Genomic DNA, 72,089 nt, shown 5'->3' on the forward strand with positions numbered 1-72,089 from the left:
GATAAACAGAAGTAATAGGAGGGTGTAATTTAAAACAGTATGGTTATCCATTTTATCACGGCGTGTTGATTTTTTGTTTATTTAAACTGGATATGTGTATACTCCGGTGATTATGGTGGCCGTAAAACACCGAAGGTTTAGAAGAGTGCAATTACACAACGCGGGCTTTCAGGGTCGGAAAACGAGGCCAGCTTCAGCGTCAGATTTGTGTAAAAGCGAGGCTGACAAATTGACTCCGGGTGTCATGTGAAGTTGGCTTTTATGCCATGTTTTGGTAATGTTTATTGAGGAATAATTCAGTGACCGGTATTTATAATGATGCGCATGCAATATACAGCGGCTGTTCTGCGATGCGCCGTATTTTATTTTGGTGGTGCTGAAACAATGGGTGGCGCTTAGAGTTGCTCGGATTAGTAGAAAAAGCACAAGCGGCATTGAGCTAGTGGCTTTCGCCTCCAAACAGTGTTTTCCTCTTCGACGGTTACCTACGAAATGAGGCCGCACAGCTAACGACTTGGCACAATCGGTTGGCTTGGCTGAACCCGCCATTGGTCGTAACGGCACGTCGACGCAATTATCCGGCCTAAACGAGGCAAAAATAGCACGCGGTTGCGCCTGGCACTAGAGAGACGGTGTGTAGTGTGGTCGCCGCGTTCGTTTATTGGGTCTAAAAACAGCAGAATACATGGCTGCAGAATTCTTAGATGTGTAGCAGCACGTCTTCTAGATGTGTTAGTGCCTTATTCTAGGACACCAGTCTATACGAAGTTATGCAGCGAGTGCAGGAGACTTGTCGCGTTGTACAATCATTCATGATAATCTGAATTCCGAAGTTAAGGGAAGTGCACGCGCTACAAACAGTGTCATCCATCAAACGTGTTGCTTGGTTCTAATCTACGAAGCTTATATGCTTCACGAATTGACCTCGAAACAACATGAAGCCAGACAATGCTCGAGAAATAGAAATTATTCCCAACTTTGGGGAACTAGGAAAACGTGTATTTGTATTTGAAAATGGCTCCATCGGGGCTAGTATTATCCAGAGAACTTGTACCGCAGCTCGAACGCGTTCTTAAACCGTTATTGCTCTAAAGGTTCTCATGATTCCCCTTAAAGGGTGACCCAGTCTACAATCACGCTAAGTGAAGAGTAAATAAGAAGAGATGTCTATTAGCACAGAGAGCTTGGTTGTTATAGTCAGAGCGCGAATGGCCGCCATTATTAGTGCTTGCCACGTTTCCCGTTCCGCATGCGAGCTAGCGTGACTGGTCTGCTCGCGTACATTACCCGCTCGTGGTTACGAGCTACACCGCCAACGTTCCGTGCGTCGTGAGTCACTGGGACGCCATGCAGTGGCCTCGTGGGTGTATGTATGGCCGCAATTTTGCGAGCACCAGCGACATTCCGCAGCCGAAACACGCGCGCGCGAGCAGGAGCATCTCAACCGCGTTATGGGGCTGAACTGATGCCAGAGGCCTTACTTTTACTTGATGGATGTAGCATGGCACGCTTTGAAGCTCGCATGTGCGCTCGTATACCTGTGAGCGTCGCATATGGCGGAACGATTCAGAGGAACCGGAAACGGAGCGGGAATGCGAGGCATATGGACTGTGTGTGGGCAAGGCAGTATTTTTAAAACAGGCGTTATTGAGAATAGTCCTAAGGATACACTCCTATTTTCTCAATTTCCGGGGAGTGGATTTTGAAGGGGTTCCTTGCCTCCCTCGTGCCTGTTTTGTTCGGCCTGACTGTTTCTAGTCGTAGGCGCAATCTTCGAAACAAGCTACAATGACAACGCAGCCTGCATAGCAATGCATGAGAGCGTCGTCTGCATGCACGTTCTGGCAATACGAATTCTAAGCTAACGTAAACTGGTAATTTAGGTATGCAAATATTTGTACACACGTTTAGTATGCTTATGTGGGGCGTAACACTTGTGCAGGTCGTAAGGGGTGCTAAACCTATAAAGGGCAGCTTTTTTTTCTTCCGTCCCAACCGTGTTGTATTTTGTACTGTACAGAGAGAAATAAATGACTTACTTATTTACATATGCGCCCGCACAAACCCTTTCAATTTTTCTGCCTAAGGCAAACACAATTTTTATGTACAACTCACTGAGACAGGTTAGTTAACTGTTGGTGATAATTGTCGGGGTCAGTCAGATCACCAAGATCCAGCGTGATTTAGCAGTCGGAAAACAATTATATTTATTTATTTATTTATTTATTTAATTATTTATTTATTTATTTATTTATTTATTTATTTATTTATTTATTTATTTATTTATTTATTTATTTATTTATTTATTTATTTATTTATTTATTTATTTATTTATTTATTTATTTACCCTAAAGGCCCCGAGGGGCATTACATAGGGGGGGGGGAATTCACACAATCAATATTGAAAACAGATATAAGCGAAAAAAGGCATGCGCAGGAAGCAAAACATCGGGGCGAACTTGAACGGTAACATGGCGTTTTAAAAAATTGTGTCAAAGTCCCGTATATTCAACATCACTTTCAACATTGTACAATCGCTTACAATAAATGCACAGTTCTTTATTCGAGATAGGCCAAAAGGGGTTTCTGAAATGAAGCAGGTTCCCTTATTGCCACAATGCATTCAGGCAACGCATTCAATTCTTTGATTGACAATAAAATGGGGGAAGTTTGGTACTTTACTGTCCTTTCGAAGATGGGCGAAACCTTGTGAATGTGATCAACACGCGTGGAAATGTGATGCGCAGGAAGAATGTGCGTAGCCGCGAATGAGGAATCACCTATATATAAGGAGGGAAAAAAGACAAACGTAAAAACTTGCGTCTAGTGTTAAGGTTTAAAAGATTGATTGTACGTTTTAAAAGGGAAACACTGTTGAATGATGAGTAAGAGGATAAAATAAACCTGGCAGCCTTATTCTTGACTGATTCGAAGCGCTTGGTCAAAGTAGAGCTATTTGGATGCCATATGATTGATGCATATTCTAAAGATGTCCTTATCCGGAAAGTGCAAGCATGCATTTTCGTTTCAGCGTTTGCGAGTCATAGTCGGCGTTTAAGAAGGCCTAACTTTTTAAAGGCTTTTTGGGTGATATATTCTACGTGGGTATCCCAAGCCAAGTCAGACGTAAAAAAGACGACCACATATTTAAAACAATCAACTTGTTCGATCTGAAGGTTGTCAATCGTATAAGAATTCCGGGGCGTGTTGACGAGCGTAGAAAAGGAAATATGTTTTGTTTTTTCTACATTAATTTTTATCTGCCCTCGATGACACCACTCTGTCAGCTTATTTAGGTCGGCTTGCAAAGCATGTACATTGTCATAAGAAGTTATTTGCCGATAAACGACGCAATCGTCTGCAAAGAGTCTTATCGTTGAGCCAATGTTTGCCGCGATATCATTTATATAAACTGAAAAAAGAATAGGCCCAAGCACAAATCCCTGCGGTACGCCAGAAAGGACGAGCGTGGTGCTTCAGCTAAATTCATTTATTATTACACGTTGGTACCGATTTGATAAGAAATTTTCAATCCATGTCGTAATTTGGTCATTTAACTGCAGTTTGCGAATTTTCGAAAGAAACCGTTTGTTAGGGACCCTGTCAAAAGCTTTGGCAAAATCAATAAAAATGGCATCGGTGTATTGAAGGGCATGCATGGAAGAATGAAGGTCAGATACTAAATCGAAAAGCTGCGTTTGATAGGACTTTTTATATCTAAATTTCTTGTTGATTTGCCAAGAATAGCTTATTTATGTTTATGTGGGACATCATTTGACTGAAGATTATATGTTCTAATAATTTGCAGCATATTGACGTTAAGGAAATTTGGCGATAATTACTGGGGTTGGAGAGTTCACCTGATTTAAATGTAGGCACTACGTTTGCGATCTTCCATTCATCAGGTATGCATCCCGTGTCTAACGATTGTTGAAATATTATTGACAATAAAAGTGGTCATACTTGTGAAGTCATTTTCAACAATTTTGTGTTGATACCATCAGGCCCTGGGCTAGAATTTAGTGGAAGCCTCTCAATAGCCTTAACCACGCCTTGTACGGTGATAAAAATATCATCTGATGGTAAAGTAAAGTTTAAATCATTATTCTCAGGGAAATCGTTTATAGGCTCTTCTTGAGTAAAGACATTTCTGAAGTGATCATTAAATATATCGGCTGCTTTTATGTAGAACTCACTGAGAAAGGTTAGTTAACTGTTGGTGATGGCTCCAATCCACGCTGTGAAGGTGTTGGAAAGCAAAATTGTAAACGACATCCCCAATAATTGCCCATGCGACGTCACTTGAATTCATACACCTGGCTCTACAATTGGTGAAACCACATATTCTGCCTGCCGTTGCCTAGAATTCGCAGGGGCGACGTCCCGAACGCAGCCGGGTCCGCCACGGCCGCGCTAGAGAGGCGGATGCCGCCGCTGTAGCCCGGGAGAAAGAAAATGGCGAGGAGCGTGCTTCGAACGGTGAGACAACGGAACACTAGGCATCCCGATGTGCTACCTCGGAGCTACTTCGCCGGGCTACACAAGCGGGGACACCGAAACGATTCGACATGTGAGCTTAGTGATTCCCATTTATACCGATTTAAACTAGTTAGTTTAGTAAGATTGACAATTGCGAGCAAGCAGAGGGAACTCTTATAATCTCAATACATCAGAACCACTTGGTCTTTTCGCCTTTTTAATACCTCATAAAACACAACCGAAGTGGTATTGACCATTTTAGGGAACGGAGTCCCCATCGTGGCAAGCAGTGCGCAAAAAAGAAGGTTTGTCTAGGTGGCAGATGTCCGTATTTGGTCTCTACATTTTGTTTTCGTGCCCTGCAAACCAATTTTCAATGTGTCTTTGCCGGACGACCACTTAATTTCGTCATGTCCGGCATGAGTTAGCAGGTGCTGTCGAACAATTTAATCAAGCCGTGGAAGGAATCGAACAAGGAACGCGAAGCTGTGCCTAAAAAGGGCCAAAACAGCCGTCGCTAACGCAGACGACAAAGCCAGGTTTTGCGAATGCGCCCGCCGGCGTGAGCGCGCGGGGAACGCTGGGTAAATTCGCCGCGCCATCTACAGTGTTCTCCGTGAGTGAAAACGCCCTTGGATGTACAGCCGCGCGGGGTGTTTCTTGTCCCGCAAGCAGCGAAAAAAACCGTTGGCTGGTACAGGTAGCAATCTTTCCTTAAAAAAATCGAATGCCAGCATGCGAATGCTTTTCGTAGTTAGTAGAGCTTCATTACTGGTGTTACAGCTCCCTCATAACACAAGAGGTTGCACATCAAAATTGCAATCGTGAAAAATACACTTTTCGCGATTGCTCCCTGTAAAAAAGTAAACATTTCGGTAAACAGCTGTGCGTTACTTGCAGTTACAGAAATTTAGTGTGCTGAGCAGATTACTGCAACTCCTTCACTTGATTCGGCATCGATAGCAGATTTAGAGATACTTGTCCTAAATCCCCAAAGCCCCGCTAAAATTACTGAGTCTGCATTATATGTTACAGAATGAAGCCGGTGTATCTGTTGGTTAATCTGATGACAAGGTTTATGGCTCAGATTTCTAACCATTTTTTCCTGTTTTGTGCTTAGAAGAGAGTTGGCCAATTTCCTCGAAGTGGCAAATACATGGTGTGCGCTGTTCCTGATCTAAGAGCCTAATATATGCCTAATCTGTGTGCCTAATTTGTTAACAAATGTTAACAAATATGTAAATATATATATATATATATATATATATATATATATATATATATATATATATATATATATATATATATGACAGAAAATAAGGGTGGGCAGTCAAGAAAACCTCGGAAAGCAAAGGGGAGGTTGTGGTGGGTCATAGAAAGAGATGAAGAATTTTTTGAGTCGAAAAGAAAGTGGTGAAAAAATGCCCGCTGGGTGGGATCCAAACCCACGACCTCGAGAACACCGGTCTGGTGCGATAACCACTACGCTACCGGCGGTGCTGTTTCCCCAGCACTTTCTCGTGTATTTATGTTACAATATTTTTGTTTCCTGCACTTGGGTAGCCAGCGCCACTCGGACTACTCGGGGTGAAGGGGACCTCCTTTTTTAACCCCCGGGCCGTGACTCGAGTGTCTCCGACATGTCGAGAGTGGTCGACCAGCGTTGAACCCTCTTAAGCTCCCTTTGGCACCAAGACTGCCAGAACAGAGGCCCTCGCTAAGCATGTAGCGCATTAGAAAATGGGAAATGAGGGGCTCCGTGAAATAAGACAGAAAATAAGGCTTGGCAGTCAAAAAAACCTCGGAAAGCAAAGGGGAGGTTGTGGTGGGTCATAGAAAGAGATGAAGAATTTTTTGAGTCGAAAAGAAAGTGGTGAAAAAATGCCCGCCGGGTGGGATCCGAACCCCCGACCTCCAGAATACCGGTCTGGTGCGATAACCACTACGCTACCGGCGGGGCTGATTCCCCAGCACTTTCTCGTGTATTTATGTTAAAATATTTTTGTTTACTGCAATTGGGTAGCCAGCGCCACTCGGACTACTCGGGGAGAAGGGGACCTCCTTTTTTAACCCCCGGGCCGTGACTCGAGTGTGTACGACATGTCGAGAGTGGTCGACCAGCGTTGACCCACCATATGACCCACCACAACCTCCCCTTTGCTTTCCGAGGTTTTCTTGACTGCCAACACTTATTTTCTGTCTTATTTCACGGAGCCCCTCATTTCCCATTTTCTGATTCGCTACACGCTTAGCGTGGGCCTCTGTTCTCGCAGTCTTGGTGCCAAAGGGAGCTTAAGAGGGTTCAACGCTGGTCGACCACTCTCGACATGTCGTAGACACTCGAGTCACGGCCCCGGGGGTTAAAAAACGAGGTCCCCTTCACCCCGAGTAGTCCGAGTGGCGCTGGCTACCCAATTGCAGGAAAGAAAAATATTTTAACATAAATACCCGAGAAAGTGCTGGGGAAACAGCCCCGCCGGTAGCGTAGTGGTTATCGCACCAGACCGGTATTCTGGAGGTCGGGGGTTCGGATCCCACCCGGCGGGCATTTTTTCACCACTTTATTTTCGACTCAAAAAATTCTTCATCTCTTTCTATGACCCACCACAACCTCCCCTTTGCTTTCCGAGGTTTTCTTGACTGCCAACCCTTCTTTTCTGTCTTATTTCACGTAGCTCCTCATTTCCCATTTTCTGATTCGCTACATGCTTAGCGGGGGCCTCTGTTCTGGCAGTCTTGGTGCCAAAGGGAGCTTAAGAGGGTTCAACGCTGGTCGACAACTCTCGACATGTCGTAGACACTCGAGTCACGGCCCGGGGTTAAAATGGAGGTCCCCTTCACCCCGAGTAGTCCGAGTGGCGCTGGCTACCCAAGTGCAGGAAACAAAAATATTTTAACATAAACACCCGAGAAAGTGCTGGGGAAACAGCCCCGCTGGTAGCGTAGTGGTTATCGCACCAGACCGGTATTCTGGAGGTCGTGGGTTCGCAACCCACGAGGCGGGCATTTTTTCACCACTTTCTTTTCGACTCAAAAAATTCTTCATCTCTTTCTATGACCCACCACAACCTCCCCTTTGCTTTCCGAGGTTTTCTTGACTGCCAACCCTTATTTTCTGTCTTATTTCACGTAGCTCCTCATTTCCCATTTTCTGATTCGCTACATGCTTAGCGAGGGCCTCTGTTCTGGCAGTCTTGGTGCCAAAGGGAGCTTAAGAGGGTTCAACGCTGGTCGACAACTCTCGACATGTCGGAGACACTCGAGTCACGGCCCGGGGTTAAAATGGAGGTCCCCTTCACCCCGAGTAGTCCGAGTGGCGCTGGCTACCCAAGTGCAGGAAACAAAAATATTTTAACATAAACACCCGAGAAAGTGCTGGGGAAACAGCCCCGCTGGTAGCGTAGTGGTTATCGCACCAGACCGGTATTCTGGAGGTCGTGGGTTCGCAACCCACGAGGCGGGCATTTTTTCACCACTTTCTTTTCGACTCAAAAAATTCTTCATCTCTTTCTATGACCCACCACAACCTCCCCTTTGCTTTCCGAGGTTTTCTTGACTGCCAACCCTTATTTTCTGTCTTATTTCACGTAGCTCCTCATTTCCCATTTTCTGATTCGCTACATGCTTAGCGGGGGCCTCTGTTCTGGCAGTCTTGGTGCCAAAGGGAGCTTAAGAGGGTTCAACGCTGGTCGACAACTCTCGACATGTCGTAGACACTCGAGTCACGGCCCGGGGTTAAAATGGAGGTCCCCTTCACCCCGAGTAGTCCGAGTGGCGCTGGCTACCCAAGTGCAGGAAACAAAAATATTTTAACATAAACACCCGAGAAAGTGCTGGGGAAACAGCCCCGCTGGTAGCGTAGTGGTTATCGCACCAGACCGGTATTCTGGAGGTCGTGGGTTCGCAACCCACGAGGCGGGCATTTTTTCACCACTTTCTTTTCGACTCAAAAAATTCTTCATCTCTTTCTATGACCCACCACAACCTCCCCTTTGCTTTCCGAGGTTTTCTTGACTGCCAACCCTTATTTTCTGTCTTATTTCACGTAGCTCCTCATTTCCCATTTTCTGATTCGCTACATGCTTAGCGAGGGCCTCTGTTCTGGCAGTCTTGGTGCCAAAGGGAGCTTAAGAGGGTTCAACGCTGGTCGACAACTCTCGACATGTCGGAGACACTCGAGTCACGGCCCGGGGTTAAAATGGAGGTCCCCTTCACCCCGAGTAGTCCGAGTGGCGCTGGCTACCCAAGTGCAGGAAACAAAAATATTTTAACATAAACACCCGAGAAAGTGCTGGGGAAACAGCCCCGCTGGTAGCGTAGTGGTAATCGCACCAGACCGGTATTCTGGAGGTCGTGGGTTCGCAACCCACGAGGCGGGCATTTTTTCACCACTTTCTTTTCGACTCAAAAAATTCTTCATCTCTTTCTATGACCCACCACAACCTCCCCTTTGCTTTCCGAGGTTTTCTTGACTGCCAACCCTTATTTTCTGTCTTATTTCACGTAGCTCCTCATTTCGCATTTTCTGATTCGCTACATGCTTAGCGAGGGCCTCTGTTCTGGCACTCTTGGTGCCAAAGGGAGCTTAAGAGGGTTCAACGCTGGTCGACAACTCTCGACATGTCGTAGACACTCGAGTCACGGCCCGGGGTTAAAATGGAGGTCCCCTTCACCCCGAGTAGTCCGAGTGGCGCTGGCTACCCAAGTGCAGGAAACAAAAATATTTTAACATAAACACCCGAGAAAGTGCTGGGGAAACAGCCCCGCTGGTAGCGTAGTGGTTATCGCACCAGACCGGTATTCTGGAGGTCGTGGGTTCGCAACCCACGAGGCGGGCATTTTTTCACCACTTTCTTTTCGACTCAAAAAATTCTTCATCTCTTTCTATGACCCACCACAACCTCCCCTTTGCTTTCCGAGGTTTTCTTGACTGCCAACCCTTATTTTCTGTCTTATTTCACGTAGCTCCTCATTTCCCATTTTCTGATTCGCTACATGCTTAGCGAGGGCCTCTGTTCTGGCAGTCTTGGTGCCAAAGGGAGCTTAAGAGGGTTCAACGCTGGTCGACAACTAGCGACATGTCGGAGACACTCGAGTCACGGCCCGGGGTTAAAATGGAGGTCCCCTTCACCCCGAGTAGTCCGAGTGGCGCTGGCTACCCAAGTGCAGGAAACAAAAATATTTTAACATAAACACCCGAGAAAGTGCTGGGGAAACAGCCCCGCTGGTAGCGTAGTGGTTATCGCACCAGACCGGTATTCTGGAGGTCGTGGGTTCGCAACCCACGAGGCGGGCATTTTTTCACCACTTTCTTTTCGACTCAAAAAATTCTTCATCTCTTTCTATGACCCACCACAACCTCCCCTTTGCTTTCCGAGGTTTTCTTGACTGCCAACCCTTATTTTCTGTCTTATTTCACGTAGCTCCTCATTTCCCATTTTCTGATTCGCTACATGCTTAGCGAGGGCCTCTGTTCTGGCAGTCTTGGTGCCAAAGGGAGCTTAAGAGGGTTCAACGCTGGTCGACAACTCTCGACATGTCGGAGACACTCGAGTCACGGCCCGGGGGTAAAATGGAGGTCCCCTTCACCCCGAGTAGTCCGAGTGGCGCTGGCTACCCAAGTGCAGGAAACAAAAATATTTTAACATAAACACCCGAGAAAGTGCTGGGGAAACAGCCCCGCTGGTGGCGTAGTGGTTATCGCACCAGACCGGTATTCTGGAGGTCGTGGGTTCGCAACCCACGAGGCGGGCATTTTTTCACCACTTTCTTTTCGACTCAAAAAATTCTTCATCTCTTTCTATGACCCACCACAACCTCCCCTTTGCTTTCCGAGGTTTTCTTGACTGCCAACCCTTATTTTCTGTCTTATTTCACATAGCTCCTCATTTCCCATTTTCTGATTCGCTACATGCTTAGCGAGGGCCTCTGTTCTGGCAGTCTTGGTGCCAAAGGGAGCTTAAGAGGGTTCAACGCTGGTCGACAACTCTCGACATGTCGGAGACACTCGAGTCACGGCCCGGGGTTAAAATGGAGGTCCCCTTCACCCCGAGTAGTCCGAGTGGCGCTGGCTACCCAAGTGCAGGAAACAAAAATATTTTAACATAAACACCCGAGAAAGTGCTGGGGAAACAGCCCCGCTGGTAGCGTAGTGGTTATCGCACCAGACCGGTATTCTGGAGGTCGTGGGTTCGCAACCCACGAGGCGGGCATTTTTTCACCACTTTCTTTTCGACTCAAAAAATTCTTCATCTCTTTCTATGACCCACCACAACCTCCCCTTTGCTTTCCGAGGTTTTCTTGACTGCCAACCCTTATTTTCTGTCCTATTTCACGTAGCTCCTCATTTCCCATTTTCTGATTCGCTACATGCTTAGCGAGGGCCTCTGTTCTGGCAGTCTTGGTGCCAAAGGGAGCTTAAGAGGGTTCAACGCTGGTCGACAACTCTCGACATGTCGGAGACACTCGAGTCACGGCCCGGGGTTAAAATGGAGATCCCCTTCACCCCGAGTAGTCCGAGTGGCGCTGGCTACCCAAGTGCAGGAAACAAAAATATTTTAACATAAACACCCGAGAAAGTGCTGGGGAAACAGCCCCGCTGGTAGCGTAGTGGTTATCGCACCAGACCGGTATTCTGGAGGTCGTGGGTTCGCAACCCACGAGGCGGGCATTTTTTCACCACTTTCTTTTCGACTCAAAAAATTCTTCATCTCTTTCTATGACCCACCACAACCTCCCCTTTGCTTTCCGAGGTTTTCTTGACTGCCAACCCTTATTTTCTGTCTTATTTCACGTAGCTCCTCATTTCCCATTTTCTGATTCGCTACATGCTTAGCGAGGGCCTCGGTTCAAGGCAGTCTTGGTGCCAAAGGGAGCTTAAGAGGGTTCAACGCTGGTCGACAACTCTCGACATGTCGGAGACACTCGAGTCACGGCCCGGGGTTAAAATGGAGGTCCCCTTCACCCCGAGTAGTCCGAGTGGCGCTGGCTACCCAAGTGCAGGAAACAAAAATATTTTAACATAAACACCCGAGAAAGTGCTGGGGAAACAGCCCCGCTGGTAGCGTAGTGGTTATCGCACCAGACCGGTATTCTGGAGGTCGTGGGTTCGCAACCCACGAGGCGGGCATTTTTTCACCACTTTCTTTTCGACTCAAAAAATTCTTCATCTCTTTCTATGACCCACCACAACCTCCCCTTTGCTTTCCGAGGTTTTCTTGACTGCCAACCCTTATTTTCTGTCTTATTTCACGTAGGTCCTCATTTCCCATTTTCTGATTCGCTACATGCTTAGCGAGGGCCTCTGTTCTGGCAGTCTTGGTGCCAAAGGGAGCTTAAGAGGGTTCAACGCTGGTCGACAACTCTCGACATGTCGGAGACACTCGAGTCACGGCCCGGGGTTAAAATGGAGGTCCCCTTCACCCCGAGTAGTCCGAGTTTCGCTGGCTACCCAAGTGCAGGAAACAAAAATATTTTAACATAAACACCCGAGAAAGTGCTGGGGAAACAGCCCCGCTGGTAGCGTAGTGGTTATCGCACCAGACCGATATTCTGGAGGTCGTGGGTTCGCAACCCACGAGGCGGGCATTTTTTCACCACTTTCTTTTCGACTAAAAAAATTCTTCATCTCTTTCTATGACCCACCACAACCTCCCCTTTGCTTTCCGAGGTTTTCTTGACTGCCAACCCTTATTTTCTGTCTTATTTCACGTAGCTCCTCATTTCCCATTTTCTGATTCGCTACATGCTTAGCGAGGGCCTCTGTTCTGGCAGTCTTGGTGCCAAAGGGAGCTTAAGAGGGTTCAACGCTGGTCGACAACTCTCGACATGTCGGAGACACTCGAGTCACGGCCCGGGGGTTAAAAAAGGAGGTCCCCTTCACCCCGAGTAGTCCGAGTGGCGCTGGCTACCCAAGTGCAGGAAACAAAAATATTTTAACATAAACACCCGAGAAAGTGCTGGGGAAACAGCCCCGCTGGTAGCGTAGTGGTTATCGCACCAGACCGGTATTCTGGAGGTCGTGGGTTCGCAACCCACGAGGCGGGCATTTTTTCACCACTTTCTTTTCGACTCAAAAAATTCTTCATCTCTTTCTATGACCCACCACAACCTCCCCTTTGCTTTCCGAGGTTTTCTTGACTGCCAACCCTTATTTTCTGTCTTATTTCACGTAGCTCCTCATTTCCCATTTTCTGATTCGCTACATGCTTAGCGAGGGCCTCTCTTCTGGCAGTCTTGGTGCCAAAGGGAGCTTAAGAGGGTTCAACGCTGGTCGACAACTCTCGACATGTCGGAGACACTCGAGTCATGGCCCGGGGTTAAAATGGAGGTCCCCTTCACCCCGAGTAGTCCGAGTGGCGCTGGCTACCCAAGTGCAGGAAACAAAAATATTTTAACATAAACACCCGAGAAAGTGCTGGGGAAACAGCCCCGCTGGTAGCGTAGTGGTTATCGCACCAGACCGATATTCTGGAGGTCGTGGGTTCGCAACCCACCCGGCGGGCATTTTTTCACCACTTTCTTTTCGACTCAAAAAATTCTTCATCTCTTTCTATGACCCACCACAACCTCCCCTTTGCTTTCCGAGGTTTTCTTGACTGCCAACCCTTATTTTCTATATATATATATATATATATATATATATATATATATATATATATATATATATATATATATATATATGTATATATTTATAGAAAGAGAGAGAAACTTACGTAGCTCTACCACGAATCTTCTATACACGACGACCAGTTCGTTTTGTAAAATGACCTGTAGGTTGATGTACTCATTGGTTAATTGAGACGTTCTTGAAATAGTATCGCAACTTTTGTTTACGAAGTTTTGCGCAAGAGGTAGTCAGAATGAGCCACCTTGCGTGGCTTATCTGCTCAAGCTGCCTGAACCGCGGCATTTTGTTCCGAGTAGTACAAGCACATGCTTCCGGTGTGCCGCACTATGTAATGAAATGTGTGGATCCGCCATGAATTTTCGCTAAACCGACATAAAAGCTACCAAGCCACCCTTATTCACAAACAGAATGCGTGAAATTGAGCCAAGAGGGCACTTGAGAGTAAAGAAAAACATAGGTCTTACAAAAATGTCACCACTGCTGGGGCTAGAACACATGTCGTTCGCACCAATACCCGTGATTATACCTGTGGGGTACTAAGTTCGAACAGCGGACTACTTTATTGACTTGCTAAAAATAATAAAAGCATTCAAATTTATCCAGTAGATGGGGTTATGTACGTACAGGAACTGCCGGCTCTGACCCACAGGAGAAAGAACCTCACTCGTGAAACATTTCACGCTCAACCGGTGTCCAGTATTTTTGTTCGGGTTCAGCTCCGGTTCGGTATCAACATGGTGATCAGGTACAGCTATGCGAAGCCTGGAGGTTGTATTTTAAATTCTAGTTTGTACCGGCTTCTCCTCCGCTGCGCCATCTTCTTTAGTACAATTTTTACTGATTTTGAGGTGAAGAAGCAAACATTATCACATGGTACTTGTATCCTTTTCATCACAAGTCAAGCTGTGTAGCTGGTATACAGCTTGGTGCTTAAAAATAGAATAAGGCAAGTAATGCAGATGCTGCTTTTGCTGCTCGATGCATAATAGGCACAGAACTGTTTTTAATTTTGGAGGAGATGGGACTTTAAAACATGGTATTTCTGCAAAATCGGTGCCACAAATTTCTTACTTGCTCTAGCACAAACGTGTGGCAGCACACGTAACGTCGATCGAAGGTTTGTTTTCTCGGGTAGTGTAGTCCGGGGAAGGACCACCCAACTAGTTCAGACACAGAAAAAACACTCTACACATGCGAGCGCTGAAACCAACAGTTTACTGAACAAAATACACACACGTAAACACATATGTTTGTGTATATCAGCAGTAGCCACACTATTTGTTATTGAGCGGTGCATACGTAGGAAGTTGACTATTTTATTCAACGGAAAGATCGCTAAGCGTGTTCTCGTATTTTACACAGGCTTTTCGGGCACCAGATCGCACCTTCGCAGTGCTTGGCCAGCCGCCGCATCTACCCACTGTCAAGAAGTGATCATCCACGAATTCTGCGCAACGCCCTTCTTTGCCTGCCCCGTGTTGCCGCTGCGAGCCTGCTTCGACTACCCACGAGTGCCTTAAAAGGCGTCGTCGGAAGGAAGCCAGCTTCATTGTAGCAGTGGTTGCGGTCACCGAAACACGCTAAGCGTCTTTTCGTATTTTCACAGGTTGTTACTTTGTACCTTTTTTTTTTCTCGGGTATAAAAAGGCCGAACCTGTGCCGCAACCACTATTGCTGCAGTGCTCTTGCGATTTTTCGTGTCCTGCCGAAGAGTTTCCTTTTCTTTTTGCTGTGTACGATTTACTAAGCCGACCAATGCTGAATTAGTTAAAAAATGAGATACTTGAGGCGCGATTGGAGGAAAGATTGGACGCCCTTGTTGCGAAACTAGTCGAACGGGTCAAAGTTAAACTTCTTGACGCAGGTGTCGATCCGACTGCTTTTAACACTAAAATCTCTGAAATGGAAGACAGCATGGGTCTTCCAAATGAGTTGGTCGAAGGCGTACGCACTAAGCAAGTGCAGCTGCTTGAATCCAACAAGGCTACAAAACTTGAAAACGCCGCCTTGGAAATAAGGGTTTCTGCCCTTAAAAGGTATTCAATGATCAATAATGTCGAAGTGAAAGGCGTACCTGTCACTCAGGGGGAAGAAGGCGTCGCGATCATTTCCTCAATCGGTGAACAAGCGAAATGTCGTGTCTCGATTTGCGACCGAGAAATTGTGCACAGGGTACCAACCAAGTCGGGCCAGCAGAACATAATCACTCGTTTCTACTTTCGCACCCACAAAAATGATTTTGTGAAGAGCGCGCGGAGGGCTAGGCTGAACACTGGCCGCTTAGGGTTTTCCCGAGGAGACAAGCTAACCGTTTTTTGGGAACGAACACCTAGCCGAGGAGACTAAACGGCTCTTAGCGCAAGCCCTAAAACTGAAAAAAATAAAAAGGGTGGCTGTTCCTTTGGACAGAAAACTGCCAAATAAAAGTCCCCCAAACTGAAGACAGCCGATTCTTCCGTATCGCCTCTGAACCCGACCTAGCTATCTTCACTTGAATCGAGTCGCTTGTTGCTGATTGAGTGCCCTCGCCTTCATGGCCAACTACTTTTGCCCTTCTGAAAGTTTAAATCAACTATTTTCTGCTTCTACTTCCATCATTCATTCACCTGAACACGAGTAGTTTAAGCAGACGATTTGATGAAATAACATCTCTGTTATCATCCATTCGCCAGCAGTTTTCTATTATCTTCTTGAGTGAACCGTGGTTGACACCGAGTGATGGAAATCTGTTCGCGTTTGAAGGGTACACCTCTGAATACTGCCATCCTGAAAATAGTGGCCACGGTGGGGCAGCAATTTGCATCACTTTATTATCTTATCTCCGTCGCTCTGACCTGTCACTAGACTTACATAAATGCGAATTTGTTTGGATTGAATCTCCTGATCCATTCCTTCCAACAGACTCTAAGCAATTAGTTATCAGTTGCGTTTATCGTTCGCCCTCATCATGTCTTACTGATTTCTGTACAGCGTTAAATCATGTCCTGCGCACATTGTCATCAGAAAAAAAAACATCTTTATAATAGGTGAAATAAACGTCAACCTACTTGACCCTACCACTCCTTCATACATCGAATACACTAATGTTCTAAACGGTTATGGTTTCGAATGCCTTCTTACAGTTCCAACTCGGTGTTCTACCACCGGACCTAGCACGTTGATCGATCACGCCTTGTCTAAACTTGTTCCCGTATTCTCTTCTGGAGGGATTGAGGTAGAAATTACCGACGACTAATTCATATTTGTTCAACTAAACATGTCCTCTTGGAACAACGGTGTGCTGTTCACAAAACAGAGTCTAAACGCGCCGTTATTTCTTGAAGAAATCGGAAAAAAACCGACTGGTCAGCATTTCTGCTCCAGGACAAAGTGGGAAAAGCATTCGAGCTATTCACCCCTACCTGGTCCAATGGTCTTCAATTATTATGTACCATTGTCAAGTGCAAAAATAATTGGGCGGTTCCACATATTCCATGGCTAATAGGTAGTCTCTTGAAATGTTTCAGAAAGAAAGGCAACCATCATAAGAAACTAAAAAGCAACCATTTAACTCGTGTCTGCTAGGTCGCTACAAAAGTCTTGTGCCAGCTCTAAAGTCTTGTGCCAGCTGCTCAGAGAGAGACGCTAAAAAAATTACTATGAGAGCGAAATCACCAGTGCGGGGAATGACGTGCGAAACGAAAGGAAAGTATACACTTTTTGAGATTTCGGGTGGCTGAGGCCTCTGTCAGGCCACGTCCGCATTTATTCTCAGCGTCCCCTTGGTTTTGCCAAGAAATAAAAATCAAATACTCAAATACTCAAATACTCAAATAAAACATCAGTGAAACCTTCCGTAACAAAAATAAAATCAGACAGCAGTACATTTGACAATAAAGCTTGCAAGGGTTAAGGCTTGGGCGAGTTGGTGCGTGATTACAAATGGGGGAACAGCGCAACCACAGACAAAACACCTTCTTCTTCTTGTGTTTTGTCTGTGTTTGCGCTGTTCCCCTATTTGTAAACATTTGACAACCCATCTGACATCGCAAACACTTTTCTAAATTATTTTACACCCAACCAACAAGTTCCGCCTGAATCGCTGAACACGAATTTTCAGCGTTTGCCTAACAGTTTTTTTTCTTTTACCCAGTTCGCCTGAAGTAGTGTATCGGGTTATTTAAAATTTCAATGACGCGGGTCCCGGATTAGACAACTTTAAGCCTTCATATATCAAGTTGATTGCACATCTCATCTCTGGAGCATTCGCCCACATCGTGAATTTCATCTTTAGAACTGGTGTATTCCCATCCGTTTTGAAAAACGCCAAGCTAACAGCGTTGTTTAGGAAAGGGGACAGTCTTCACACATAAAACTACCGCCCCATAGCGGTATTATCTTTCTTTAGAAAAATTACTAAAAAACTACTTGTTTTGCGGCTGCCAAGCTATATATCAATATTTTGCATACTATCGCCGGATCAATTCGGGATCAGGGCTGGGTATTCTAGTGAACGTACCCTAATACGTCTAACTGATAAATATACAGAAGCCATTGATGCGGATTATCTGATTGGTGCGCTGTTTATTGACCTGTCGAGGCATTCGACTCTCTTAACCATGACATATTATTTAAAAAAATTACATGCAATTAGAATTACCGTCCCGACTCTAACCTTAATAAAAAGTTATTTGTTCGATAGGAAACAAACGCTATGTATCTCTGGTACTCACTCCGAATTCAAATGAACGAATATACGCGTACCACAGGGATCTCTTGTTGGTCCTCTTCTATTTTAAGTCTTTATCAATGATCTCCCGCAATGCCTTAAATTTTCAACTGGTGTAGTTTATGCTACCAATACCACTACCTTTACAACTGATATAGATTTAGAATCGCTAATCGAGAAGACTCATGCTGATAGTAATATTGGAGCTACATGGTTTCGGGAAAACCTGTGAGCCCTTAACTGGTCCAAATCTCGATTTATTATGTTCAGATATGAACACAACATAATCTTGGAAAACTCTTCCAATTGCCTAAATGGTATTCAACTTCCTTGCCGGGACTACGGCGCATTTTTAGGCGTTGAGCTTGATAAACATCACAAATTCAAAAGACACATCTCTTTGTTAAATAAAAAAGTAGCATATAGAATACGAATATTAATTATGGTTCGTCCTTATCTTGGGTAGAATACTCTAATTTTATTGTAGTATGCTTTGATTCATAGTCACATTAGTTATTGCATATCATCTTGGGGTAATACATACCCGACGCACCTGTCCCCCTTCCATCATATCCAGAATCAAGCCGTACGGATCATTACTCATAGTCATATCCGTTGTAGTTCTTTACCGCTGCTTCGAGCGCATAACATTTTGTCGGTTTCTAATTTGGTGTTGTATTGTCTTTGCAGCATAGCATTTAAATTCGTCAGCGGTAGGGTTCATATTGAAATTATCATGGTTAACCAGCTTCCACTTCAGAGCTGCATTTGTTTTGCCCTGCATGACAATGTTTTACTTTTTAAAGCTCAAACTAATTATGGTAAACAAACTGTCCATTTTTCTGCTGCTTACGAATGGAACATTTTCCCGCCCTTCACAAAAAATGCTTGAAATATTTATTGCTTAAGGAATGGCTGACGTGCTAATCTTCACTCAATTTGTGCTCATTTTATTTGTTTTTATCACGTGTTTTGTTTTCTTTTGACGTTATTTGTGCAATCTCAGTTTTGTATTATCTGTTTTGTCTGTTTCAACATAATACTGTAACCACTGTTTGTTAAAACATTTACTTGTTGATGCGTGTATTAGAGGAGGTCCCCCTACAGTATCTGACTTCGTGACGTCCACCTGTACCCATTGTATGTTGTTTCTTTGCGATGAATAAAGCAGCATCGAAATGAAAGTGCTATGGACGGCGAGCTCGCACATGCTTGTACCAGCCTGGTAACACGTTATGCCTCAATATTTTCCAGCATGGTGCTGCCAGACAGCCTTTTTCAAAGATAGGCCAACATTCGAATGTGGAGCAGTTCTGAGCTTGAAACCAATACCGGACGCTTCTTTCGAGTGCATTATTAACCTTCTTTGCATGCTTCCTTAAGATATAGTTTAAACATCTTATGGTTTGCCAAGCGTCAGTTCTGTTACAGCGCAGCGAAATTTCGCACAGAGCTTGCGCAGCTCTGGCCATGCTACATCTCTGCTTGCAGGCTTTGGAGAGGGAATACTTGGGAAGCTGCTTGCGAGGACTCAGCCATGCGCAGAGGCTGTGAAGAGCAAGCTTTTGCGGTTTTCCGCTATATGCCCAATTTGGCGCACAACTTAAAAGATTGACCCAGCGCTCAGACATGAAAGCCATCTTTTCTGATCCAAACAAGCTTTTCAAGCTGTGCAGTTTGAGCGACCCAAAAATTATTGGCACAAGACGAAGCAACGGAGGGCGTATGTTGAATGCGTAGAAGGGGTTGAGTACAAAATTTTACTTCGCTAAAGTAGATTTTAAGCTGGGAAAATTGGAAGATATATAAAGGACATGTTAATGTAGCATGTAAAGAAGGTCAATAACATGCAAAATGGCAGGTTGACTGATACTAAAAGAAAGGACAATAACGGCGCAGAAGGCCAGTGACCTGGGATTACTTCTCGATTGAGTAGTGAGTGTCTTTATTTCACGACATAATTTCTTCAGGATATAGGCTTTGTATTTTGATGCATCGAACAAATTCGTCTAGGTTCTGATTGATCACAATAGGTCCAACGGCGCCGATTTTGCGATGTGGATAAAAAAATTCTCAAGCATTTCCCAAGTGAGAGGGAAGATGGCAAAGTGCGAATGCCCGAGTTTGCCTGAAGTTACCCGAAGTTACCCGATTTGATCCGGAGGGGCGCTATGTTAAAGTCTTTGGCATTCGCACGTTCCGTACCTCTCACTTGGGAAATGCTTGGGAATTTTTTTCACTCGTTGTTTGAGGTTCCGTTGCTTGCGGAGTTGACTGCGAAGCCCGCGAAGGATCCATCTAGAACAACGAAGCGCTACGGAAACTCGACAGCTTTACGGAACCGGACGTTAGCGGCGCACCGTCGCGCGAGCGCCCTCGAGCGTCGGAATGCGGAGCTGACGAGCGAGTGCCCTGACGCGGACGGAACGCGAAGCGAATCGGCGCAGCGGCGCGCCGCCCGCAGCTACGCCGAGCAGGAGTCCGTTGCTACGGCGAGACCGTTGCTACGCACGCTCTCTCTACTCCTCCGCGCCGTTGCTAGGGGAGAGGGGGAGCGCGGACGGCGGACCAGTGATTCAGGGTCACTTATAAAGTGCATTCGCACTTAAAAAAGTGCGGCTTTGGTTTTTCTAGCATTCAGTCTTAAAGTGGGTGTGGCGGCACTGGTAGTATGCGGTGGGCTCACAATACCTTGATCTTCTTTACGCAGCTACTCGGCTGGCTGGAAATTGCGAAAATCATAAATTCATGACAGCTTCTTGGGGGGTCCAACTGCGCATGACAACCATCCAACCCCGCAGGTGTCTTGCCAGGCGCAATCATGGACGTTGGATGATCTATCTCGCGGATCATCCACATCGTGGTTTGCTCCCGCAGATATCAACCTACAGGCGGCCCATCGTGCAACTGGGCTACATATATGAAGCCTTCGTTCATATCCTCAGTGGGCACGGCGGCACTGGCAGTATGCGGTGGGCTCACAATCCCTTGATCTTCTTTACCCAGGTAAAACTACAAAACGATAAGTGAATCCGTTCTAGTGACCTTTGCTTACTGGTGCTGCCGTGCCCATGGTTGTGTCTGATGATGTGTGCTATTACTTCCCTCTTGAAAGAATGGTTATCACTACTCGGAGGAGACATTGAAACAAATCCTGGGCCCGAACTCACTCAAATAAAAAAACAGAACAAATTGTGTGCGACATTAAGGAGATAAAGGTAACGCGATTGGTAAACATAGAAATCAAAATGAATGCCCTCACATGACTAGAACAAAAGGTTGAGTCTTATCAGAAAGAAGTGACTTCCAGGAGACCTCATATCCACGTCCTATTGAACAGAATTGATGAATTAGAAAACCACAGCAAGAGATCAAATTTAATTCTTTACGGAAATTCTGAGGCTGAAAAGGAGACCGGGTAAATGCTAGAGCATGCTGTGAACAATGAAATCAGTGAAAATACTTTGGAATTAAAGACAGTCGCAATTGAAGGCATTCATCGTTTAGGAAGGCCGGAGTCCAGCAAGGCAAGGCCTGTAATTTTCAAACTTGTTGACACACGGGACAAGAGTAGCATACTGAAGAACGGTTATAAACTGAAAGGTACGAATTTCTTGATTGGGGAAGATATTTCCAAGAAAATTCGAGAAGTACGTAAGAAACTGTGGGATAGCGCCAAGCCAAATCGCCATAAAAAATACAAAAGTTGCGTTAGCATTCACCAAAGTGTACATAAACGATAAAGCCTATGTCTGGGACAGCGGTAAGGGTGAGAGAGTACCACTACAAAAAACTAAGCCACGAACAGAAGCCACCCAATCACACGACAACAACCACAGGCACAAGGCACATCTCGCTAAACCAGAGCTTACCCCCAGCAAAACGCCCCGTTCAATCTTACAAACACTGCGGAGGAAATACTGCAAAAGTACCCAAGGAACGCCAACTGCGAATTATCAATTTCAATGCTCGAAGTATTCATAACAAAACACAACATTTGGAAATTTTGTTACTTCAGCATGACCCTCACATTGCAGTGGTATCTGAAACCTGGCTGCGCAGTTATGTAGGTGACGACCCCGTTTCACCCAATGGTTATAATATATACCTGAAAAACCGAGAATCGAGGGGGCTGGGGTTGCCGTTTTTATCAAGAAATCAGTAGAAGCAGTTTTTATAAATAACTTTTTTGAGCTTAAATGCACATGCCTTAAATTATCCTGTTGGGCTGCAGCTTCATTCTGTATACTCTGTATAGACCACCTGATGCCGGAATCGATTACGTTGAGAAATTACGTGATGGCATGTTGCAGTTCAAAAATACCAAGATATTAATGATTGGTGAATTTAACTTCTCAGGCGTTAACTGAGAGCTGTTGTAGACAGAATAAGGATCCAACAAATAAATATATATTTTTTTGATATTATGCTTGCACATATTTGGTTCAATTAGTTAAAGGGACAGACAAGCGATTTTCTTCGTGTTTATGTTCTCTAGCTCATATGATAGCCAGCGTTTTATTTAGCCCGGTAACCCCAAGCAATTTTTTCAGAAATTGGTCAAACTAATTTTAATTTGGCAGCAAACTTCGTGAAATCGGAATGGTGGTGGTTCGTAGTGTCGAAACTTGACACTACAATATGTGTCCTTGTCACGTGACCTGCAGATCTGGCAGCAACTGTAACTGCTGAAACGTTTCTTTAAGTATTGAAAACCTTTCAATACAAGTATTTGGACAAAGTTAAATCGCATATGTATTTCTAAACATTATTTTTGAAAATTTTAATAACACGCCGCCCACCGTCGCTGGGGTTCTCTCTGTGTGGCTAACTCAGCCTCCATGTCAGAATCTGCGGCAGCGTTCAGTAAACAGACCCAGTGAAGGAGCTTTGACGATTCTGCCTGAGTCAGGGGCGTTTGTTCTGCCAAAATATTTGATTTCAGTTTCCATATACGCCAACGGCAGCTTAAAAAAAAGAAAACGCCGCGCCCGGGGAGAAACGAACTTCCCACCTCCATTACGTGAAGCCAGATTCTACCTATCGTCTATTCCAAAAGATGGCGCATTCGTGCAATATAGACCGTTGCATAAAAACACACATACAGGAACAGGAAAGCCAGCGATTCATGCTTTTTTTAGCTGTGGACAAGTTTTTAAATCTCGTTTTTCATTTCGCATACAGACAAAAGTATGTTGCCGAGCTACTCTATGTCATCATTGTCAGCATTATATTCGGGAGGGACAAATACGGCTCGAAAATCTAAAAATTTTGATTTAAAAAGTTAGCGTTAATTACAAAACCATTTCTCGTCAAGGTGCTTTAAGTGATGCTCTTTTATTTGGGATAGAGAATACATACTCGACAAAAATCGATTATCTGTCCCTTTAAAGAACCCACTGGTATCAAGGGTACATCCAGTTCTATATTAGATCTTGTTTTCGTTCACCGTGATTTTAAGGAGAGTGCTGTAGCAGTGGAACAAGGCTTATCAGATCATCATCTTGTATGTACCTCTCTGCAGTTGGAAAGGCCAGTGAGTAGCGATAAATGTTCGTTACGTTCCTTCAAGAACTATTTACAAGCTAACGATGAATATATTATTAGACATTTGGAATTGCACCTTGCTGATTTTGACGGCAACGACGTACGCGCCCTTTAGAACCGGTTTAAGGAAATGTGCCACTATTGTCTACAAAATGTTGTTCCAACTAAGCCAAAAAGAGTTTATAGGCACACGCCCTGGATTACGCGCAAAATAATCCAGCTTAAGCGAAGAATGGAACGTTTCAACAAAAGGCACGCACAATCGTCTGTTGTCGAAGAACTCAAGCGCAGTTTGGAACGTGAGGTACGCAGTCCTAACGTCCAATGTTACAACATTGTTGCCTGATTTTTTTTCAAAACGACCCCAGCAAATTTTGGAATTGCGTTACTGAAAAAAAGAAACCGGTGAAAGAAACGGTAGCAGACGGATCTGTTATTTCAGATCCGCAAGTAATCACTCAACATTTCAACCATTATTTTCAAAGTGTATTGTCTGCTTCCTGCGCGTGTCCGCTCCAGCACACAGTGTATCGCCCGTCTCATGTTAACTTTATTTCGTACTCTGGTGTGTTATCTATGCTTTTGAACCTTAATACTAAAAATCCTGTGGCCCCGATAGCATTCCAAACATATTTCTTCGCTGTAATGCTGAGTCACTAGCAAAATGTTCTGTTGTTTTGTTCCGCACTTCTTTAATGTATGGGGAGCTGCCCGTAGACTGCAAGATAGCTCTGGTCGTGCCTATCTTTAATAAGGGGGACCACCTGTGTTTTCAAAATTACAGACCGATATCATTAACATCATATCGCTAGAAGCTAATTCAACACATTATTTCCACTCGCATTCGTGAATACTTAGACAGCCATAATATTCTAACAAGTTTCCAACAGGGCTCTAGAAAGGGTATTCTACTATAACTCAGTTAGTTACAGAATTTCATTTGTTTTCGCACACGCTCGACAACACCCATCAAATCGATGCAATTTCCTGCACTTTAGCAAAACATTTGATAAAGTACCACATGACAAACTAATTCTAAAGATGCCAAATATTGGCCTCCACCAAATGCTGGTCACATCGATTGCGATGGACCAGATTGCGATCCTGGACCAGGACGAAGTTTTCTTCAACTGCGAAGTTTCTGAAAAAGCTGTATAGCTTTCCTTTGTTGCCGTATGGCTGCATTTAGGCGGATTTCAAATTTTCCTTCACATGGGTTGCGAACTATCTAACAAACCGGAAGCAACTGGTCACAACAGATGGGCTAGAATCTGACTACCTTGATGTTACTTCTGGAGTTCCGCAAGGAAGTGTGCTGGGAGCATTGCTTTTTATTCTGTACATAAATGATACTGTTGATGTAATTACACCTGGTGTACAAATCCGATTGTTCGCGGATGATGCCGTTTTGTTTCGGGATGTTTCATGCTCTCCTGATCCGTGGGAACCTAATATAAATATTACTAACATATTTGACTGATGCAATTAGTGGGGAATGGTATCAAATGCAGAGAAAACATTGTATCTTCGCGTAACACGGAAGAAAGTGACTTACGAATACCAATACACATTAAGAACATCACCGTTGAAACAGGTAACCAGTCATAAATACTTTGGTGTCACATTAACCAGTAATCTATCGTGGAATATACACATTGACAATATTTGCTCGTCCGTATTCCGTAAACTCTGCTTCTTAAGACACAAACTAAACAATTCCCCCGCAAACGTGAAACTCCAGCTACTTTACTTTTATTCGGCCGAAGATTGAATATGCCTGCATAGTTTGGGACCCCTATACTGATCACAACATCCGTAAACGCGAAAGAAATCAAAAAAAGGTTGGTAGGTTTATTTATTCCAAATACTCACGCCCCGATTCTTCCTCACAGTTCTTGCTGACTAACTTTCTTTTGTCACTCAGCAAATGTGAACTGTCTATCAACCCATCTTTGTATTTGTACCCATTGTCAACAAGGTACCATAGACACCACAAACCAAATGCTTTCACCCCATATTTTGCTGCTACTGACACATTCAATTATTTTTTTCCCCGAACGATACTAGAACAGAACGACTTACCAACTGTAAAAGTGCCTTGGTGTTTGTATTGTTTGTATTTTTCTTTGCCTTTTATCTTTGGTTCCTCCTTGCTTGGACCTAATGGTAATCTGCAGTAAGTATTAGATAAATAAATAAAAATAAATAAATAAATAAATGTTGCATGCCGAACTCCTAATACATGCGAGAGTCCTATTGGTGCGATTTACCAAAACAGTACCTCAGTACCGAAGAAAAATGAACTCGTATTATCGGCATATATTGTCTTTACCTGCTTCATATATATTAGCAATATTATTGATATTAATGCGGGTAATATGGTTTCAAACTTATAAACGTATATCACGAGTGAAATGACTATTTCGTTGGTGTTAGGAAGACTAAGAACGTGAATTCAGGAAAGTGGAGCTTATGAACTTCTGTATTCATTTTTCCGCTTCTTCTAATGCACATACACGGACGCCCCAGCCACCACGCCATCCATTGCGAGAAGCCGGCGCTATATGACGTTAACCTCGGCGGCCCCGCGAAGTTAATCGAGCGCACGGCGGCCTTGGCACTCGGTACCTCGACATGGTGTAAACCTCCAGGAGAGAAGGGTAGGGGCGCACGGCTCCACTTTTAGCTTGCCCGCTTTTCTAATCTGTCACGTGTTAGCCTGAAATAACCGCGGCCCGGCAGAACGCCTCCTTCAAGGAGCTGCGACCACTGAGGGCGCGTCGGCCGGGCGCGTAGCGGCCGCGTTCATTCTTCTCCTGCTCTTCGTATACCCCGGCAGATAGGAACGCACGGGACGGGGTCAGCTGCAGGGAGAGGATGGCGAGGGCGTGAGGGGAACCAATCTTTGTCACAGAGTAATTGCGCACCTGTCACGAGGTATTCCTGGGTTTCTGAAAGACGTGTATACTCAATCGCGGATTCTGCACCTGGAACAGTTCGTTTATTGATTGATTGATTGATTGTAGAGTTTAACGCGCGGAAGCAACGCAGCGGATGAGGCGTGCCGTAGTGGAAGGCTCCGGATTAATTTTGGCCACCTTGGAATCTTAAACGTGCGCCGAAATCGGCCCCGTTCATATAACGTTGCTGTTATAATTAAGAAGCCCGAGGAGAACGCGGGCATTTGATACCCCAAATTAATAAAATTTCCTTCCAGTGTCCGTTTATATGCGTTTTTAGGGGCGGCGGTGCCCTCTCTTGGGAACGTTCGACATCAACGCCATGCAGATACTTTAGCTAGTCAAGAGGGGGCGCCAGACACTTTGGCGAATCACTGCTCCGCACTTGACATCTTTTACGTTAAGAAAAACTGATTTAATTTTGTAAGGGCACTGAATGCGGAAGCAATGATGTCTAGTTGAATGCCCGAGACGTATTTCTACCGCCCGGCGTTTGTGTTCCTCGTGCTGGCGCTCATGCTTTTGCCGCCTGAATCGATTTGCTTTGCAATCCACTTCCGTCTTACGGTTTTGAATGGCCTCAATAGGTCTCCTACTCGTGGCTCTGCTGCTGGTTCCTTCACCGTGCTTTGGAAGAGTTGACGACGATGGCAGATTCCGATGCCTTCCTGTTCGCTCGCAGGCTTCGCCGGTGGTGTACCGGCGTGGAGGGTCACCTTTCGGTACTGACGAGTTCAAGTGGGTGCTGTGTAACGGCGAGTGCTTCGGAAAGCTTTGAAAACGCGATGCCTTGGAGCAATTTGCTATTTCAGTCGCCGGCACCGTAACAGCTGCTTTTTGATACGAAGGCGGAGAATGCCGGCTTCTTTGCTCAGTGGGTCGTTTAGTGCTTTTAATGCTTTCGCTCTATAGCCATTTTAGCGGATGGGGAGTGGAAAGGCGGAGAGGTATTTGGGATTGCTGACCATAAGGAGACTTGAATATTCTCCGTGCAGGATCAACACACGACAAAATAAATTCAAGGCTTGAATATTGCAATATTTGAATGTTTCAAATAATAAATTCAATGCAAAAAAGCACTTTCTTCCCGCATACAGATAGGGATCGCTTTAAAAATCAAGCTTTTGTTTCGACATTTTGCTCATCTGAAATTACCCACAAAAGTTTGAAAAAGAAACATTTCGTCCCCGGGTACTGCAAAAAGTATGTGTTTTCCGCAAGTTTTCCGCACCCATAGCGACCAACGGGAACAACAGACACGGGCCGTCCAGTGGATTTCGGCTGCCCTCGAAAAGCAGCGCCCAAGCGCCAGGTGCTCGCTACCACCCAAGCACAGGGGCAGGCGCGGGTGCCAGAAGGCGGGAGTAGTGAGGGCTGCTCGCCGAGTAAAGGACACCACGCCGAGGTGATATGTCCCCGCATCGCGATGACCCTCCCCTCGGATAGTCGTCCGCCGGATGATGGAATAAAGACTTTTCGCTTACTCACCGGCCGGGCGCCCAACCATCGGCGTCTGAAGCTCGTCTAAATAAAGTTTATTCACTCACTTACTCACTCATATGAACGCACACATATGAACGCATGTTGTTGAAGCTAGATAATAGGAAATCCACTGGCCCTGACGGACACTCAAATTCCTTTTTAAGCCGTTACGCACAACAAATCTCAATTTTTTGACCGCATTGTTTAACTTCTCAATAACTTCTGGTGACCCTCCAGCTGACTGGTGAATAGCCCGCGTGGCGCCCGTCCTTAAATCCGGTGAACGACTACTTCCTAAAAATTACCATCTTGTCTCTGTAACTAGTTCCTGTTGCAAGCTTTTCGAACACGTAATCATGACGTTTATTGAGGATTTCGTTACTAAAAACAATATTTTGTCCCTCCATCAGCACGGCTTTCGAAGGGGCCTATCTACAACCACGCAGCTTATTTCGACGGTACACGAGGTATCGAATGTATTGATCAGTCCAGTCAAATTGACGTTCGTTTTTAGACTTATCGAAAGCCTTCAATTGACTGCCTCATGGAAAACCATTCTATAAATTAGAGTGTATAGAGTTACCTTTGTACATAAACGTATTTAGCCGACAGAAAACAGTCTGTAGAAATTGATCATTGTTCCTCTAGTGCACTTTCTGTTACGTCGGGCGTTCCGCAGGGGAGTGTTTTACGTCCGCTGCTGTTTCTTCTCTATGTAAATGATTTGGTGGATGTAGTGCCTCATGATGTATCCTTAAGTATGTTTGCGGATGAGTGTGCTGTTTTTAAAGAAATATCATCCACAAATGATCATTTCCAGTTGCAAAAAACTCTCTTGGCAATTGATGATTGTGGTATGCGGTTGGGTATAGCGCTGAATTCAGAAAAACTGTACTTTTACGGGTCACAAGGAAAAAATGTCCTAGTTCTTTTTCTTATATTCTACATCAACAGACTGTATTAAAAGTTTCCCAATATAAGTACTTAGGTGTGACTCTTACGAGGAAGGTTGCTTGGTCAGAGCACATATTGGATATTTCTTCATCATACCTGCGCAAGTTATGGTTCATTAAAAGAAAACTTAAAAATCGTCCAGTTAGTACTAAGATGTTAGCCTAAAATACATGCGTTCGGTCTAAAGTGGAGTATGCTGCTGAAGTATGGGGTCCCCATTTTAAGAAGGATGTCATGCGGCTTCAAAGAGTTCAACGAAAGGCAATGAGATTTATTTTTGATAAATACAGAAGGCATGATTCGCCATCCTTGTTGATGCAGAAGTACAACGTATTGGCTCTCGAGGCTCGCTGGAAAGTTAGTCACCTTGGGTCTCTTCATAATTGTCCTGTAGGGAAAACTAAATTATTACTTCCTAATTGTATAAAACCTTCAACTTCACGGACAACTAGACATAACAATGAATGCTCACTATCGCCAATTTTCGCAAGAACTGACACTCACAAGTACTCATTTTTCTCCCAACCTGTGTATGAATGGAATTCTTTTCCACGAGAGGTTTTTGAATCGTCTGATTTTATAAAAGAGCTTGAGTCCCACATTGTAAATTTTGATCGTTGAACGTTGCTATAGTCTTCGTGTTGTCTTGATTGCTGTTAATAATCTTCATTATATTGTATGTATACTGTGTAGCCCCTCCTGCCAGGGCCAAAATACTGGCATGCAGTATCATTAAATAAATAAATAAAAATAATAAACACAGTCACAACACAAAGAAAAAATTACACCATCTTCCCGTGCGGAACCCTGATGAGGATGCGAAGCATCGTGGCGGTTTCGTGCGGTTCCATTGTGTCGACCTCAAGTAGAGCTTACTTGTCTCGGCGAAAACATTGCGACAAGGCGCTTTTTCCACATAACTTTGGTCCTTGAAACGCTTTATGGTGGCGAAAACCGTTGTAAGGCAAACGTTATACTTGGGTTAGGTTTTTGAATCCGGAAGCGCAGTCCCGGAGCCAACTCACGTGGTTTCTTTTAAGGTCCATTTCTCCTCCGCACACACATTTTGGGAAATTCCGGGCCCACCTGGTTTCTTCTGTTCAAAGGGCAGCGCTGAAGTCTCTTCTTGTGATAGACAGAAGACGGGGGAAGCTGTAGGGAGAGAACCGGTAGGGCGAGGGGGGCTCAGTGCAGGTCGGCGCCCTCTTCTCCCTGGCGTCCTGTGCAACCGTCCCTGTCGCCCGCCCATAAGACTGGCACTGCTCCTGCTCACACAATGCGCAATGATAAGAGAGTACGTGTAGGAATGTGATCTGAATTTTACTGCAATGCGTATGACTCTCGAATACAATTGGCTCATGGTTGTAAGAAAACCCTCAAAGAGAACTGATTTCAGCAGTGTCTTCGTAACGTTAGGATCTGGTCCTCGTCAAGTACGTTTTTGCCAACCAGCGTTTTTCGCCAGTGCTGATCATTTTTGTTTTTGAAAAAGCGAAGCTCATTTCTAATTGGGATAAATAGTCGATCAACGTGCGTCACATGCACACTATAGTCCACGTTCTTATGAAACGCGGCTTTAAAACGGTGTTAAATCCGAGAAATATGAGAGGCTTTTGACTCTATTGAGTCCCATAAAAACCCCGCAGGCGAAGCATACGCTAGACATCGACTATTGTGTTCATTTTTTTCTGTTTACAGCAGACACTGTTGAACACTGAAAGTAGTCCGTAGTTCTCATATTTATCTCTAATTAAATGCAGTAATGTAATCTCAACATTTACAAAAAAATTGTTACACTAAGCAGAGTTTAGGCTCCATCTTGTTGATAGCAGCAATCCATGACTCCCTCTTGTGCATAAAACGAACAAGGACGGAAGGAGGCGACGAGAACAAGCGCTTGTTCCGGCCGTTACCTTGTGTCCTCATCAATTTTTTCTTTACGCGAAGTCATGCTTTTCAATATAGAATACACAAGTACTACGTATTTAGTTAAGCGTCGAAACCAACATCCTCTTAGCCACAAAAACGCTTTCACCCGAGGAAATGAAATATTCAAAGCGTAATGATACAAATACAAAAACACAAAATGTTTACTACAACACTTGTATGTTAAATTTCGTTTATTGAAGACTTTGAATGCGGCCTGATATTTGACGTGTCTGATGTTTGATGATGATGTTTGATGTCTGATGGTGTTTGACCGAGTTGACCTGTCTGTTCGCAGGGAAATATCACGACTTTGTCTTTTTCGTAAAATATATCACCTCAAATTATTGCTCAAGGTTTCGATGCTTTTCCCCTCACTTATCACTCCACAAGACGTGACCATCAGTTCATGGTTGGCGTACCCAGCAGCCGTACTAACTGCCACTTCAACTCATTGATTTCTAAAACCAGCTCTGAGTGGAACCTCCTACCCACGCACATTGCTTCCATAATTAATCCAGTCAATTTCAAGGTGGCAGTTACTCGTCATATTACCTGAATTTTCATTTTTCTTTTGCGTGTATTCCGTGATTTTATATCAATCATGTTGTGTTGTTTCCGAGTGTGGAAGAAGTTTTATGCACCTTCGAATTCTTGTTCTCTTGTTGCTGTTTATATTTCCAGTTGATGTGTATATTTCAATAATGTAATTAGGTTTCCCAAGTGTAACCAAACTCCTGCTGCATTGCCTGCAGAGTGTTTTACCCCCCCCCTCCTCTTTACAATGCCCATGTGCCTTGAGAGTAAATAAAGAAATAGAAAAGGTTAAGAACCGTCATGCAAATCACTTGAGATGTTTAAAACCGTGCTTACCGTACAAGGTAAAAGTTTAGCTGCATTAAGTAAGTCCCGTCGTGTCACTGCAGTCGTAAACGCGGGATCGTCGCCTTTTTGCCCACTGCAGCGTCGGAAATCAATCAATCAATCAATCAATAAACCAATCACTTTATTCCAGTTTTTTACAGGCAAAAAAAAACTGAGAATGGCAAGAAAAAAACAGTCATTAACGACTGCTTGACAAGCCTCACCACCCCTACATGTCAGCATACGCAACGACACTGTGCAATTTCAAGGACCAAATTGTCATTCTTTAGAGGAAGCAAGAACAGCACGATTAATTGCAGACACTCGAAACATTTCTTCACAACCAATATGTACACATCAGAAGTATTTGTTCATACAAGCATATCACGAAATACAAGGCGAAGTAAAAACGGATACACTGGCTAAAAGAAGCAGTTAAAGAGTTTAAAAACTTTAAAAGCAAGGAACAAGACGCTTCGGCTTTGCTACCGAAGCTTTGTTCACAGACGAGCTTCCGACTTCACAAAATATAAGGCTTCGTAGGAAGCAATGACAGTCAATTTTATACAAAAATGAATTCACACCTTATGTTACAAAGGTATTGCTAAGTGCAGTAAATGACATGCGGGTCACGTCTTCATACAATGGCGTGTTGAGATAGGTTGGAAGAATGTGCGGTAGTATACTGTCACGAAGACAAGGACGAAGCAGTTGTCTTGAATGAGAAATACGTTTATTGGAGCGAACTTGTGCTCCCCTAACAACTCAAAAGAATACAGAGGCGGCGAAGCAGCGGTCAACAAAGTGACTTGCACAGGCGAGTGTCGTCGAATCGAATGCCCCGGCGTCCGCACTGCAGGCTTTTTATCTTTCGGCGCGCGTGGTTCTCGAAACGTCGATTCGCATCGAGAACATAGTAGATCCAACAAGATTATTCTGGGCTGTTCACGTTAGATCGGAATGCTCTCCCTATCACAACAGATAACACATGCGGCACAGAAAGAAAGAATGGAACACGCGCTTCCCTTGGCGCAGAGATAACGCAGACCGGCGCAGCCGGGCGGTAAAAGCAAAACACAAATAAACAAAACCAATGTATGGTTCGCGGCATTACCCCCCCTCTAAGAGTGCATCGACCCGATGCTAACATAAGCGACAGTCCGAACAAATGAAAATAAAAGTTCGTTATCGTCCGTAGAAAGGTTTTAGGCGAACCACGTGGACGACTTCAGGCCGCCTGTGTTGTCGTGATGTGCCGGAGTCACCATCAGGGATCACTTCGTAGGTAAGTTGGCCAAGACGTCGTAGAATCTGGTAGGGTCCGAAATACCGTCGCAGGAGCTTCTCACTGAGTCCGCGTCGTCGGATGGGAGTCCAAACCCACACACGATCCCCTGGGTGGTACTCGGCGTCTCGGCGTCGGAGGTTGTAGCGGCCCGCATCCACCAGCTGCTGGTCCGTTATACGAACTCGAGCGAGCTGGCGGGCCTCCTCCGCACGTTGAAGATATCCGTGGACGTAGGCGTTGAGGTCGTCGGCTTCTACGTGCGGAAGCATGGCGTCGAGCATCGTAGTCGGCCTTCTACCGTAGACAAGCTCGAACGGCGTCAGCTGCGTCGTCTCCTGGATATCCGTGTTGTACGCAAACGTGACATACGGGAGCACTTCGTCCCAAGTCTTATGTTCAACGTCAACGTACATTGACAGCATATCTGCGATTGTCTTGTTCAGACGTTCTGTTAGTCCGTTCGTTTGGGGGTGGTACGCCGTCGTTCTTCGGTGATCCGTGTTGATGTAGCGTAATACTCCTTGCATCAGCTCCGCAGTAAATGCCGTTCCGCGGTCTGTGATTAGGACTTCCGGGGCTCCATGTCGCAGCACAACTTGGCTTATAAAGAACTTTGCCACTTCTTGTGCAGTCCCCCTCGGAAGAGCGGCGGTCTCTGCGTAGCGCGTCATGTAGTCTGTCGCTACGACAATCCACTTGTTCTGTGATCGTGACGTAGGGAACGGGCCTAAAAGGTCCATTCCAATCTGTTGAAATGGTCTCGATGGGACGGCGATCGGTTGTAGAAGTCCGGCGGGTCTTGTCGGCGGCGTTTTTCGTCGCTGGCAGTCACGGCAGCTCCGGACGTAGTGGGTGACGTCAGAGGTAAGGCCGGGCCAGTAGTACCTCGCCTTGATTTTTCCAATAGTGCGGGCTGTGCCGAGATGTCCGGAAGACGGGTCGTCGTGGCACGCTTCCAAAATTTCGTCACGAAGGTCCGCGGGGATGACGAGAAGGTAATTCGCTCTTGTTCCGGGGCTGAAATTCTTCTTCACGAGGACGGAGTTTCTCAGGCTGAATGCTGGTAAGCTGCGTTTGAAGGTCCTAGGAACGGCAACGTTGCATCCCTCGAGGTACTCGATTATGACGCGTAAGTCGGGGTCGGCACGCTGCTGGGTGGCTAGGTCGCTCTCCGTCACGATCCCGAAGAACGCGCTGTCTTCATCAGAGTCTTGTGGTGGTGGGTCGACGGGGGCGCGGGACAGGCAGTCGGCGTCGGAGTGTTTCCTGCCTGATTTATAAACGACTGTAACGTCGAACTCCTGCAGGCGCAAGCTCCACCGCCCAAGACGGCCAGAGGGGTCCTTCAAATTGGCGAGCCAACACAGCGCATGGTGGTCTGTTACAACCTTGAATGGCCTTCCATACACCTATGGGCGAAATTTTGAAATCGCCCATATAATAGCCAGGCACTCTTTCTCAGAGGCAGAATAGTTTTGCTCCTCCTTCGACAGACCACGGCTGGCATAGGCGATTACCCTTTCGCAGCCGCTTTGCTTTTGGACAAGGACGGCACCCAAGCCTATATCACTGGCGTCCGTGTGCATTTCCGTTTCGGCATTTTCGTCGAAATGAGCGAGCACGGGCGGGCTTTGCAGGCGTTTTTGCAGCTCGCAGAATGCTTTTTCTTGGTCGTTTTCCCAGCTGAAAGGGGTGCTGTCTTTCGTCAAGCGCGTGAGTGGCTCTGCAATGCGTGCGAAGTTTGCGACGAAGCGCCGGTAGTATGCGCACAGCCCGAGAAATCTTCGCACGCCCTTCTTGTCTTTAGGCCTAGGGAAGTTCGCGATAGCTGAAGTTTTTGCCGGGTCAGGTAGGACTCCCGCGGCGTTGACGACGTGGCCCAAGAACTTGAGTTCCTCGTATGCGAAACGGCACTTTTCAGGCTTCAGCGTCAACCCCGACGTACGAATGGCCTCGAGTACAGACTCCAACCTTGCAAGGTGTTCGTCGAAAGTCCGGGCGAATACCACTACGTCGTCGAGGTATACGAGGCAGGTGTGCCACTTAAGGCCAGCTAGCACAGTGTCCATGACTCTTTGAAACGTCGCTGGTGCTGTGCACAGCCCAAATGGCATCACCTTGAACTCGTATAGGCCGTCTGGGGTTATAAATGCAGTCTTCTCTCGGTCTCTCTCGTCCACTTCAATTTGCCAGTAGCCGGTCTTCAGGTCCATCGATGAGAAGTACTTCGCGTGGCAGAGGTGGTCGAGGGCGTCGTCGATTCTGGGGAGGGGGTACGCGTCCTTTTTCGTGATTTTGTTCAGTCGCCGGTAGTCAACACAAAACCTTAATGTGCCGTCTTTTTTCTTTACGAGTACGACGGGCGCAGCCCAGGGGCTTTTCGATGGCTGCATAATGTCGTCGCTGAGCATGTCGTCGACTTGAGTCCGGATTGCTTCCCGTTCATGTGAAGAGACGCGGTACGGTGACTGTCGGGTAGGTCGGGCTCCATCTTCGGTTATTATTCGGTGCTTCGCTGGAGGGGTCTGACGTAGTTTTGCGCTCGACGAAAAACATTCGCTATAGCGACGCAGCAAAGCCAATAATTTGTTCCGTTGTTCTTGCGGTAGCGCCTGATTCACGTCGAAGGGCTGCGGGAGCTTGAAGGTTTCTACGGGGGTGCGTTCAAAGTCGGCGACCGCGATCACGTCACTTGCTTCTTGCGTTTCTTCGAGGAATGCAATTGCCGCGCCCTTGTTTAAATGCTGGTACTCCTCGGTGAAATTAGTAACCAAAATGTGTGATTGGTGTTCCTTGAAGCGCGCAATGCCTCTTGCGACAGACACACCGCGGTCGAGAAGCAACCTTTGGTCACTCTCCACGATAGCGTCAACGTCAGGAGCAGCACCTTCACAGTAGACGGTGATCATCAAACTTGCGCGGGGTGGCAGGGTGACATGATCATCGGCTATCCTTACAGCTGCACGGTGTTCGGGGTTCGGTTCCGGCGTCATGGAGTGATCGGAGGAAAAAGTTATCGACTTGGTCTGCAGATCAATTATTGCGCCGTTGTCCGTCAAAAAGTCCATTCCGAAAATTACGTCGCGGGAGCAGTTAGGCAAGATGACGAATGCGGCAGGGTACGTCGTGCCGTCTATGGTGACGCGCGATGTGCACGTTCCACTTGGCGTCACGAGGTGGCCTCCTGCTGTGCGTATATGCGGACCGTCCCATCTGGTCATAACTTTCTTCAGTTTAGACGCAAATGGTCCGCTCATTACCGAATAGTCAGCTCCCGTGTCTACGAGGGCGACTACGTCAAAGCCGTCGATGGACACCTTGACGTCAGATGCAGTCTTCCTCGAGTTCCGGGTTCTTCGGGGCGTCGTATCTCTGCTTGTACGTGTTGACGGTCGGGCACTGTGCATCGTTGTTGTCGTCGTCTTCTCAACGGACGTCTAGGTCAGGTCGGGTACGCGTCGCGCCGTGTAGCTGTCGTCGTGTTCAGGAGTCTCGTCAGGGCTGGGTCGGGTCGTCGGGATGAGGGCATGTCGTGAATCACTGTCTTCGGTGCGTCCTTGCGTCGTTGGAGGGTTTCCAGTATTTCGCAGTAGAGCAACTTCACCTCCAGAAGTTGCTGCTTTTAGTTTCCCCCGCGTGGGCTGGGGGACCTTCCACGTGCGAAATCAGCATTGCTACGGCGGTTAGGCGACTGGTATGGGTAGGGCGATGGCGATCGGTGTGAGCGGGCTGGTCCTCGGTTGGTGTTGGACAGGTATTCGTCGATCTCAGTAGGGCGCTGGCCGGGTCGGGGGCGTGGGGCGTCGACGGAGAAACCACGCAGTCCGAGTCTCCTGTACGGGCAGCGACGATAGATGTGATCGGCCTCCCCGCAATGGTAGCACAGCGGACGATGATCTGGCGTTCGCCAAACGTCAGTCTTCCTCGGCGTCTGGATTTGGGCTGTGTACGGCGGTACGGTCGACGGCGGCGAGAGTGGGGACGGCGGCGAGAGTGGACGGCGGTACGGTGGAGCTTCTTGTAGACGGGTTGGAGCAGGGCGGGGTCGACGAACAGCCGCAGAATAGGTCATCGCCTGTGGCTCGCGGGGTGCCTCGGATGGCATAGAAGTGCCCAAAGCGTGTTGAACCTCTTCGCGGATGACGTCAGTCAGGGAAGCCACTTGAGGTTGCGGCGTCGTCGGAAAAAGCTTCCGAAGCTCCTCCCTGACCACTGCTCGGATGGTCTCACGCAGTGTGTCGGAGCTTGTAGCCCCGGCACCGATCGTCTCGGAAACCATCACGTTGACCGGGCGATCGTACTGCCTCGTTCGAGCTTCTAGCGTCTTCTCCATCGCGGCCGCCTCAGACGCAAATTCGGCCACCGTCTTGGGAGGATTGCGGACAAGGCAAGCAAAAAGCTCCTGCTTTACCCCTCGCATGAGAAACCTTAGTTTCTTTTCTTCTGTCATCTCCGGATCCGCACGTCGAAACAGCCTCTTCATCTCCTCAACAAAGATCACTACCCCTTCGTTGGGGTGCTGCGTTCGAGTTTCGAGTAAAAGCGCTGCGCGTTTTTTTCTGACCACGGTAGTGAAGGTCTTAGTGAACTCGCTTTTGAACTGAGCCCAGTTTGTCAAGGAGCTCTCGTGGTTCTCGAACCAAGTGCGAGCCGAATCTTCCAAGTAAAAGAAAACGTGCCGGAACGTTTCTGCGTCGTCCCACCTGTTGAATTTCCGGACGCGCTCCAGTTTTTCCAAGCATTCTTCTGGGTCTTCTGCGGGGGCTCCTCGGAATGATGGCGGTTCCCGTGGCTGCTACAGAACGACAGGAGGATTGGCTTAGTTGAGCATGGCGCTGGTTGCGACGTCTTTCTTCTTCGTCTTCTCCGGTAGTAGACCGAACTCGGGTGGTAAATCGTGCACGCGGAGGCTGGCTCTTGTTGGACTGGCTTGGCGGCTTCCAGAGGTTGTAGTGGGCATGAAGGGTGCGTACCCAGCACCTCCACCAGATGTCACGAAGACAAGGACGAAGCAGTTGTCTTGAATGAGAAATACGTTTATTGGAGCGAACTTGTGCTCCCCTAACAACTCAAAAGAATACAGAGGCGGCGAAGCAGCGCTCAACAAAGTGACTTGCACAGGCGAGTGTCGTCGAATCGAATGCCCCGGCGTCCGCACTGCAGGCTTTTTATCTATCGGCGCGCGTGGTTCTCGAAACGTCGATTCGCATCGAGAACATAGTAGATCCAAGAAGATTATTCTGGGCTGTTCACGTTAGATCGGAATGCTCTCCCTATCACAACAGATAACACATGCGGCACAGAAAGAAAGAATGGAACACGCGCTTCCCTTGGCGCAGAGATAACGCAGACCGGCGCAGCCGGGCGGTAAAAGCAAAACACAAATAAACAAAACCAATGTATGGTTCGCGGCAATACTGTAGCCATAATTTGTTCTACACCGTGGTAAGACAAATTTATTTGTTTTGCGAGTCGTGTACGGATTGTGATATTGTGTGAGCGTTACGAAACTCTAAAATAAGGGGTCATTCCGGCCGACTGTTTTCTTATAGAAGAAAGCAGATTTATAGTCGAACATACGGTCATTCTCACAATTTTATACTGCTGGTACAACGGAAAAGTTGGGGAATCATACGACACGTTTGCAACCGCACGAAGTAGTTTTTTCTGTAGACTTACACGTTTTTGTATATTTGTTACCGCGGTGTTCCCCCTTACTAAGAAACAGTAACTTACATGGGAATAAAAAACGGCATAATAGAGAACTAATTCAGTTTTTGCAGGTAAAAGACCTTTGTTCCGCCAAATTATCCCATTAAACCTTGAAAGTGCGGCACAGATTTTGCTTACGTGGGCGTTCCACGACATAGTAGCAGTAAAAACTACGCCAAGTGACGTAAAATTGTCAACATATTCAATGGCGGTATTCTCTAAAAAAATGAGGCGGGTTCAGAACTTGTTTTCCTTTTCGATAAAATATTACAGCCTTAGTTTTTCCCCTATTTATTTTTAAGGAATTAAGGAATGACCATTCTGTTAATGATGTCAATACCCTATTGGCCGCACTTGTTAGTTCAGCAATATCACGGGAAGAGAGGAATATGCTGGTGTCATCCACATAAATTATATATTTCACGGCCTCACTAATGTTGATTGATTGATTGTGGGGTTTAACGCGCCGACGCAACGCAGGCGATGAGGCGCGCCGTAGTGGAGGTCTCCGGATTATTTTGACCACCTGGGGATCTTTATCGTGCGCCGAAATCTCGTATACACGGGCGTTTTTGCTTTTCGCCTCCATCAGAAAAGCGGCCGCCGCGGCCGGGAATCGAACCCGCGACCTCGTGCTCAGCAGCGCAACGCCTTAGCCACTGAGCCACCGCGGCGGGGCCTCACTAATGTTGCAAATATCATTAATATACATGTTAAAAAGAAGGGGTCCTAGAAGGCTGCCCTGGGGTACACCATTTCTAATCGTCAGACTTTCAGAGGGACAGGGGTTTAATACAACGTATTGGGAGCGGGAACTGAGGTAGGATGTAATGAGTTTGAGGCGGTGCCCACGAACACCATAGTGCTTCAGTTTTTTAAGAGGATCTCATGATTGAAACAATCGAACGCTTTACTAAAATCGGCGAAAATGCCTAAGGTAGGAAATCGCGATTCAAAATTTTTTAGGATGTACTCCATTTGGTCAAGCAATGCGTGCTCGGTAGACTTGTTTCTGTTGAAGGCATACTGGCAATCAACTATAACAGAATATTTTAACAGGAAGTTATATAACCGTCGATGAATTAAGCGTTCGAGCCCCTTAGAGAAAAATGGAAGCACGGATATTGGCCTATAATTTCCAGGTTCATTTTTCTCGCCTTTTTTGTATATTACCGCTACTCTGGCACGTTGCATGCCAACAGGAAATTGTCCCAAATTCAGTGCTAAGTTATAGATGTACAAGAGGAAAGGTACAATTAAAGGCAGCGCTTACTTTACCGGCCGGCTTTGAACATTACATGAATCAAGGCTTTGGGTATCTTTCAGACTACTGCACACTGAAAAAACCTCGACTTTATTGGTAGGTTCAAGAAACAGAGATAGTCCCACCCTGTTGCCCAGAAAACGGTAAAAACCAGGATTGTAATGACTGTCGCCAACTTCACAGAAAAATTTATTGAAAACATTGGCGAGACAGGAACCTGTCAGTTCTTTGCCGTCAATGTTCAGACTTTTGATTTGCTGAGAGACTGTGTTTCTGTTTAGAAGTGCTCCTAGCCGTTTCTATTTTTCTTTTGGGTTGCAAGTGAGGTTTTTATCGAACAGGTGCTGGTAGTAGGCAACCTTCGATAACCGGACTTCTTTGTTGAGCCGGTTTCGCAAAGATTTGTATCGAACTAAATCCTGCGGTTCTTTACTCTTCAGGAATTTAGCGAACAGTTTGTTTTTCTTTTTTACTTGTCGAATAAGCCGAGCAGTCATCCATGGTTTAGGAGCATTTTTAGGGGCACGATTTCGACAATCGAAAAACATTCATGGTAAATAGGGAGAAAAAGTCGGAGAAATTCATCATATGCATCGTCAGCTGTGGCTTCCTGAAAAACAGATGACCAGTTGAATAGTGCAATGCGATTCTTAAATTCGTCAAGACGTTTCTCCGAAATGAGCTGTCGACGTGCTTTTAATTTATTTTCCGGGCTAGATTCTTTTTGAATAAGAGCAACAATAGGTAGGTGGTCGCTAATATCTACTGCAATACGACCTGCGTAAAACATGTTTTCATCGTTTGTTAGAATTAAGTCCAGGATAGTAGAAGCACTAAGGGTGACACTTGTGGGGCCCCGGATAATATTACGAAAGCTTGCAGACTGTAGAGTAATTAGCAATTGTTCTCGCATGGGACTGCTTCGCTCATATTTATATTAAAGTCGCCGCCTATATATGTCAAAAAATGTGCAGTAAGAAAGGCCAATTCACGCTCAAAGCGGTGAAAAAACTTGCCTAAGTTGCCATGAGGAGGACGGTAAACGACACAAAAAGCTAGGTGGCCTGAACTAACTGTCAGCATTTCAATATTTGTATCACTCAAACAGTGCTCAGATAATACTTGGCAGGAGTACACATTTCTAACAAGCAACGCAACACCTCCACCGCGCTTTGTCGGGCGATTACGAAAAAATGATTCATAGCCAGGAAGACGGATGACGTCGATATCCGAACGATACCACGTTTCTGATAAGAGAACAAGATCAAAAGAGCAGGTAAAGCCATCTAAAAGGGATTGTAGCTGGTCGGTCTTGTTCACAGCTGATTGCATGTTGATATGTATAATCTGAAAGCACGGACTGTGGTTTTGAGATATAAATTCGTTAAACTTGGTGGGTGTGAAAAGCGGTGTGACTTCCATTGAACAAGTGAGGCTTAGGTTGTTTCTTGTGGGCTGGGAAACTGCGTCACTGGCATCATTTTCAGCAGGTCGGCCTCGGATGGATGCGAATCGTTTTAGAGTTTTCATGTCGACGAGCAAGAATCACACTGTTTTTGGTCCACACGAACTTCCATGCCACTTTCTTTTTCCATGCTACTGCAGCGCCAAGAAGCCTTTTGTTTTGCGGTGTTAGGTGCTCATTCACATATATCGCAGTCGAGTCATTATATCCAAGATCCTCGTTGGTTAATCGCATCATTTTTGCCTTCTGCAAGGCTACATATCGCTTTGCACGTGACCTGAACTGAACTACAATGTTCGATTCATCAGGGTGCCTGGTTGGTACGCGGTGGCAGCTCTCAATATCTGATTCGGTGATGGATTCTGGCATGGTATCTCCGGGCTTAGCAAGAATAGCAGCCACATTTTCGCCCTCTTGCTTTGCGACGCCTCGAATCTCTAGGTTAGAACAGCGCGAGTACTGCTCGGCTAGATTAAAGCGCTTCTCTAGTTCTTGGTTGCTTTTATCTAAAGTGGTGCATTTTGCTCGAAGTTCCTCGTTTTCCTTAGCCAGTTTGAAATTTTTCGGTATCTCATCTTCCAGTCGTTTTCCTAGGTCAGCAAGAACCGCATGCGCATGCTCAATGCGCATGCGGTTCTTCCTGCTCGTTTCGCACTTCCCTGAGCGCACTTCGAATGTTCCGTTCAAAGGATTCTCGTGATGACTTCAATTCTAGTTTCAGTTTATCTTTTAGTTTGGATAATTCAGCTCGCATCTCTTCCTTTAGCTTCGTTACGTCCTTAGCCATTTGCACAAGGGGTACAAATACACTTTAACTCAAAGCTTGGCAGCAGCGACAACAAAATGAGCAATCCAAGAACGTGTGCATGCACGCATTACCAACCTGCAGAAACGAGCAGAGGAGCGTGAGGTGCTGCTCGCACTTCGTCGTCGCCGCTGCCAAGAAAGAAGGCAGCAAGCGGACGTCACTGATGGTGCTCGCGTGAGGGAGATACAGCACAGCCATCTCGCCGCGTTAATACTCTTATAAAGACAGCGACTCCCCTTGCGCTTCGTTTCCCCCCGCGCCCACACCGAGCAACGACGTACTACAGCAGGAGAAAAGAAATGGCGCCGTGCCAGGAAATATAGCTGTGCGTACGTCGGGGTGGGACAACCATCCGCTGCTGTCGACCGCGCGTCTGCGGTGTGCAGGTCGTAATAAAAAAAATGCTAAGGAGCAACCTATTTCATGATCATCGCACTCATCTGCAGTACTCATAAGGGCGGCCTAAAGCAATAGCCGACGACCCGGCATGTCGCCTACCCGAACCGGAATTCATTCACTGACAGCAGCCATGCGCCAAGAAAGGAGCGCCGAAATGATTGCGTTCAGGAATTTTAATAAAGCGCAGAGCAGAGGGAGTGAAAATCATAAAGTCAGGCTTGAAGTAAGGCAAAAGGCGAAAGCCGACAAGTTGTCGGCCACATTACGTGCCGAACAAATCAGGCTTTTATGATGCGGTGGGACCAAACCGGTCTTGGCAGACTTTGGGGAGCGTTAGTTCACAGCCTTCAGGGTAATTTCTCGCATGGAATAAAAAAGCAACACATGAACCGGCCTTCGTAGTTTAAGGAGGGCAACTGGCTTCACGGCTAAAAGTGGCGCGGGCGGCCTTCGAGAAAACCAAGAAAGTTGTGTTAACAAATCCGGCTTAAAGATGTTTCTCGGGGGAGCGGGCTTAGTGAGTTACGTCTTTCGTACTTTTTTGTGCTAAATTATTTGTTCGTCTCAATTTGGAAAGAACACGCTAAAATTTCTTTCTTCAGATTAAAAATATTTCCGCAGAACCAGGAGGCAAGAACGGCCAGTGATGTGACCTTGCTTTGTTGTCAGTTGTAGCTACATTAGACAGTTCAAGCTATCATTCTTGTACATGGCAATTGTGCGGAGTCCTAGACCCTTTTTTTCTACTATTGGCGGAAGAAGAGAAACCACCCTGCGGTACATAGCTGCTACTTGACGAGTTACCGAAAGTTACTTTGCCCTCGATTTCGAATGTATTTTGAAGCAACGCTTTACTAATCTCGTCCATGGATTTTGCCGTCGTGGTAAATTTAACCGCAGCTACCCTTGGCAACACATTACGTGACTCGCCGGGCAGAGCTCCGTCGACGGCCGCGTTGGCTGGCGCTGCCACGGCCGCTGCCGGCTTGTCTCGTGCCTGGCCACGTGACTCGCGGCGTGCATGCAAGGTTGGTCATAGATGAGAGCGAGCTCCTGCCGTCTTCGCTGAGCCTTTCGCGGTAGTTAGTGACTTTGAGCCGTCATCAACAACCGGCGTGTGCTCACCCCATGGCGAGCCGTTCGGCTCGGAAAACGCCGGAAGCGGGACCACAAACGTACACCAAGGCAAGATTTGGACGAACGGTATAATAATTACAGCGAAGTCAAATGTTGTTCATGTGGTACCAACACTTACCCGGGCTGAGTGAGGCCTTCGCCTTGCAATTCATGTTTAGCTGCGCTAAGCTGCAGCCATTTTTCAAGGCTGCCTCCCTCGTGAACATTTCAATTTTCACGTAATGTATTCTCACTATCGGGTTTATGCTTTTTCACATTAAGGGTTGTGCAGCTTAGGCGTGCTGGCAGTCATTCACAGTTTACTTAGCGGTCGTGCGCGGCGTGTCACCATTGCCAAGGTCACTACGTTTTATAGAAGGGTGGCATGGGGTGAGCTCCATGTGCACTTTTTAGGGCACTTTCGTTGTTATAAAAAGATGTGTAAACAGTTCTGAAAAAAATTATCAGTGGCTTAGCTCGGCTATGCCAGGATATTCCTGGCATGAGCTAAGGTTCAGCAATCAAATCTGTTCGAGTCCGGTCCAGTCCAGTCCAGTCACTGCTCCTCACGCATGCCCAGCACGGCTCTCCAACAGCCCCGCAAAACGGTTATCAAGCGGCTCCGGCGCAGCGTCAGACTTGGCTACTGCGCCACGGAGGCGCACCGTTGGGCACGCGCCAGCGCCAGTGCTTCTCTCGCGGCTATGACGTCACTCCTCTGGAATGCTCAGAACGGCGAATGTGCAGACCCAATTGGTTACACACCCGCACTCCAAGTGAATTGTATTCCTATAAATCCAATTTAATCCAATTCAATCCAAATCCAATTCAATCCAGTGCTCCTCGCGTTTGCGCAGCATGGCCCTTCAGGGTCCACGCGAAACTGCTCAACCTCGGCCAGTGTAGCTTACGCTACAAAAATTGATAACACCTAAGTACTTCGTATGGTTCCAGTTTGAGTAGGTTAGCTCAATAACAGGCGCCATTTTCAAGGTAAAAAAAACGATTTAGACATCAAGACTATATGTTCTTCGCTTGAATATCCATTTTGAGTAAATCAGTTCTGAATTGGCTATGCGCCCAATTAGAGATAGGAAGACCCCCAGATATTAAAGATGCCTCAAATGTTTCTCACGGTACGGCCCACGTAAGCCACCTTTACGTTCGGTGGATATGAAACATCGCATATATTTAGACTGAAACAAAAGTACACGGCCCAAGAGCTTCTATTGTCTACTTCTCTGCTTCTAGTTTATCATCATCGTCATCACCATTGTTATTAATAATATCATTTTTATTATTATTAATATTGTTAATATTAATATTAACATTATTATAATATGTTCGTCTTATCATTTGTCTCTACAGTCTTGCCGTTGTTTTTGTTGTATTACTGTCAAACTTTGTTGCTCTGCCTTTCGTGTGGCCTTTACGACAGGCAGAGCAACATAGGCATCTTCTTTTTTTTATTTTTTACCTGTACCCAGGCTCCGCCTGTGCTTTATATCTGTCATTTTCACTACTTCACTTTGTGTGTGTCTTGTCGCTGGTTTGTTTCTTGCTATATGTTTCTTGTATTTTGTTTTCATGTAACTACCCGTGCGCCAGCACTCAGGCCTCTGGCTGGGTCTGGGCACGCAAATAAACATGATTGATTGATTGATTAATAATATTGTTATTATTAATAATAATATTATTACAGCATCATCATCACTTGCCTTTCTACGCCCAAGCAGGGCAAAGGCCTCTACCCCTAATCGACAATTACCCAGGTCCTGTGCTAACTGCGACTAATTTATCCTGGCAAAGTTCTTGACCTCATCTGCCCATCTAACTTTCTGCCGCGCCCCGCTGTGCTTACCTACTCTAGGGATCCACCCTGTTACCCTTAATAACCAACGGTCATATTGCCTTTGCAATACAAGCCTTGCCTACGTCAATTCTTTCTTCTTAATTTCTATTAATACGTCCTTTACACAGGTTTGTTTCCTGACCCACTCCGCTCTCTTTTTATCCCTTAATGCTACACCCATCATCTTCCGTTCCATTGCTGGCTGAGTCGTCCTCAGTTTAGTGTCCTCTTAGTGAGCCTCCAAGTTTCTGCCCCGTAGTTCAGTACCCGAATGATGCACCTGCCACACACTTTCTTCTACCGGGAAAATTTAAGGCTGCCAATCATTGTCTGAGAATGCCTTTCGAATGCACTCCACCCCGGCGTTTTCTTTATCTTTGCCTCATGGTTGGGATCCGGGGTCACAACTTGGCCTAAGTAGATATATTCGCTTAGCACTCCCGCTGCCTCACCACCTATCTCAAACTGCACTGCTGTCCCGATGTTATTGTTCCTTACTTTAGTTTTCCGCATATTACATTTCAGGCCCACGGTTCTATTCTGTTTTTCTAGTCCGGTAAGCATGCTTTAGAATTCTTCCCCCCAATTGCTTAGCAAGGCAACAACATAAAAAAATCTGAGGTTACTGAGGCATTCTCTGTTACACTCTTAATGTGGTTCCACGTAAGATCCACTTAATAACTGGAACGTTTATGCAAAAAAGTTCCAGTTATATATTTGGAACCGTGTTCCACATACCCTGAAAGTTAAGTGGAACAATGCATCACATATTTTTGCAACTAAGTTATGTGGATCGGTGTTCCAAATAAAAGTATGCGGATCACTGTTCCAAATAAAAGGGTAGTTTAAGTTACTGGAACAGTGATCCATGTAAAATGATTATAGAATTTATCCGGTGCGCCGTTCCACGTACCTTCAGACCAGCTGTTTATATAAAACGGTGTTCGCATAGACATTGGGAAGCTGTCTATGGGACTCCAATTTTCCAATATTTCTGCTTTTCTGTCGGTATACACCGAGGTCATAATCCAGGCTGGCGGATGCATTGGTATCAGCAGAAAACATCCTTGATATATAACCCGCAGTGATACCAACAATTGGAAAGAAAGCAGAAACCACCGCAGCAGTGTGGTCACTGACAGTTTCCAACAGTTGCCTATCGGAGCACAGTTGTATATAAAAGTTGGTCTGAGGCACCTAGAGCGGCACACAGTCTTTGGCTTCACCCGCAGAATCCTGTGCTGGGTTTTAGCTGCATGTAAAAGAAAAAATATACTTGCATTAAAATACCCACGAACCAACTGTTATGACTCATACACTACTTTTCAATATACTATACAACTTTATTGGGTGTTAGTATGCATACATTGCAGATATGAATAGCTGTCTATTTTAAATTTCACAGAAAATGACCAACGTACAAGAAATAAACACCATAACGATTGCACTAGGCTCCAAGTGGCATTTTCACATATTCACCTTTACTCAAGAACATGGTTAATAAAAGACGGTATTAGGGGCAACTGCTTCACAAATATAGACATGCGCGTCTACCGCGGCACTGACACAGACATTATACAACATTGAGCATCAAATATGCTGTCTTATCAGATAAACCAAGGTAATTCAAAGGCGGAATTACCCTTTGCGCTTGCCATACTACGTTTACGCATAACTGTTTCGGAAAATGAAGTTTGCTAATTAATTGCAGGGAAAGGTCTAAAAACAAGCCATACACGGTTGTATTATCACAAACCTACAACAGTGCAGTGCAAGAGTTTAGAAAAAGAACGCTCGAGCCAAGATTAACGATAAAACATTTTGACACGAGAGGTCACATGTGGCAGTATGCCACAATTAAAACATGATTATTAAAGATAGTAGTTTCCTGACACCAGACGTAAGTGTAAGATCAAGCTATTCGTAGACAAAATACTTTAGGAGCATCCTGAAAAGGCCTTTTACTTAAGGCACGTTACTTTCCAAACAATTTGTAGTTTAAAATAATTCATCCCAAGAAATCTCACAAAAGCCAACGTGAATCTTATTTATTTTTCAAACGAGGTAGCTGGGAGCATGATACACATATTAAAATTTAACAAGCAGACTAATTATATACGTCATCAATTCAAGCAGGAACAAGTCAGACATTCTTGAGCAAACAAGCCAGCGTTGAATCATAGAGGTGACCAGTTTTACAAAGCAGACTTGAAAGCATTTTTCCAGCCTCAACATTTTACCTAAAATAAAATTCACAGTTTAGTGCTATGAAAACTCTCCCGTCTTACTGTCAGTGTAATTGTGACCAAAGCCCTGCTTCTGCTAAGCAGGAAATGCAACTTTGTTCGAAGGAGAAAACTTCTTGAAGCCAAATACGCACATTTTAAATTCTTCTAAGGCATGGGTCTCAGCTCACATACAGTATTAAAATTTATCAATGAAGGCGGAAGCCATCTGCCGTAAATAAGCACTGTCACTTTTGCATCAGCAGCAGCACTGCCACGACCAAAAAATCTCATGAGCTACACTTTAATAATAAGGACGTTACAATGCGGTGCCATGAACTACATTAACACCCACTATAGATTGCAAGGCAGCCTGCGCATTGTGCGAATGATGAAAAATCGTAAAAGTCACGACTTCAGTGTTCAGTTGACATGAAACTTGCATGTGCCAGTAACTTAAACCTCTTCATCTGACCTCACCCCCTTCATGCCTTCTACCTGACCTCCTTCATGCCTTTCAAGAGGTACTTTAACTTCTACCAATAATTTAAAATCCCAAGTAGAGCTGAACACTTCAAGTATTTCAACAGAGACTCCAATTTAAATGACACCCGGCCACTGTCAAATTTCTCATGCTTTCCAAGAACTCACTGCAAAAGTCCCAAGAACTCTCCAAAGGCACATAACCATAAGAACATGATGACACGATGAAAAAGATGACATATCCGGTGAAGAAGATGACCACATCCCGAAGTGACAATGCAGGCGGCGCATCCGTGATGTGTTTCTTGCGGGCAATATTGATGCCACCAGTCCCTTCTCTCAGAATAACCCGGCCTCGAGAAGACGTGCTGCTCACCTCATGTACCTTCAAGGAAACAAGAACATTTTGTTACATGGTTGCTTTAAATGAGTGAGTTGGTTAGGTCCTTTCATAACACAGTAATTGATATAAAATCAGTGATTTCTTGGGTTTTTTTCGGGAGTGCTGCTAAAGGTGAAAGTGCGCTAAATAATATCACCAAAGACAATCAATAAAATTGCCGATTCTGGAAAGTATCCCACTTTGCTGCCTCGGTATCCTGAATATAACGTTTTTTATCCTTGAGAGGTTTCGTTTTATAATCAAATGATAATTACTATAATCACCTTTCGGCATTATATTTTACACACCTTATCTCTGCAAAAAATGTTCTCTGTACTGAATAATGTGCTCCCTAAAATGCTGTAGTGAGGCTGGCTTAATATAACTTACAGCTAAACGATGTTTCTACCGCAAAGAAATAAATGGCCAGTTATAGGAAGTCATAAATATAGCGCTCTGGCAGAAATGTTTTGTGGAATTATTTCCACCTAAAATATTTCCCTCTCGGTGTATATTCCTCCATGGTGCGTAGTGGTATGAGCCAGAAGTTGAGCTGACTAATGCTGATTTAGGCTGTTGCACAATTTTCTTATAAATCACAACTCTAGCACATTTTATTGCAGACGTCACTTTCTGTACTCTAAACAATTACCTTCAAAAAATATTTACCCCTTATTTAGCCACCAATCAAAATCCAATGCAAGCATTACTCATGCTACACCTGTATTTGGGAGTATTATTGAAACTACGGGCGTATTAAAAGAGGGAAATTTAAATCTTCAATTGCCACCGTATTGTTGTAGCAGCAACCACTTTGGGCGTGTCCGTGGTGCTGGCAAATCACCGCAACAACTCTCAAAGTGTAAAAGCTAAATATTTACAAAACTAAATACAAAATAGTACTAAATACAAAACAGCACTGGTAATAAGGACTGCAACTTTGATATGTGTCCATACGGAATCCCTCTTCCCGTACGTCTCTGTTCTACAAAATGCATTACGAGGGTTCTGGCTACAGCAGTCCGAAATGCCTTTGGCTATCCCCGACTTCCGACCACGTCTTACGTGCGGCCGCTGGGAAAAGACGTTCTACGTCTTCCCGCGGTGGTCGAGGGGCGGCGCTAGTTGACCGGGCTCTGAGCAGTCGTAAATACAAAACCCCGCGGTATAGTCGAGAGGGGAGTCGCCGCGGAACTAGCTCAATGGTAGAGCACCGCACGCGTTATGCGGAGGTTGTGGGTTCGATTCCCGCTTCCGGAAAAAACGGCGCATTTTTTCTCGACTTGAATTTTCTATTATTTATTCCTGCATAAAAAAGGCAATCATACCTCATTCGGCGCTATAAAACACTGTTAAAACGCCAAACAGCACTGGTAATAAGGACTGCAACTTTGATATGTGTCCTTACGGAATCCCTCGTCTCGTACGTCTCTGTTCTATAAAATGCATTACGAGGGTTCTGGCTTCAAGTCTGAAATACCTTTGGCTATCCCCGACTTCCGACCACGGCTTACGTGCGGCCGCTGGGAAAAGACGTTCTGCGTCTTCCCGCGGTGGTCGAGGGGCGGCGCTAGTTGACCGGGTTCTGAGCAGTCGTAAATACAAAACCCCGCGGTATAGTCGAGAGGGGAGTCGCCGTGGAACTAGCTCAATGGTAGAGCACCGCACGCGTTATGCGGAGGTTGTGGGTTCGATTCCCGCTTCCGGAAAAAACGGCGCATTATTTCTAGACTTGACTTTTCTATTATTTATTCCTGCATAAAAAAGGCAATCATACCTCATTCGGCACTATAAAACACTGTTAAAACGCCAAACAGCACTGGTAATAAGGACTGCAACTTTCATATGTGTCCTTACGGAATCCCTCGTCTCGTACGTCTCTGTTCTACAAAATGCATTACGAGGGTTCTGGCTTCAGCAGTCTGAAATGCCTTTGGCTATCCCCGACTTCCGACCACGTCTTACGTGCGGCCGCTGAGAAACGACGTTCTACGTCTTCCCGCGGTGGTCGAGGGGCGGCGCTAGTTGACCGGGCTCTGAGCAGTCGTAAATACAAAACCCCGCGGTATAGTCGAGAGGGGAGTCGCCGCGGAACTAGCTCAATGGTAGAGCACCGCACGCGTTAAGCGGAGGTTGTGGGTTCGATTCCCGCTTCCGGAAAAAACGGCGCATTTTTTCTCGACTTGAATTTTCTATTATTTAATCCTGCATAAAAAAAAGGCAATCATACCTCATTCGGCACCATAAAACACTGTTAAAACGCCAAACAGCACTGGTAATAAGGACTGCAACTTTGATATATATATATATATATATATATATATATATATATATATATATATATATATATATATATATATATATATATATATATATATATATAAATATATATAAATTTATATATATATATATATCAAAGTTGCAGTCCTTATTACCAGTGCTGTTTGGCGTTGTAACAGTGATTCCTGAGGAAGACCTGTCTCAGGTCGAAACGTTGGAAATAAAGTCTCCGAAGAGCGTACTTCTACTTTTTGCGTATTCCTGCAGCAACTAAGGACTCCACTTCACGATATATATATATATATATATATATATATATATATATATATATATATATATATATATATATATTTATATCAGAGTGGCGCTGGCTACCACCCTCAAGCGTCAGATACACTTCTAGTAAATATAAATAGCCCAGAAAGTGAAGGAGAACACAGTCGCCCAGATCCCAGATAGCCGAATTGGTAAGGCATTCGACATGTAATCGAAAGGCGTGGGTTCGGTCCCCACTCTGGGCGCGTGTTTTTCTTTCTTTCTTCTGTATATTTAAAAAAAAGTGTGTATTTCATTAACCGTAGTGAAAAAGGAAAGAGCCTAACCACACCCCTATGCCTCCTTTGGCGTTGTAGACTGCTGACCTATCTTTCTGTATTTCCTCAACGAGCCCCTCATTTCCTTACTATATATATATATATATATATATATACATAAATATATATATATATATATATATATATATATATATATATATATATATATATATATATATATATATATATATATATATATATATATAGTATAAGTAAAGAGTCGGACACGGATGAAGAACAATAACGAAGAAGACTTACTTACGTACCGGCAACGGGACTTGACTTCGTCAGAGTAGAGTTACATGATTTTGCTGTCACGAATATTCGGAACAGATTTCTTGTATAGATTGGCAGAAAACTGTGAGAAGGAGCGGAAGATGTTTCAGAAACGGAGAGTATGCATGGAGTCGGGCTATGCCTATGTTACAATAACAACAAAAAAAGAGAAAGGAGAGAGGTAAAGAGACAGGAAGGGGTCGTAATAACAAGGCCGCTGTAAAGGTTGAACCACGACGGCGCAACGTACCTAGCATGGGCTGCAAGTATAGACAGTGTGGAAGACTAGACAATCGCGGTTTCAAAAGGAAGGGAAAAGTATACAATAAGGTATTCAGTGGGTGGGGTGACTGGTTTGGAAGGATACATACAGGCATGAACGAAGATTTTGTTTTGCGTGTGCCCCGCGTGAATGGAAAGAATAGATACAGTTCACAAAATAGCATTGCACAGAAGCTAGCAACTGAACAGGGAATAGGTAGGGTCCACAGATCACAAAGCGTTAAAGGTTTCTAACTTCCTCTAAGAAAATATAAGCTGGTATATACTATATAACACAGGACGGAAAGGATAACATTATTAGAAATAAATAAATGAATAAACATGGGAAATCATTTGTGCGTATTTTTCATTTAGCTTGTTCGAAATATTGGTGCTCGCTTCTAAAAAGTGACAAACCACACACACTGCCGGGAAGGAGGTTGTGTTCGTTAGTCATTTTGTTCGCAGTACCTAGCTGAGTACTACTTTCTTTTCCTGACATTGAAGTGAAGCACATGCTTGTATTCGGGTGTCTGGCATCGCCTGACAGTTTTGTTTGAGTGGGAACGTGCATAATGCTCTGGTCGTAAGTCACTGTTCTTTATTTAAAGGTATATTATTCCGAAATGACCGCGAACGCTCAGAATAATCAGAAAAAAGCCGGTATAATTTGATTCGCCTGTTGTGGAGGGGCACTTTATATGACGTCACTGGTTCTATTTATTATTTATTTATTCCTAGAATTCTCAACGCGACGAATGGCTCAAGCAGGAGGGTGGGTGATACAAGACAAAGAAACATGACCAAAAAAGGAAAGAATTGCAGAGGTGGCCCAAAATATTAGGCAAATAAGAGACATATTATGGTAAAGTTCAAAGTCGCATTTCACCGATATTTCAGTACCCTTTAACACGTTTTTGGATTAAAAAAGTTGATGTGGTAGTTTTTTTAAATATGTTACTGTGTGGGGACAGAAACAGTTTTTCAAATTGTTAGTTCGGGCAAACATACCAGTAATGTTTTGGGAATGATGCCGTCCTGTTGGACGCGAAGATAACGGGGCAAGGATATTTAATAGGTCTAATAAACTTAGGCTGCTAAATAGATAACAAAGAAATTTTAGTCTTGTGGTTTTGCTGCGACATTCTAAAGCTTCAGTTTTATTATGATTCATTAGTTTGATTGGATAATCAGACATCAGACGGACGAAAGCGGTTGAACATAAGACAGATGAAGAATCTTTCGATGTTCTCTAGAATATTACCTTTTTTTAGTATGCGGATCCCATACCTCACATGCAAATTACAAACTAGACCGGGATATTTTATTGTATGCGAGGCGTTCAGTACCTAGGGGAGAACTTTGACTTTGAGACTTAGTGTGCCTTATTTCCTACGTTCGGATGAACAACTCTTTTCAATGTGGAAGGACCAACTTAGTTAGATAATGATTGTTACGCGAAGAGATTTATAACTCTCTGTATGGGAAGTCGGGGTTTCTGTTATGCTTTACGGGCAAATGAATGGCTGTTTCCTATTTGTGATGCGCATAAACACAATTTTATCAGGGTTTATATTCATGACCCAGCGGTCACACCACTGCTAAGATTTAGCGCGCCGCTGTGCTGAAGGCTTCGTGGAGCGCTCTTGTGTTGAAGGCATAGCCACCACAACGGCCGCCTTCCACGTGGGCGCCTCTCTACCGGTGACTCAAGGTTGCAGTGACAGCCAACAGAATCCGAATCCAACAAGCCGCAACGTGCCTGGGAACGGGGGGAACGCGGGCGCCTCAGTATCTGCGTGATTCAAACTTTGGCAGCGTTTGACGCGGCGTGCGGAGACTTGTCCGAAGGCCGCGGAATCCGTTTCGAAGACCTACTTTCTCTTCTCTCTCGTACTGATCGTGCGCCGCTAGTACCGAACCCTTACGAACTCTGGAAAGAGTGTTGTGGGTGTCTGTACTGTTCGCGCTATGTTCAAAAAGGGGCGAAAACGTTTTTGGCTGTTAGCGTTTACGAGGGGCCCCACCGCAGAAGTTCATTCGTTTAGGGGCCTCGAATCAATGGTGTCACTTTGCTCGAGTCCTGTACAGTAACCTAGTACTGAAGGGCATTCTTCTTGTATTGCTTTGTCTTATCGCTCGCCATGCAGTAGGCAGTTAAGTTTGCCTTCGGCTTCCGGTCGTCACCTCGAAGGCAGCAACGCATGACGGAGGTGACGGATCCCGTTTCTGGGACGCCTTCCCCAACGCAACAACGGGTTGCCATCAGTGGGAAGGCAGCTTCGCAACGAAAAGTAGAGATGGCATCCACAGATTGGTCGAGCATTGTCTAGTAATTTGAGGAGTTTACTGAACGGAGTAAAAGACAATCGTCCGAAAATAGCGGTTTTGTACAACTTGATTTAGCACATGTAACATCATTATTCTAAATAATAAAAAGTAAAGGCCCAAAGACACTTCCCTGGAGAGCACCGGAGTTCACAGAGAAAAGGTTAAAATAAACAACATTTATTTCAACAAACTGCCTACGTGAACGTAGATACCATACAACCATACATTTCTGAAACTTGATCCTGTTATAGTTACAAGCTGGTTCCTGCTATCTCCAACACTCATGATTAGCCACGACAGCCTTGCGGCTTTCTCGTCGGCTGGACAATATCCTATATATTTCAGCGTTTTAGATGCAACGCATCGCTTAACCTGGCCTTGTCCCGCGTCATTGTCGCGGCGTAGTCCGCATCCCTCCCCCATTCTCCTCGCCGCGGCAGCTGCGCGCTCCGCCGCTCTCACCACACCGCCATCTGTGCATCAGCGCGGTCAGCGCACAGCCTGCGCTCGGCTGCTCTCGCTTCCGTCACCGTGCCAGCTGTGCGTTAGCACGCAGCTTGCGCTCGGTTAGAAATTTACACCATCTTCCCGCGAGGGGAACCATGGAGTAGATGCGACGCATCGGGGATGATCATGCTGCGTAACTAGCATACATAACAACAGCAATCCACACGCTGACAACGCTAACATAACGGAAACGCAACGGCAACCCCCGATGCGTCGCATCTACCCCATGGTTCTCCTCGCGGGAAGATGGTGTAAATTTTTATAAGAGGTACCTAGTGAAATTCACGAAAAAAATAGTTTAGGTTGTGTTTTGCGAAACAAACTTTGGAGTGCCCGGACGGGGTGCATCAAACGTTTTGTAGCAAAAATGTATATAAACCGTTTTGTACTAGTGCAACAGTCGCGCGGACCATGTGACAACAGATCTAATAAAGGAGTGAAATAATATAGGTAATAATTAAAGTGTTTCTACGTTTATGCTTCTTTTCAGGTTTTTCAGATACAGCATTTGTAAACAAACATCAGGCCACGTTTCCTCCGACGAACAGCGTCTCCATGTACGCACTCCCTCAAGCCCGCTCTAGCTCAGAAGGGACACACCTCGTCGACGGACGATTCACGTGCTGAGTGCAGAAATTCAAACACTGCTTTCGTTTTTTTGCCGTGGTGATTAATTGTGGGAAAGCATCTTACATCTTTTCGCTTACCTCTACAAGGCAGGCCTACCAGTCTATCTACCAGACGAACACGGCGACAAAATAGCAGCTTTGGTGTCACCATGGTGCGGTTACAGTGATGCTCTTTGAGTGGAAGGAGCTGAAGTGTTTTCGGTAACAATCCGGCGTTTATCTCTTAGGCATCTGCTTTTCAGCACAATGAGTCCATGCATCAAGCGCTTGAATAAAGACGGTTCCCAAAACACTTGCTGGCTGTTGTCCTATCACTTTTTTTAACGTACATTTGGAGTAGTTGGTAGGCGATGTTACGGAAATGTTGATCCATTCTATGCTTCTCCTTCTATCGTGTCTGGGATGCACTCGCCTTCCTTGTCTTATCTTAATTTTCGTCATGAAACGAAGATGAATGGTGTGATGGGGTAGAAGCTCGCTCTAAGGCTGAACAAGCAATGGTTGAATGGCGGGTAGCTGCGATTTGGAGGTCCGGGAGCTATTCTATATGAGAAATCTACGTGTTGTCAAAAGGTGTGGGAATGACTGATACCATTGCACGGTAAGCATCGCATGAGTTGTTGGCGTGGCTAAGTTTACTATACCTCCCTCAGATATTGTTGTATCCGAGGAAGGGTAAACCACACTCCTAGTCAATTCCTGGTTATCCGACCCGCATGTAGGCGGGCTTCGGCGTCAATTTAAAGCTGCTTATAAAGCGGCGGTTCAGGCAGCCTCGAGTGCAAGCGGCCCGCCAAACACGCGGCCTACCGAACACGCGTCCCGGCGTTTAAGCAGCCCTCTTGAGTGCCGCCTAACCAGAGGGCCACCTAAACCCCGGGCTGTGTGTTGGGTGGGGCCACTGGCCGTAATTTTTCTACGGGCCCAGTTATGCAAATCTATCCCGCTTACGAAGCGTCCCCCAAATCATACGGCCCCTCAAATAAGCGGCCTTGTTGCTTTTCACCAAAAAAAGAAAAAAAAGCCACTCAGCCAGAATTGATTTTATCCGTTTTTTTTTTCACTCGCATTGCCAGGACAACGCCAGCACGTCGTGACGAATGCTCTAACACATGTTACATCATGCAAGACGTGTAAGAACATTGACGCAACCCTGCGGAGAATTGAACCTGTGTCTAATACAAAACAATGGAGCGGCGGAAATTATAACCACTGCGCCACGGCCCACTTTTTTTATTTATTGCCTTGCTTTGACAAAAAACATGCACCAATAAGCAGAACCAAAAACAAACGCTACAATGATAAAACTGCTAGCCGACAGCTTGCTAGCAGAAAGACAGTTAAAATTGCTTTAGGTTTGTGAGCGTCTCCATCACGGGCAGCCAATCAGGCTGGTCGGGCTGAGCTTTCCCAATTTCAATTCTCATCCTCATAGACTCGGCGAAGTATTCCTTCGCACGCCTCACGTCAACGTCACGATGGCGTGTGGCCACACGTGATTTCCATATTCCGTGCATAACCATAACAATTACGCGGTTGTAAGGTACGCCATCGTCGCTCTCGGTTGGTAAAAACTTGATTCCGTGAGCGTCCAGTGGGAAATCATTTTTTAGGGATCGCTGCAGCATGTTCCAAAAAAAGACACCGTCCCAACACTCCAAAAACACATGTTCTACCGTTTAGGGTTTTTACACGGGTAGCATTCCACCCCCCATGGAACGTACAGCTTTCTCTTTCTGCCACGTTTTTACAGGCAAGACTCCAGCGTGAAGTTTGATGAAGAAGGTCTTCACCCATGGTGGCACAACCATTCTTTTCACACGCTTTAGGACAACCTGTTGTGGCCCTGCTCGATACATTACTCTATACAGTGGAGTTGGTAGTACTGTATCTACCAGATCATTATATAATCTCTTCTGTGTCACACTAGAGTGATACTCGAGACTGAAGCGGGGACATAGAAACTTAGCAGCCTGTACCACTTAACTAAACTAACCTCTAGTTCCACCAACAAAAAAATAGACATACGTGACCACGAAGTTCAGTAGCACCCTAGAAAGCTTCAATTGACATACAGTGCGCAGAAAAGGGTCCCTCACATCTCGAAGGAACAAAACACGATTAACAACTTGTCTCAAAAACAAGTGTGATAAGGAAAGGCCCCCCTGACGCAGACGCCAAAACATGTTCATGCGGCTCGTTCGCTCCCATGCTGACTCCCAGATCAACACTGCAAAAACATGGTGCAAGGCCTGTACATTCGTTCGTGAACAGTGCAGAACTTGGAGAACGTACTACAATTTGCTGATAAAAAACAATTGCGCACAGATGCCCTCGCAAACACTGAGAGCCCACTCCTTTTCCATTTTTCAGCTTTTTCGCGCAATTCGACAGCCTGCCTGCGGCAGTATGGATCACTGTCGACATAATTTTCCAATGGCACTCCCAAGTATTTTGCCGGCGTGGTCTGCCAGTTGATGCACTCAAACACATTCGGCGCACAGTCCCAGTGGTCATGCCAAAAACCTAGACATTCTTGCCAGTTCATTCCACTGGCACTTTACTTGCAAAACACTTTTAAAATGTTCACGGTGCCGCTTATGCTGCTCGTATCAACGAAAAAAAGGGCGCTGTCATCTGCGTACGCTAAAACGCACACCTCACACGACTCTGATCGAAAGCTATTGATACTTTTATTCCGAATGATACTCAAAAAAATGCTTCGATATACCCACAAAAAAGCAGAGAGGACAGCGGACAACCCTGACGCACAGGCCGCTGAGCCTGGATTGATTTGCCAATTGTTTTATTGACAACGAGGCTGGTTGAACAACCAGTGTACGCCATGCGTACGCCTTCGAGGATAACTCACCCTACACTAACGTGCTCTAACACGTTTAACAGAAGTTCGTGCGCTACCTGGTTAAAAGCTTTGGCCAGGTCTATCTAAAGCATGGCCAGAGAACTTTGCAAGTTATCGCAGCACTTTAAAACGCTTCGGGCGGTGTGAATATAGGCGACTATGGACCTACCTTTTATTCCACACGTTTGGTGTGGACCGACAATGTCTTTGATAACAGTCTGCAAGCGAGAAGCCAACACTTTCATTAACCTTGTAGTTAACATTCATCAGACTGATTGGACGGTACCCAGTTATAGCTCTCAGTTTGGTTTCGTCCTCTGATTTTGGAATAAAATTAGCGTGCGACTCTAGAAATGAAGGCAGGAGAACCCCATTCTTCTAACACTATAAGTACACTCTACACAGCACAGGACTTAGGTCGTTTTTAAACTTCTTGTAGGAGGCTGCGGATAAACCATCGGGCCCAGTGTCTTTCCGGGCCTCAACTCGCCTATACCTCTCCTCACCTCGCCTACAGTAATATCCCTTGCGAAATACTCGGAAGATTCTTTGCCCAAGCTTGGCAACAAACACAAACTCCTCCTTGAACTTAACCGCATCAACAGGGTGACGCGAGAATAGCTTCTTGTAATGCTCATAGAAACCGCGTGCAATATTATTCTGGCTATTGTACACTATGCCATAGTGTTCTATTTCGCTTATCGGTTTCCTGCGGGCGTACCTTTTTTCTGAACTTAGCACTCTTTTAGTCGGCGCTTCGCCAAGCAAAATCTTTCAGCTCTCGCCCTTACAAGCGCTCCGTGATTCCTTTCTTTGTCGATGACCTGGAGCTGCGCTTTTAACGTTCTAATTTCTTTGAACGTACCAGGCGACTCACACTCTTCTTTTAGAAAAACGTCCAGGCTAACTCGTATCACGGCTTCTTTTCGGCTCTCCTCGTTTTTCAAGGCGCTTGATCGTTCAAGGGCTTTCATTTTTATCTCCTGTTTGAAGATCTCCCATATAGTAGTATAACTCCTGTCATCTTCAGTACAAAAATACCACTGTGCGCTTGCGTCAACCACCTCAACGAATGCCTCATTTGGAGAAGTTGGTTATTGATCTTACAAAGCTCCCAACGTCTTTCGTCATTAAGGCCTCCTTCCAAGCATTACAGACACTAGGCAGTGATCGCTGAATGAAACAGGAGTTACTTGATAGACGTCGCAATAGGGAACAAGATCTAACGAGGCATACACTCGGTCGAGACCCGCATGGCTGTTGTCCTGAAAATGTGTTTAGCGGACGGTGCCTGCAGTTGCACTGCTCATGTTATCACCTAAATCTGCTAAGGTGCAGTGGGCGACTATCTCGTTCAATACCGCCGTGCTTGCGTGTCTGAAGTTTGTCGGGCTACTTTTATCTCGCACGGAGCATACACAATTGTAATCGCCCAGTAGAATTATTAGATGCTCTGTGCAACACCATGTCCTGAAATCTTCAAAAAAACACTTCCTTTCTATGGCCTTGTTGGGCGCATACACACAGATGACGCGCCATTCATTTGCACACAACTCAAAATCACACACCACAAACCGCCCCGTTTCTGACGCGGTAACTGTGTGTAGCGTTTTGCCTAGACTTCGTCGTATTAAAATCGCACAGCCTGCGGACAACCCCACAGCGTGAGAGACGCACACGTCGTAGCGCCACGAAAAGGGCCGCACCATACGGTCGGTGTGGTCCTCTGTCTCAACTTTGGTTTCTTGCAGTGCCACAATGTCTAAATCTTAATCGGTCACTAGACGATACAACTGATTGTGTCGTCGTCTGTCAGCTAGCCCCCTGACATTCAGGGTGGCGATGCGAATAGCCTTTCTTAAACAAACCATGTTTAGGAGGGGCCAGACCTGGCGCGCAACAGTCATGTTCTTTCCCTCGCTGAAAATACACCTCATTGACTTCCACTACTCAAAGGCACTCCAAACACACACACACATGAGCAGCTTCAACTCTGACGCTTCCTTAGACGCGCCAAAATACGTCTCCCCAGAACCACGCACTCTGCATTGACTCTAAAGACGCCACAACCCTTCAAAAAAATCCTTCGTCGCGTGCCCCCGCGCGAGGGACACGAGTAAATGCTGAACATTGGGGGTGGTCACGTGGCGTAGGTTGTGGTAGTTGGTGGTGGTTGTTGTAGTTTTTGTGGTCGTAGGGGTTGAGTAGTTGGGTTGCGAGACGAGATAGAGAGAGAGAGAGAGAGAGAGTGCGACGAGAGACGTAAGTACGTAACGTGTTATTTATTGCCATCGTTTGCACCCCACCCTCTCTGCGGGGCAATCGGTTGGATCTTTGTTATTATTGTTTTCTTTCTTTTCTTTTCTTTCTTATTATCGCTCTAGGGAGGCCAGTGCGCCATCGTCGAAGTTCATAAGCGATGGAAGCAGCACCTTCAACCAGTACCGCGACGCGAGCCAACGTCAGCGTTGCAGTACCAGTTCAAGACATCGTGCCATCCTCTTCATCGACGGCGGCAGAAGACAAGGCGGCGAGACGGCGCGCTGCCGACGCCGAACGCAAGCGTCTGAAGCGCGCTGCCGATGCCGAATTTCGTGCACGAGAAGCCACGGCCAAACGTCAACGTCGGGCCGCGGATCCTTCCCTCGGGCAACGAGTATATTCCTAGCGCGCGCAGTAGAGGGAGAGGAGGTAGCACCTGCTGCTGCAACGCCTCTTTCAGCGCCGGAGCCCGCGCATGCGCGCCCACACCTGTTGTTGAGAGCGAGGAGGAGTGGGGGAGAGGGCGCAGCTGCCGTGGTGCGGACGCCGAGTTACGGACGCATAACATCGTGAGTTAAAGAAATGCTCTGCATTTAAAAATTCCCGTAGGCTGTTCACTGCGTAGTTGAGCTTAGTTCACTGGTGCCTCGAAAAAATCAGTGCAACATCAAACCCAGTGCACACAGATGCCGACTACCTTTCGAAGCAAAGCAGACTAAGTGGGCGTGTCCGGGGGCTTAATGCCGCCTGGTGGGGCACTGGGCTTCTGTTTGAAGCATGGACGTCGCCCAACTGTCACCTTGCCAGGAGGCTCGTCGTTGGCGGTTCCTTCAGCGCCTTCCACGTCGACGCTTCTCTCACACTGCCGCTTAGCAACCGCAGCACTAACACCGTCACCACCCAACTCCATGTCCGTGACGCCCGCTGCTGGAGCTGGAGACGTTGGACCCTGGCTTTCCGTTCCGACGACGCTGACCTCGTTTGGCGAGGTGGGGGGCGGAGGCGACTTCGGCTGGGCAGGCTGCTCTTTTTCAGGAACGCGCTGGCCATCCTCGACCTCAACCCGTCCCGCTGGTGTCCTCTCCTTCGCCGCTTCACTGGTTGCTCCTGCTGCAGTCTCCTCTGCGTCCGCTTCGTCCATGAGGAGTTCGCGGAGGTCGTCCTCCTTCGAAGGCACGGTGACGCTAGCGTAGGACTTGACACAGGTGTTCGTCTCGTGGCCAAAACGACGACGCGAAGAACACCGCGGGACCTGAGACTCGCGCCTTACGTGCCCCTTGGTGTTGCAGCGAAAACACTGCGGAGCCCTTCCGGCGACGACGACGAGGGCCTTGTCACCCGCCACCCGACGTTCGTGCGACAGGTCGTCGATTGTCACGTCCGCCGACAGCTTGATGGTCCACGACCGCAGCGTCGAGCCCTTTTCCTGAATGCCGTCGACGCGCCACCTCTCCCTACGCCCTTCACCGACACTCCCGTAGGGTGCCAGCGCAGAGCGAACGGCATCGTCCGGCACCTTTTAAAGAAACCAGTGTAGCTTTAGCCGCACTGCTTGGTTGTAGGGTCGATAACGACGCAACAAATGTCATTCACTTTAACGTCGCCGATAGCCAGAATCTTCTTAACTGCGCCCGCCGACTTGAAAGTCACGGCCCCGACGTGGTTCATCTGATACGCCCCCAATGCCAAAACATCGGGGAGCTGTGCCACATGAGACAAAGTGTCTCGAAAATCTTCTACGCGGTAAGGGCGACCGCGCATGTCCGCATGAAACAAAAAAAATTCCACCGCATTTCCCCGAGGGGGAGAATGTGAAAGTGCGAATGCACGGTTGTCGGCCCGCTTGCGGCGCTTGCGCTCGGCCCCCGCAGCTTACCGCCTCGCCGCCTTCTCTTCCATCTCTTCCATCGGGTTTGTAGTATCACGTGTACACCACGCAGTTATCAAGCCGCTATAACGCCGCTGAGTCGCCAACGCACGCCGCTGACGACGTAGTTTGAATGCGTTAAAGATATAAGGCGCGTTACTAACACTGATATCAGCGTCGCGTCCGTGGCTTAGTCGGTAGAGCGTCGCGCTGCGGCCGCGAAGTCCTCGGATCGAAACCTGGCGCCGGATGCTGTTTTTTTTTATATAGAGAGGAGGACTGCGGACGCCGCCGACGCCGACGGCGGTGGAAGGTTTGGGGTCGCTTATAAAGTGCATTCGCACTTAAAAAAAAACAGTGTTCATCACCAACTGACTGGGTCGGGCAACAGAACTTCATAATCGTCGCTATCCTGAGCAGAATTCCTGCTACCGCGGGCCGAAAGGCCCGCCAAAGCCGCTCCTTGGACGGAGCTCGACATTCTGCGTCCGCACGCAAGCGCAGCCGGAGGCAGAATGCTCTGCGCCACGACCCACGGGCTGCTGGGAAGTGCAAACATGGGCTTATAAGTATTCTGCATGCTATTGCTCGTCCAGCAGGAGTCTTAAATAACAAATTCGGCAGCGAGTGGCTTTCTTTAGACCACCGTTTATGAATCGCTCTACGAACGAGGCATAAAACTACGGTTTGCGGGAATTTAAGTTCATTGGTACGAGCGGAAACCTTTTGTCATGCTGTGTGCCCGTTCCAACAGTATGATGCACCGAGCGGGGATTAATTCCATCGATGCAAACGGAATTGATAACAGTTCTTCTGCCTTGTTACCAAAAGTATTCCTGGATATTGGCGGAAAGTGCCCCCTATGAAAATGCTTGCAAATACCTAACACGTAAGGCGCACTGTCGTACTGAAAATAAGAGCTGTTTCGTCACGAGTTGCAAGTATACCAAGCATGAAATGGTGTACTAAATTTTTTCTGCTTGTAGTAGCTCTTCCGATGGTGCGGTTACATGCCTTGACCTTTTTTTTTGTAATAGGGATGCGGTAGTAAATTACGCATCTGGTAATGAAATGAACCAATAATAAATCAATCACTATACGTAACATTGCGTCGCGACGACTGCAGAATTGCGGCGTTGACGCCCAGGTAAAAAGCCGTATAAGTGCCATCTCTAGATACCGCGCTTCTTTGATGGATCGCGAGCACACAAAGAATATCTTAGCGTTTTCTCGCACAGACGGGATAAGCGCTCGGCCGTGTAACTTGTAACGCCCTGCTTTTCCAAAAAAATGCAGGTTTCGCGGAAGTTCCACCTTTAATCCTTATAATAGTGTAAATGAAGATCATTGGTCAAACAAAATTATGAGAAACTAAAAATTAGGAAAAATATAAAAAAAAAATGACGGAAAATGGCGAACCGTATAACGCCCTGCATTTCCACAATAATGCAGATTTAGCGGAAATTCCACTTGTAATCGTTATCATAGCGTAGATGGAGATAAATGGTTGAACAGAATTTCGAAGAACAAAAGAACAAGAAAAATATAAAGAATACAAAAAAAATTAACGCCAATCCACTCTGTGTATATGTTTGGAAAGCAAAGCTGTGAACGGCACCCAGAATGCTTACTAATGCGACGTCACATAATTCACTCACTTCACTCTACAAATATTGAAACCAGAGAGAAGTGAAATTCACTTTGCATATCCTTACTCTCTTTCACGAAATTAAAGCTCAAACCCGGTATTAGACGATCTCACTTCTCCGTCTCTGTCGTCGCGAACGGAGGCGACGAGATCAGAGGCAGAGACGGAGCAGGATCAGGAGGAGGAGGAGGAGAGGCAGAAGGAGGAAATACTTCTATTCAGATTCCTGAATGGCCCAGAGTGTGGTCCAGGGGAGTCGTTCCTCCTTCACTGTAGCCCATATTCAGTCCGTGCCACGTGTGCTCTCTCTACCAGCTGAATTTGGGTAGGCAGAGAGGGGCAGGACAGCAGCATCTCCCACAGCTCTTGTTCGGTAGTTGACGGAAAGGGAGGAGGGTGCTCAGGGCTAAAGTCGCACACCCCGATTATGTGGCAGAGTTTTCCTACTTCTGAGCAAAGTTTACATTCAGCGTCGTAGCGATTTGGGTGCATTAAGTGAAGACGCGTAGGGTGTGGGAATGAGCCGGATTGTATGAGCCGTAGGGCAGGTTGTTCTATGTAAAGGTCAGGGTAAGGCGAAGGTAGGGTCTGTCTCAGAAGGCGATAATGCTGGGTTACGTCCCTGATAGAGACAAGCGGGTGACCGTCATTATGGAGCTTCATAGCAGGGGGGCTAAAAGTACGGCTTGGTGGACGTATTCGTTGCCTTCCATAAAAACATGAGCGCGCATCCAGATGAGCTGAATGGAACCATTTGGGGAGTGGTTTTTTAGCACACGCAGTGCGGGTCGGGACACCAAACTCGACAGGTAATTCCCGTAAGCTTGTTGGGAAGTGGTGACTACCTTTCGAACCCATGGTTGAATGAGAGCCAAGGCGATGGCTGCCTCTTCTGCTGCCGTCATGTCTTCGGTCTTGAGTGAGGCACCAGCAAGGAGGTTGGTTCTGAAAGTAGTCTGAGGGGTTCATATTTTTAAGCAAAGGGAGCATCTTTGTTTCTTGTCGCCAAAAGTCCAGGAGTACATCAAGCGGAGTGACATTCTGTGCTGCCCAGCGAACCTCGTTAAAGATAAGGCGACCCGCCGCAGTTCTGCTCATTCGGAGCTTCTGGATAGAAAGTTTGCCCTCTATCAGCTCTTCCACCGTGTTGTAGAGCCCAGTGCTAAGCAGGCTCTCTGTGGACGCACTCATTGGAAGACCAATGGCTTGCGCAACCACCTTTCTAATCATTATATAAGGCATGTTGACGTCCTCCTTGCCGAGAACAAGACACGGGGTTGACGTAAGTGATTCTCGAGAGGACAAAAGCTTGAACTAATCGAACGGTATGGGATTCCTTGAGGCCTCGCTTCTTGGTGGCAACTCGCCTGATCATGTGTATGATTTATTAATGGTGTGTTTGAGGCACTGCAAGGATACTTCACTCTTGGTGTTGGCCTGAAGATGGAGGCCCAGGATCCTGATGCTGGGGCGTCGAGTGATGGCCTGGCCATCAAGGAGTATTTGAATGTGTTCATTGAGGTATCGATTGGCGTGAGGGGGGACGACAAGGAGCTAAGATTTTTACGTTAACACTGGAAGCCACATGCCCATTGCCTTATTACAAGTGAGATGCCATGGGTTGGTGTGAGCTTTAATCGCTTTCGCGTGGCATTTAGCAAGAATGCAGGGGTTATACCCCTAGATGTGCTTGGTGAGTGCACCACTTGTCTTCCCCGACTCCGCGTGGGCTCGTAGCCTAATCGGTAAGACAACGGGCTCTTGCTTTGTTGCTCTGTTAGTTCCAGGTTCGATTCCTGGAAGTGCGGTAAATTCTTTTATTTCTTCGCGGGAGTTTTCTGGTGACACCAACGGTCGCGAAAGAACCATTCGGGGGTTGAGGTAGAAAGCTTCGCTTTAAAAGTGACTAGGTACAAAATGATGGCGTTATTCATCGGTGGTATAACAGAATAGCCTGAAGGGGCGCAGCAGAAGTATCACCAAAGCATTAGAAGATATGTGAAAATATCAAAAATCAGGCAAGTGCATGGCTGTATGTAGTTTAGGAAATAATTTCTTTCTTACTGCTTTAGATTCAAATGCTCTCCAAAAGGACGTGCGAGAAAACGTTGCCGTAATTTTATTTGACGCCGAAACGTCAATTCGACGTCGTAAATAAACTGCTCGCTGTTACATGTGCCCTAGTTTCTTTTTATGAGACAATTTTCACCAATAGTATGGCACAAAACATTTGATTAAAGATCGAGCAGAATTGCTAGCAATATAATTTGCTAAAGCATAGGTAAACTGCGCGCACCGAGCAGCAGCCAGCGCATCTGTAACAACATTAGAAGCCATCGCTTCGAGCGACCCCCACGCCGGCGACGCGCCGCGTTTGCGCTGCCACTGCTATCATGTTTGTGCAAACCGCGAGTTGACACTCCGACATACGACAGGCATGGCAAACACAACAAGATGGGGGCTGGCGTTACTCATAAATGTTGCTTTATGTGAAAACTTTGCCACCTAAACGCACCGTAATAAAGTTTACAAAACGCCACAGAATCCAGACTTCTCAACGGAAAATTCACTAGCCAAAACGACGACGACAAAACATAGTTACGAAAAAACGTTACCTAACTTTTCGCTACGCCAACCGAAAATGACAAGCAGTTGCCGTGGAATATTGAAAAATACAAAATTCAAACTTGGTTTTGTGTGCCTTATCTTGGACAATGAAACGCGTGTAAAAATGCAATTTATTTATGGCACCATGGTACTCATTACGGCAACAAAAATACCTCATGTGCAAACGTTTTGTTTTTTCGCCTGGATCCCAAAACGGCCGCCGCAGTTGGAAACCGAATCCTCTCTATATAGCAAGTCAAATTTACCGTACGACCCCGGGTATCGGAGAACGGTTTTGGTGCGGGCTTCTTACGACGACGAAAAAGGCATAATTTTGTGGCCCTTACTGGTTGTCTGCAAATACTAATTATTTCAGCCTGCGCGCCCATCCCTCGAAAAAAACAAGAAATCCAGGGACTTACCTATCCTTTCATGTTCAACCGGGCTATGCCCGCAATACACACACCAGCCGGCTCGACATGGCACCGCTGCTTGGCTTGCGTTCTCGGTGGACCTAATAAACCCATCGCATTCGCAGTTGTTTCCACTGTTACACCGATCTCGAAGCACACATTTGATGTCAACGGAACTGAACGTGGTCAAGAAAGTGTAAAAGCTCGGAGCTAAGAATTAACTACACAGAGCAACAGTCAAAGCGCGTGACCCCAAATTGCTCCGCGCTGAAATGCCTCGTACGTGCGCGATAGAGACAAATCACCGGACCACAACTCCCCGCCCGCGAACTTTTTCCACTCCTACTACGCAGTGCGCGCAAGAATTTTTTCAATGTTTTTCGGATGTCGCTGTGTCGCCGGGCGCGCGTCGTCGGCCACCGCAAAGAAAGCTCGCCGGTCATTGTGTGGGGAAATATACGCGCATGCCCCGCAAGCCACACATCGCTCGGAGCTCCGCTATTGCCCCCGTTTTTACTTTATTCCTGGCGTCAGTCTGTCTGCTAGTATACTGCCGTGACGCGGGCCGTTGGCGCAGCATGTAAGCGTGCGGCAACCACTTGAGGTTTTATCACGGAAACGAAGTCTCTCAGGGCCTCTTATATCACGGTTGGAGACTGACCACCGCATAAAAATAGGACGTCATCCGGGACGCGACTAAGAGTGCACTGGCAGTATAAAGGAACACACCCTTTCGGACATCCAGCTCCAGAGTAATAGGTGCAACATGATGCCTTTTTGGGACAGAAGGCATGCGCCAGCACAGACTAGTGGCGTGCGATCCGTCTGGCCCTTTTAAAGTAATTCTGTACAACTTGTGGTGTGCGTCCTTCTTTGTTTAACCTGGATGACAAAAAGACTTCGAAAAGCTCGCAGTTACTAATCAACTTGTTCTTGCGTACGTTCTGTATATTATAGGCAGGTACTTGAGATAGAACATGCAATGGGTATTGTCACGTCCGGGACAGGTTCATTCGCAGATCGTTGGCTCTTGAAGCGGAGGGAAAACTGGTGCGCCGATTGTCCAAACCGTCGAGAGGTCCCAGGTTCTTTCTTCTCTTCCTCGAACGTACCCGTTCTTCTTCTTCTTAAGCTTGGAGGATGGAGTTGCTAGATTAGCTTAACTACATTCCACATGCGTGACACTTCCCCGGTCGCAGACGAAGCCCTCTGGGCGAGTCACTGTGCAGTACGGGAGTTATAGCGTTTCAAGCGTGCCACGTGCACAACCTGTGTTTTCTTGCATGGTCGTCCACTTGTGGCTACACGTGATACCAGGTAAGTAACTTCACTCACGCGTTTCAGGACAATGAAGGGACCAACGTAATGGGGAAGGAGTTTTTTGCACAGTCCACGTTTACGCTGGGGGCTCCAGAGCCACACGAATTCACCAGGAGCGTAAGCAAGATCGGAGTGGCGGCCGTCATACCGCTGCTTTGAGCGTTCTTGAGCAGCCAATGTGCGTAAACGCGCAAGGCGGCGTGCTTCTTCTGCAAGACAAAGTGTCTTAGCCACTGAAGGCTCGTCGTGTTCTTCGAAAGGGAAGATGGTGTCGATGCAGCTGCGAGGGTTGCGGGCATAGAGAAGGAAGAAAGGGCTGGAGCCGGTAATTTCGTGCTTTACAGGGTTATAAGTGTACGTAAGAAAGGGCAAGAGGTCGTTCCAATTTTTGTGGTCGGAGGCAACGTACATGGCGAGCATATTTGTCAGTGTACTGTTGGTCCTTTCGGTGAGGCCGTTCGTTTGAGGATGGTATGGGCTAAAATGACGAAACTGCACTTGACAGAGGCGAAGGATCTCTTCAACGATGTCGGCGGTGAACTGACGGCCACGGTCACTTATGATGACGCGAGTGGGTCCATGGCGAAGTAGAATACGTCTAAGCAGGAATTTGGAGATTGCCGCTGCGGTAGCAGATGATAGTGCGGCGGTCTCGGAGTAGCGCGAGAGATAGTCCACGCACACAACAATCCAGCGGTTGCCTTTCTATGAGCGCGGGAACGGGCCTTGCAAATCGATGCGAATCTTTTCGAAAGGAGAAGTTGGCGGATGCAGCGGCTGAAGTTTTCCTGCCGGAATGGTTGTGGGAAGCTTGTGCCGCTGACATTGTGTGCAAGTCACCACATAATGTTGTGTTGTTTTATGCATATTCGGCCAATAAAAACGTTGTTTGGTGCGATGCAGCGTTCGCGCCAGTCCCATGTGGCCAGATGTGGGGTCGTCGTGCGTGAAATTGAGAACACTGTTTCGAAGGCTTTGCGGTACCACGAGCAGAAGGTGGCAACCAACACCAGAGTAATTCCTTGCGTACAGTAGGCCGTCGCGCACGCAAAAACGGCTAGCTCGCCTTGCATTACGAGCAGACTCGAATAGGGACTGTAGACTCTTGTCTCGGCGCTGTTTAATCTTGAAGGTTCCGACGTCAGGGAATGGGGTTGAGAGCGAAGCAAGATAGTCGTCAAAATGGTCATCGTCGCAGGGAGTGGTTTCCAGCGGCAGTCGAGAAAGGTAATCGGCATCAGCATGCTTACGGCCGCTCTTGTATGACACGGTGAAATTATACTCTTGCAAACGCAGGGCCCAACGTGCAAGTCGGCCGCAAGGATCGCGAACGTTGATGAGCCAGCATAGCGAGTGGTGGTCTGTTACGATAGTATATGGGTGGCCATAGAGATAGGATCTAAATCTTTGTGTGGTGAACACGATAGCGAGGCACTCCTGTTCTGTCACTGTGTAATTCTTTTCTGACTTGCTTAGTGCTCGACTAGCGTAAGCGATAACGTGTTCACTGTGATCATGGCATTAAACCAGTACGGCCCCTATTCCAACACCACTGGCGTCGGTATGAACTTCGGTAGCAGCCGAGGGGTCAAAGTGCCGAAGTATACGTTCTGACGTCAAAAGAAGCGTCAGCTGACGGAAAGCAGTGTCACATTCAGACGTCCACGTAAAGGGAACATTTTTCTGATGTAGCGAAGTCAAAGAGTTGGCTGTGTCAGCGAATCCAGGTATAAAACGGCGAAAATAAGAACAAAGGCCTAGAAAACTTCGAAGCTCCTTTACAGAACGTGGCTTGTGAAAATCGCTTACTTCTTGGATTTTCCGTGGGTCAGGCCTGACGCCGTCTTTATCGACCAAAAGGCCCAGCACAAGCGTTTAGCGGTCTCCGAATCGGCACTTCTTAGAATTTAGGACTACGCCAGCTTTTTTCAAACAGTCAAGAACGGTGGCTAAGCGACTGTTGTGCTCCCTGAAGGTTCGTCCAAAAATAGCGACATCGTCTAAGTAGCACATGCATATTTCCCAATTGAGCCCGTGCAGAATCGTATCCATGAAGCGTTCAAAGGTGGCCAGGGCATTGCAGAGCCCAAAGGGCATTACGTTAAATTCAAATAGTCCATCGGGCGTCACAAAAGCAGTTTTTTCTTTATCATTAGGGTCCATGGGAATTTGCCAATAGCCTGATCTCAAGTCAACGGAGGAAAAGTAAGATGCTGAATGGAGGCAGTCTATGGCGTCGTCTATGCGGGGCAGCGGGTAAACATCTTTCTTGGTTATAGCATTGAGACGTCGATAATCTACGCAAAATCGCCATGAACCGTCCTTTTTTTTCACAAGAATGACAGGCGCTGCCCAGAGACTGCAGGATTCTTGAACGACGCCATTTCTCAGCATTTCCACGACTTGCTCGTTGAATACTCGTCCCTCGGATGGGGAAACGTGGTAAGGTTTTTGGCGAATTGGGCGTGCTCCTCCAGTATGTATTGAGTGGTGAGTCCGAGTAGCAGGAATTACAGGACCTAACAATTTTGGCAGGTACACAAAAATACTTAAAGATAGACGTAGGTAAAGGTAGGCGGGTTTTTCGCGTGACGCTTTACACTTTTCTGTTTTTGTCCTGCGCACCTCGATTGTACGATGTCTGGTAAGTGGCGTACACCAACTTCGGCAGTGACATGTTGTGGCGTCTTGGCCAAGTGGATTCAAATATAGCACTGCTCAGTAAAAATGCATGAGGCTGCTATTATAGGCCGCTTTCAAGCAGAAACATGTATTTTAATCATTCATTCATTCATTCATTCACCACTGTCAAAGTGTTGAGGTGGCGGAACCTAGTGAAGAAGTCGCACCTGGTGACAATTCTCCAACTACGTCAGGTGAGTGCGCGACATCGCTGCTTTGTTCTTTGATTAGAATGAATGCACCGCAAAACAAAATCAATTACCGTATACCGCGTGAATAGCCACTCCTACGCCCAAAAATATCCACATTAAAAGTCTCACAATCATTGCAAGGATCATTTGAGAGAGAAAGAGGGCACCGACCAAGTAACGAAAAAGAAAAACTTAAAAGACGTTTCGGCTCCCGCACGGGAGCCTTGTTCACAATCTTTAAATTTTCTCAACAAGGCTCCCGCACGGGAGCCTTGTTGTTGTTGTTGTTGTTGGTCAAAAAAAAAAGCCTTGTTGAACAAGGCTCCCGTGAGGGAGCCGAAACGTCTTTTAAGTCTTTCTTTTTCGTTACTTGGTCGGTGCCCTCTTTCTCTCTCAAATGTACCCTCCCGACCAGACGGTTGTCCGTCAAACCCTTGACTTCATTGCAAGGAGCAACCAACAAAATTGTGCTGCCATGAAAAAAAAAATCAATAAGCGTCTGAACACGCGTAGTGAAATGTGCACCGTCGGTATCACAATACAATCAATAGCGTCTATGCTTCTGACACCCCGCAGTCAAACGTACTCTCCTCTTTGAAGGACGGTACATACGTACGATAGAAGTTCTGCAGTTACCGCAAAAATGGTTTGTGTGTGGTGTCCGCAAATAAAAAAAATACCATGAAAAGGCCCAGAGCTCGTGGATTCTGGCCTGGAGTGCACGTTTATCTAGCTAGTAATGCCCACTTAGAGAGATTGGCCACTAGTGCACCAAACAAAAAATTGCACCTACATCCCCGCGAGGGGATGTAGGTG

General features: G+C 46.2%; 1 long non-coding RNA gene and 1 other non-coding gene across 2 annotated transcripts; one reads left to right on the forward strand and one right to left on the reverse strand.

Moving 5' to 3' along the window:
* Positions 1-12,909: 12,909 nt before the first annotated feature.
* Positions 12,910-12,982, forward strand: Trnai-gau (transfer RNA isoleucine (anticodon GAU)). Its single transcript has one exon. It is a non-coding gene; the product is annotated as a tRNA-Ile (tRNA).
* A 16,050-nt stretch (positions 12,983-29,032) lies between these two features.
* Positions 29,033-42,558, reverse strand: LOC144142027 (uncharacterized). Its single transcript, XR_013316799.1, has 4 exons — positions 42,162-42,558; positions 31,559-31,643; positions 29,785-29,911; positions 29,033-29,147 (listed from the first exon to the last, which is right to left on the reverse strand). It is a non-coding gene; the product is annotated as an uncharacterized LOC144142027 (long non-coding RNA).
* Positions 42,559-72,089: the final 29,531 nt, after the last annotated feature.

The sequence above is a fragment of the Haemaphysalis longicornis genome, unplaced genomic scaffold (assembly GCF_048455015.1).
Source record: "Haemaphysalis longicornis isolate Haplotype H1 unplaced genomic scaffold, Haemaphysalis longicornis Haplotype H1 scaffold_6, whole genome shotgun sequence".
In the NCBI taxonomy this organism is placed as follows: Eukaryota; Metazoa; Arthropoda; class Arachnida; order Ixodida; family Ixodidae; genus Haemaphysalis; species Haemaphysalis longicornis.